The 70,768-nt window shown below is 46.7% G+C and overlaps 2 protein-coding genes across 4 annotated transcripts; one reads left to right on the top strand and one right to left on the bottom strand.

The window, feature by feature from the left end:
- Positions 1-2,435: 2,435 nt before the first annotated feature.
- On the bottom strand, positions 2,436-54,009 carry POLR3A (RNA polymerase III subunit A). The gene is made up of 31 exons (XM_021699664.2): positions 53,827-54,009; positions 51,058-51,193; positions 50,670-50,807; positions 50,015-50,186; positions 49,613-49,767; positions 42,455-42,694; positions 42,053-42,215; positions 41,737-41,873; positions 40,158-40,261; positions 39,387-39,528; positions 36,850-36,990; positions 31,979-32,048; positions 31,423-31,550; positions 31,184-31,322; positions 29,531-29,695; positions 26,671-26,843; positions 25,033-25,144; positions 24,084-24,202; positions 21,956-22,093; positions 19,969-20,139; positions 18,918-19,031; positions 14,418-14,504; positions 14,246-14,328; positions 13,467-13,637; positions 12,370-12,463; positions 12,106-12,198; positions 10,854-11,018; positions 10,196-10,360; positions 9,850-9,981; positions 8,602-8,734; positions 2,436-6,844 (listed from the first exon to the last, which is right to left on the bottom strand). The coding sequence occupies exons 1-31, from the start codon at positions 53,868-53,870 to the stop codon at positions 6,696-6,698; spliced, it is 4,173 nt and encodes a 1,390-aa protein (XP_021555339.1). The 5' UTR covers positions 53,871-54,009; the 3' UTR covers positions 2,436-6,695.
- Positions 54,010-56,227: 2,218 nt separating this feature from the next.
- Positions 56,228-62,124, top strand: RPS24 (ribosomal protein S24). 3 transcript variants are annotated; one of them, XM_021699630.1, is made up of 7 exons: positions 56,229-56,273; positions 57,720-57,785; positions 57,866-58,075; positions 58,978-59,088; positions 59,213-59,215; positions 61,607-61,628; positions 62,047-62,124. In XM_021699630.1, exons 1-6 carry the CDS (start codon positions 56,271-56,273, stop codon positions 61,607-61,609), a joined length of 396 nt encoding a protein of 131 aa, XP_021555305.1. In that variant the 5' UTR covers positions 56,229-56,270; the 3' UTR covers positions 61,610-61,628; positions 62,047-62,124. The 3 variants fall into 3 exon arrangements, with proteins under 3 accessions (XP_044772436.1, XP_021555305.1, XP_021555306.1); XM_044916501.1 differs by lacking the exon at positions 61,607-61,628 and having other exon boundaries at positions 56,228-56,273; XM_021699631.1 differs by lacking the exon at positions 59,213-59,215.
- Positions 62,125-70,768: the final 8,644 nt, after the last annotated feature.

Genomic DNA, 70,768 nt, shown 5'->3' on the forward strand with positions numbered 1-70,768 from the left:
AGTGGCCAGCCTCGGGAGGCCACAGGAGGCTGGGACACTCCCTGGGCCTGGGCTTAGCTCAGATGCCAATTTGAAGTTTCTAGAGAGGATGCGATTGGTCTCCTGCTGGTGGCCCTCAGCCCTCAAAGGGGCCAGGCTCCCCTTCCACAGGGGCTCTCTGCACTCCATTCCCTCTGCCCAGAGCCCCCTCCTCTGAGGCCTGCTCAGACCAACCGACCGAAGCAGGCCTCTACATTCTTCATCACTATAGTTCTTCCTTGGCTCTTAGCACAGGGTGTAATTGCATACTGGTTACACGCTCTTTCACTAACCCGTGCTTTCCAATCTCAATGAGAGCCACAAGCCACACGTGGCTATTGGGCATGTGGACCTTGAGATGCGCTGTGAAGTATAAAACATACACTGGATTTTGAAACCTCAGTGTGAAGCATGTAAAACATCTCATTCATAATTTTTATACTGGTTACACGCTGAAATGGTATTTTGGATGTGAATTAAAAAAATATATTGTTGACATTAAGCTTACCTTTTTTTTTTTAATGTACGGATGCTAGAACATTTACAGTTACACACATTTCTCGTGGACAGTTCTGTGACAAAAATTAAATCCACAAGGGGCCATGGAAATTTTGTCCACACCTTATACCCAGCACCTGGTGGTAGGGGAGCAATAGTCAGGGTTATTTATTGAATGTGTGTTTGACAGTTACATTTTCCATCAGCCCAGAAACATTTTGAACAGCCTGCTAAGGGAATGTGTAATTTAAATGTCAGTTTATTAAAAAACAAAAAACCAAGCCAAAAAAACAAACAAAAGCAAAAAAACCACTGCCAAGCCAAAACAAAAAGCCTCAGGCATAGATTTGCCAGAAAGGCAAAAGAAAAGTGGGAATGAAGGGGTCAGGGTTTCAGTCCGTTTCTTCTGAGGGGCTCAGGGGGATATTCAGACCTTTGTCAATCAAAACAACAACGAATGAACAAAAAGAAACCCCCAAAGGTCCTGATACACCAGAAGCAGACACACGATTGTTTCCCACTTCCTGTTCCTCCTGTTTGCTTTGCTAACAGAAGCCCCCACTTTTAGCTAGGCCCATGGCTGCCCAGAACCCCAGTGCCATCTGCCAGCTTCCCTTGGAGCCCGGTTCGGTTAGTTCTGGCTGAAGGGATGGAAATAGAAACATCGCTCAACTTTCAGGAACTTTCCTTAAAGGAAAGTGCTATACCTCTCTCTCTCCTTGTCTTCTGGCTAGCATGCTGGGAAATGGAGCGGCGGCCCTGCACCATGAGGGTGAGGACAGAGCTGGAACCTAGAGCTGGTGGAGGGGGGCCTGGCAGAGCCTGGGTCCGACAGCTCAGTGAAAGTGCCATTTCAGCCCTGTGATGCCCACTACGGTCTTACGTCAGAAGAGAGAATTTTGGAGCTGTAAGGCCGTGGCCACGAGAGATTTCGTGGTCACCTTACCCCAGGAACAATGTCCTCCCTGCATCTCTGGCGCTTCCTGGCTCTGTGTAACTGGAAGAGACCACTCCACTCCTCTCGGAACGGAGCACTTGAGCACTCGCCAAGAACGAAGCCTGCTTCAAGATGACTTGATTTCTTTACCATCAGTTATTGGCAATACCTTCAGCAGGAACGAAATTAGAAAGGCACAACAGAGCATAGTGTGAAAAACAACTCTGTCCTTCAGTCACTGTTTCTATTGCCAGAGGCAACCATTATTGCCAGTGTGTGGAAGACTTTTAAATGGTAACCTCTTTTTTAAAGAGAAAAATGTCCCAACTCCTGGGATATCCTGTTATACAATAAATCTATATAAATACATCCATATCCACCTCTACAAAAACTCTGAGCTACTGCCCACAACTCTTACAATGAAGTCACATTTACTTTATGGCCCCAATTAAAATGTTCAAGCCCTCAGCCATGTGACTGCCAAATGTCAGTCCCCTTCCCTAGCTTTTGTTCCCTGGCATGAAATACTTCCCGGATCCAATGATCAAACAGACTGTGGGGCAGAAGCTGTGAATCGAGAGGCTGGATCCCCAAGGCCACAAAAGACAGCTCCATCTGGGTGACTTAAAAGGGTCAGAGTTATGGGCGCTTGAGTGGCTCAGTCAGTTAAGTGGCTGACTCTTGATTTCGGCTTAGGTCATGATCTCAGGGTTGTGAGATCGAGCCCTGGTCCATGCTGACTGTGGAGCCTGCCTAAGATTCTCTCTCCCTCTGCCCCTCCCCCCACTATGAACAGGCTTGCAGGTGCTCTTAAAAAAAAAGGATCCAGAGTTTGGTGTTTTTTTTTTTTTTTTTTAAATTTTACTTATTTGACAAAGAGACAGTGAGAGAGGGAACACAAGAAGGGGGAGTGGAAGAAGGAGAAGCAGGCTTCCCGCCGAGCAGGGAGCCCGATATGGGGCTCGACCCAAGGATGCTGGGATCATGACCTGAACCAAAGGCAGACGCCTAACAACTGAGCCACCCAGGCGCCCCGAGTTTGGGTTTTGGTACTGAATTCTCAGACCATGTTTTCTAGTAAAAGTACTGATGGTCACCATAACTGCAAACACACTTAATGAGTGTGTCCTTTGTGCCAGACACCGTACTTGGATCTTATATGCAAAATCACACTGAAACTTCACAACGACCCTAGGAGTCAGGTACCACTAAATAGCATTCCTACCTTATAAATGAGGCAGAGAGGTTAAATCATTAGTTTAAGGTCACCAGACAGAAAGCGGAAATTGGGATTTGCATTCTGATAGTCTGTTCATAGAAACCAGGCTCTTAACCACAAGCTGACCCTGACCAGATGGTAAGCCCCATGCATGCAGGGATTTTCTCTGAGGCCCGCACACCACCTGGCACAGAGCAGAAGCTTAGCAAACCTTCATGGACTTAAATGTCTGCTTATGAACACTGTACATGGAACGTGGGGTAAGTATGGGAGCCTCCTTTCCCGGTGACTGCAGCCTTGTGTCCTCTGCTCAGGGCCCACCCTCTAGAACCCCAGTCCAAGGGATGGAGGCCAATGAGCGGTGTGAAGGGCACTGCAGAGGGGCTGGAACCAGGGGCTGTGCTGGCCGAGAGACCGTTCTCTTTGTTCCAGTGAGCTGGAGGTGCCAGACCCCCCAAGACCCTCAGTTCTGTAGTTGGGACCCTAGACAGTGCTGGACACATATTTGCAGGCTTGATTTACCACCTCTTGGCTCTGTCCCTTCTGCTGAAGACTTGTTTTTAGATGTACTGGTATCTGATTTACCAGTTTTATTTACTACTGCTCTTTTAGTACCTAGAACATAGTAGGCCTTTATTCGCTGACCGAACTTCTGAACAGTTAGGCGAGGCACTTGATCCCAGCTAGGTGGTACTTCCAGGAGATACTGCATTGTGTCCCACTGGGCTTGAATTAGCTACATGACAGGGGCGGGGAGGGGTGCAGAGCTCACTGCTGACCTCCAGCACCCGAGGGGTGGGCTTGTGGCAGGGGACATTAATTATTGTAGGAGCTGGAGCCCATTCGTATCCCAGTCACCCTTTTTCACAACCCACAGGGATGAACTGCTACCGTTATATGTAGAGTAAGTTTTCCTTATTTCAGGTTTCCTAAAAAAGTAGAGTTCTGTCTAGAGGCAGCCAAAATTCAAGAAAAATAATCATCATATGGTGTCAGTCAGACATGAATCAATGTGAATACACATGGATAAACCCTGAAACAGAGACACAGCACCATGATTTGACTCCAACACAGACACTGGGAGACTCCAGAATGTCTCTCCCACCCCCAAAGCGCTGAACAAGCAGGGGGCTGTCACTGAGTCAATCGCTATTTTAATCCCCTTGTACAAAAGACGTAAAAAGGGCAAAGGACTGGACAGATGACTAGTCAGAATAAATATGAATTTGTTAATGAATGAGACCGTTAAAATGTATTTTTCTTATTTCTTCCTCAACAGGGCCAGAGTAAAATCCCAACCTTCTATGGAGCTTACTCTTGAGAAGACATTGCTCTCTGGATCTGGTGTCTGAGTTCTGTGCTTGCATAAAGCCCAGCACCAGGGCAGCAGATCATCCCATCCCATTTGCACACCCACCTACAGCACACACACGGCAGGGAGCACAGAGCAGGGCTCGCCAGGCAACGCCGCCTCTGCCTGGGGTCCCGGCAGGGCTGCAGGGCTACGAGGACACTCGCCCGCAGGACACATGGTCTCGGACTGGGGGGTGCACTGCTTCATGTAACCCTTCCGTCCCCGCAATGCCACACACTGATCGACCCCCGCCCCCTGCCTGCGTGCAGCACGATCACACACCTCTCACCCGGGCTTGTCGGCACCCAGAGGCCTTGCTCAAACAGGATGAGGCTCCTGGTGGGGCCGTCTTTATTACTCACAGTGGCGCACACCGGCTCCCCTCCCCAGTTCAGGTACGCGGCACACAGAGGAAGGCGGGCGTCGGTGCTCCCTCCCACTCTGGGAGTCCTTCCTCCCACGGCCCTCGTGTGCCTTCTCGTAGTTCTGGATCTGAGCAGGCCCGAGGCTTATTCCCCAGGCAGGTTTTAGGAAGGCAGCTGTGGTACTGTGGCTCTTCGCAGGTTGTACGAGAGAAGCGAGGCCCGTGGTGAGGTTTCAGGTGGCGCCCCTGTAACAGGCTTAATCTGTGTTGCAAACCAGGCTAGCTCAGTTCAGAGATACAGGGGTGGGCATGGGGGGGGGATATGGAACATGAAAAATTACACTTTTTCACCTTAAGAGAACTTCCTGAATCAACCTCATGGGTGCAGGGAGACCCCAGGGCCAAATTAGTTTTAACAGAATTTTAAACCAGAGAATGGCCAAAGGTTCAGGTCAAGAATTCTGAATTCAGGAATCCCATCAGGATGGGAGAGAAAGCATTCATTCTAACACAGACCCCACAGCAGATGGTTACATGAAGTATTTTAGCAGCATTAACTCAGAACTTCGGAAATCAGCTAGAGAATGTCCCAAGAAGCAAAATGTGATTCTTTGCACTACAACTTGAACTCTGTAAGTGCCTGGTCTACCTTTTTTTTCCCCCCTCCACACCCACCTCTTTAATCAGCCAAACCATCTTCTCCCTCAACAACAAACTCACATCTCTTCAGTTTGGGCGGCTGTTTTCTTGCAAGGGCTGGATATGAGAGAAATTAGCGATGTTGCTTTAGAAGTAGAGCTTCCCAGATGCATGGAGCCAGAAGGTAGGGTCAAAGCCGCACTTTCACCATCATCTCATTCCCAACTAAGCAGCCTTGGTTTTCCAAGGCCCCCTGGCAAGGAAGGAAGAGCCAGAGCAGTGGGACTTGGCTCCGGATAGGGAAGGGCAGGGCAGGCTTCACGGAACATTCTCCAGAGGGAGTAAAGAGTGGCAGCCATACCATTTCTTATCCGTGATCCTGGCCCAATCTTACGGAGCAAATCCAGTACAAAGAATCACGGTCTCTGGCAGCGAAACCCTTCTGCTAAGATAAGCTGTGTACATTTCTTTTCTCTGTTGCACAAACCCCCATCACAAGCCTTGTGGGGTCTTCCTGGGACACCCTGCTGGTCTCCTGCCGGCCTGACAGGTGCTTTCGATCATTACCGATTTACTCTTCCAGTCGCCTGCTACTGCCCAATGGGCATGCCGCCACCTCTGTTCCCTCTCCGCCGCCACCTCTGTTCCCTCTCCACCCCCACGTGGGCCTCCTCCCTTCCTGTTTGAGTGGCCCTTCCACCCCTGCCTCTACCCAGAAAGGCCCTACCCCACCTCTGCCCCCAGGGCACTTTTTAGGCCGTAGCTCTGCACCTGCCCTGCTTGCTCTGTGGATGTGGAGGCAGGGCAGCCACATGGATACCTCGGGGGGTGTGGTCACCACCCAGGCAGTGCAGGGGCCTGGACCAGCCTCACCCATCACCTCCACACACACTGACCGTCCCCACCGCCGCGGGCTCCGAACTCTGGCAAGGCTTCTATCGGCCGTGAGCAATGGGTCCTGCTCTTGTCACATGGCAGGCTCCCCCCATGGAGGTCAGAGGTAGACAAAAACAGTGGGGTGGTCAGAGGTGTCTGTAAAAGATGTTTCAGAGCAGCTTGGGCCTCATGATGGTTTTAGCTTAGTTACAAATCCTAGGCGGTCCCATCTGCTTAACCAGTTTTTTCCGGTGACACTGCAATGCTGGCTTTCTTGGTTTCTATAGCCTCTTGCTTTCAAATTTCAAAAGTAAAGCCAAAATAATAATAACAACTCCAAATTCTTCAAACTGAACAAATAAATAACAGTGATAATATTTACATGAGTAGGCCACATGAAGAGATTCGAGCATGACTGAGGAACAGAAAAACCAGGAACAGGCCTTGGTCTTGGGGCTTACAGCTGGCTCTGGGTCATGGTGTGACACTCCTGAAAGCCAGTGATTGGAAGGGTGAGGTGAGAATGAGCAAAGACGCCTGACCGGGTCCTCCTGGTGAGGCTAGGGCTTCAAAGAGACAAACCTCAGTTCTCCCGACCAGGCACTGTGGTGTGATCAGGGTCCCGGGCGAGCTGCTCCCGGGGACATGGAGGCCTTCTCGGCGTGACGGCACGGTGGGGATATCAAGGCCTGTCCCAGGGAGCACAAGCTCTCTGGGTCAGCTGCCAGTCTCGACCTCTTTCCAGATGGGACAAGGAGCTGGGGTCAGGAACGGTCCCCTCCTCCCTGGACTATGTGACAAGGGGGATGTGGAATTCGTTCATGTCGAAGATCAGGGGTCTCCTGGGAGGGCTTGGGTCCCTGTCGGCCTTGTGCAGCAGCTTGAAGAGTCCAGTTCCAATGTTCATGGGGATCCCCATGATGATGCATTCAGACACCCCTGAAACCAACCAGACAGGGCATCAGACGGCTTTTCAACACGGTGGGCTCCCCGTCCCGCAGCTCTCCTCGCAGTGAGCCACAGCTGCCCCGTAGGCCCGCCTTCCAGAGCACTAAATGCAGCCAGCAGGGACACTGAATGATGCCCGGGGAACCCGACTTTGCCACCCAGTGTTTCCTCAACTGGGGCCCTGGAAGAAAAGCAAACTGGCTGACGTTAGAGACCAGTGCCCTTGGAAACAGCAGTAGAAACTGGTTCCCTATGCTCAGGAGTCAAGGCTGGGTCAGGCTTAACAGTACGCCTGTGCCTTGGAAACCCACAGCCCTAATGGGAGACACATGGGAAGGCAAGGCCCCTGCAGAGACAGGAAGAAGGCAATGGAGCAGATTCTTTCTCCGAACTCCACTCCAGCTTTGGATCAGACTTCTGGTTCCATAACAAGCGAGTGCTTGCCTACCATATTTTGGGCTTTGTCCTATCAGGAGACCAGAGAGACAAACCACCACGCTAAAGACCAACACGGACTGAGGGCTGACACTGAGTTAACAACACTGTAAAGGACGAGGAAGCGGAAGATTTCGCAGCGGGGGCGGGGTGACCATGCAGGCCCCGAGGAGGTCAGTGGTGGACACAGGCGGCAGCGTGTGGGGCTGCAGGGCCCAGCATCCCGGTGGCAGGGCCGCAGGTGCTGGATGTTAGTTCCACTGTCAAGCACACTCACTCTTACTTTTGCCTTGGCCGTGTCCTGTTCTCCTGTCCCAATCTCTGCTCCCTTTTTCTTTCCTCTGACCCTTCATCATCTTAAAAATGATGTAGTAATTTCTCTTTTCCTCTATCTGCAACCTGTGTCCCTTTTGCAAAGAGAAAAAGTCAATTCTAGGAACAGAGCAGAGGCATGTGCCCTGACCGGGGCCCCACCTGACCAGCACGTTTGGCAAATCCATGTAAGACTGGGAGACGAGACAGGAAATGGCCGCTAGGAAGCAGAGCTCTGGTGGTGGGGACGGCGGCCAGGCTGGGAATCTGTGCTTGGGCCAGATGTGTATATGACCTTGGCCTGGCTACCGAGCCCCCTGCAGACTGCCACCTCGGGCCTGCAGGGTCTTGCATGAAAAAGGAAAGAGGACCGCGGGCACTTGGTGCGGGAGCCAGGGAAGAGCCAGCCGGGCCGCAGGCCCTGTTGTGACGGCCCCGCCACAGCTCTTCTCTCCCAGGCCGCCATCAGAGATGCGCTGTGTGGTGTGGGGAGGTGGCCAGTGGGTGAGACTCGTCAGCCAGCAAGCTGTTCCCTGTTCTACCTGTGCGAGGGTTTAATACCTGTCCCTTACAGATGTGCTGCGGTCAGTGCATGCAAGGTGCTGGGCCCGGCAGCAATCCTTCCCCAGGGGTCAGGACAGCAGGGCCACTGGATGCTGCTCCCTCCTGTCAGCCCTGGCACCACCCACCCAGCGGGGGCAGGATCAGACTGGCCGACTGTATCTCCAAGGTCTAGAAAAATTCCTTGATGCCCAGGGTTCATCTTTTCTTCTTGGCCCCAAGAAGCTGTCTGTACTGACAGAGAAGCCTTCTAAAAGATGAGGGGGGAATGTAGGGGGCCACAGCCAGGCTTTGGAGATCAAAGATCGATCATTTCCAATTCTGTGATCTGTGACTTTATTCCTACTTCAGTTTCCTCACCTCCTGGGAAGCCCTAGTCACGGTCTCAGCTACAAACCACTAAGGCCCACTGGTGAAGGTCCTAGAAACACCAAACCTACCACACACGGAGTCCTTCTGCCCAAAGTAGGCCGCGTCGAAGAGATGGTCAGCTGTTTTCTCAAAGGAAGCCAGCATCAGCACACTCTCCTTCATCTTGGCCAGGCCAAACCTCGTGATGCCCAGGACTTCACCCTGCAGCGGGGGAGGAGGAGTCAGGGTGGCACTCACACCACTTACAGAAGCCCAGAGCAAACCACACCCCCTGCCTCCCCTCAACAGAGTCAGCCCAAATCGGCCAAGCAGCTGTTCAAGCCAGTCTCGGGTCTGGCCAGGACCCTAACAGCAATCTGTCCCACTGGCGTCCCCCTGGGGCTACCAGTCACTGACAACATGGATCCTTCCATTCCCAACCACATGCTGTTGGAAGAAAGAGTCACGAACGGAGAGCTAGAATTAAAAACCTAACTTTTAAAAGAGAGCGTACTTCTGAAGATGTTTATTATGGCTCAAAGAATTCCAAACTCAAATAATTTAAAAGCCTCACAGTAGGGAAAGAGTTAAGTAAATTTGTGCTTTCATTCAAGCACACACCGCACCATCATTAAAAAAGTATATTTATAATAACTATGCGACATGGAAAATACTCATAAAGTTAAATGAAACAGGATTAAACCCGCCATGTCCACTACTCACTGCAACTGTGTAACACGATACGTGCAGAGAGACTAAGACCAGGAGGCAAGACTTAAAAGTGACAGCCTCTCCTGAGGGGCGGAGGAAATGGGTCATTTCCCCACCCAGTTCTGACCGCTCTGTCATCAGGGACAGGTTCCTACGGGGAGGCACTGGGAAAACCTTAGGGCACTGCTACGGCGCATGCGTACCACTATAGGGAACGGATAGGTTTTGTGCGAAAAGAGAAAGAAAACGACCAACCTCATTTCCCACCTAGCCTCCCCTTCAGATCACGGTAACTTATCCTTTACCTGGAAATGGCTACAGAAATGAGGAATGGGTTGAAAAGGAAATAAACACCTCGGTTTTCCATGGAAATCCCTGGGCTTTTGGCAATGGCCGGTTTTGCTCTAGGGTAACATTTCTAATAAGGACAAAAATAATAACGCCCCCACCTCCTGCCATGAGGTTGCAAGTTTCATACTGGAGTTTTACCACAACACCCAGCCCAACCCCATGCTTGGTGTTTGAGCAATGGTGACATCCTATTTTCTTTCCGTGGCAGTTGTTATAGCTGGGTGTTCTCTAGGCAGCTGCGAGACGGCCCGGCGCACGGCGCCCTACCCTCGAACCTTGTAGGTCATCAGGTCGGAGAGCAGCATCACGTGCCTCCTGTCGATGCTCATGCCGTGGTTGACCATCGTGTACTGGATTTCATTGATGATCGTTGTCCGGGCAGCTTCGATGCCCAGAGTTTTCTCCACCTACAGAGAGCCAGGATGAGTGGAAGCAGCCTCTTCCAGCCTGCTGGCCCAAGTCCTCCCCACGTCCTCCTCTGCCTGGCAGCTTCCCGGCACACTCTGGGCCCTCCGCCAGAAATGGGCTGCTGGGCAATCTCTCGTGTAGACCCACAGCAAACGGCAGTGTCAGAGAAGTGTGCCAGGACAACCGTAAGGTGACCCTGGGTGTGAACGGTACCTCATAGGTGTTATTGGAGGTGGTGCGGGTGCCCTTCACACCGTGGGTGGCCATGACCGCCCGCAGGTTATCACCCTCCACCAGAAGCTTGTACTTCTCCTTTCCGCTCTGCTCGTCGATGTGGATGACAGCTCTGGAAACCTCCGGGATGCCCTGCACCACCACCTGGACTCAAGATACACAGAAGGCTCAAGGCCCGGCGGTGCCTACGGCAACCCCACCCCCACCCCGGTAGCCTCAGAAACCACACAGGCTGTGAGAACTGGGAACGTCATGCCTGGGTTGTCACCTTGACCAGCCCCGTTTCTCAGCGGGGTTTATCGGGAACATACCAAACCTAAAAGTGCCCATGTGCTGTTGGGGTTAGGGAGAAAGCACAAGGACAGGGGCCGTACCACAGTCTACGTCAGTTTTACCGGAGAACAGACAGGAATCTAACAGGCAGAGTTGGTGTGGCAGGGCAGATATGAGAAAAACCTGATTCCAGAAGGATGTGGCAAAAAAGAAGAAACGGACACCCTCCTCAGTCTCTGTAGTGACACAGTCCTTAGGCTGCCTGACACCTGGGTATTCGGCTAGATGTAAACGTGGTCTCTCCCTCTACAAATCTCCAGGCATTAGGCTGGGTGGGGGCCCCAAGAGGGGACTTTTGACTCACCTTGGGGAGATCCTCTTTCAGGAACTGCAGCACATAGTACATGGAGCTCTTGCTGTTCTCTCTGGGGGTGACACACACCACAGCCTCGCCGTGAACGGCCACATCGCCAGGCTTCACGCGGAGCTTGGACATGCAGATGGAATAGCGCACCGTCTCAGCGTTCACCTGCAAGGTGGCCAGACACGGGCCACGCACCCAGGACATTACTGACAGGGATGGAGGCTTCGATTCCAGTGTTTCTTGGCCTTTTTCCATCACTGCCCCCTGACAAGCCTCATTTTTTCCCTTAATTTCATTCCTCACCATGTAAAATTTTAACACGAGACATACTGTGTATTTGCTTATGTACCGCATAAGTATATCTACTTTACTTATAAACAGAGGAGACTTTCTTCACAACCTCCCCTCACCCCCAACTTCTGCCCCCACTGAAAATGCATGCTCCATTCACAACAACACACACAGGCTTCGAGATGGTTCCAGGAGGCGGGGGCCTGGAGAGCAGGACAATCTGTGTGTCAGTGAAGCCTCCCCTTTACCTGACCTCACCACAACTGCTCACGGGCCACAGGCCTTGATGCAACCCAGTCCTTCTGGTACAAGAGCCATAAGGCAGGCGGCCAGAGCTAGGCTAGAGAAGCCCCCAGCCTGGAGACCTGGCTGCTCAGTTCTGGAATGACAGTCTATGGGCAACACGGACTTGGTACTTGAGAGAGCGGGCTGAGACACAATGTGGCCAGGATGGGTGTTAACTGCCTGAGAGGAAGAGGAAGGTGCCAGAAAGTTACTCAGTCTGCACCTGTGCCTCAGCTGCTCTGTGAGAAAGGCTGCAATCTCTTGCTCCTTACCTGTCTGTGAACACCAGTAATACTAAGCCAGACTAGTCCACCCAGACAAAAACATTCGCCGAGCCAGCCAGGTGCTGAGCTGGGGGCCCACAGGTGAGTAAGAAACAGGTGGCCCCACGCTCCTGCCAGACCCTCTAATACTGTGTCACAGCAACCAGCCACCGTGGCCTCACACAGTTTCAACAAATTTCCTGTGTGTCTTTAGAGGGGAACGTGTGTGTCAGGTTCAGGTTCAGAGAGAGAGAATGGGAAGGTACGGTAGAGACCCTCACAGAACAGAAACCCAACAAAGCCTCCTCAGTGCTTCTCGTGCCTGGCTTACTAGCTCCTGCCCCAGGCTATCGGCGCCCATCTTGGGACTCACAGAGGATGACCTCCTGCCCACATTTAATGACGGGACTTACTTCCAGTCTCAGAAGTCTGATCCGTTCCAGGGAGAGCTTGACGAGGATAAAGCAGTCATCCGGAAGAAACACTTCTTCAATATACTCGGAAATCTGTCGTGTCAGCAGACCAGAACGTTACACAGCCACCGTGTAGCGCTGCTCGTTTTGGGGGACACAGGACAGCGTGACCACACAGCCAGCAGGCCCAGCACAGCTGGGGCTTAGGCGCGGGCTTGCCACACTGCTGCTCTAGAGCTCTCGTCACCAAGACGGACATCTTACCTCTCCCAGGAGGGTCTTCTCAATTCTGCCCTTCACGAGGCGAGCGTAGTCCGCGTCATCGTCCTTATCCAGCTGTGCCGTGATGATTGGGGTGCTGAGAGAAGGCGGGGACGGCGGTTACAGCCCGGCAAAGAGCCCGCTGGGAGGCTGCTGCTGCGTGAGGCCCAGGCGCTACTGGGATCTCAGGGCTAAAGGCCACTGCAATTTCCGGAGCACTCGCTGGGGGCTTCACAGACATTCTTATCCAGACTTTCTATTTTTAGAGCTCATGCGGCAATCATCAGTGAATGAGACGATTTTTGGAACGTTCCTCCTGACCAAGTGGGCCTATCTCTTCCTCTCTGGTCCCGGCAGGTATAGTTGTTTCGATTCTGTACTGACCCTCCATGCTCGTGTAGTAGAGCGTCCTCCACCCCGCCGCCCCGCCCGCATCACCCCCTCGCCAGGACACCTGCCAATCACTTGCCACCGGCTTCTGCCCTCCCTGTCCTGGCTGGCGTCCCCTGACCATGCACTCCCGGGAGAGAGCCGGGCCAGCTGGAGGTGGCAGCAGAGCTCCTGCTACCCTGGATGCCCACTGCTGCTGCTCTAGAACCAAGCGCCATGTTCCCTCCCTGGATGCCCTGGAATCCACTTTGGTGGATTCAGATCACAGGTGAATCATGATGAGGTCACAGAACGCACTGTCATGCATTTCTATCTTTTCCGGTCTCAGATGACCTACAAACCCTACCATGAAACCACTAGGGAGTCACAGACTGTGGCCACAGCTCAAGTGACAGACTCACCAGTCAAGCTTCAGTTGGGAATAACAACATCTGAAGTTTAAATCTACACAGACACATAGATACAGTCTTTCCAGTCATTCTTCATGTTTCTCTCTTTAACGTGACTTGTGGCCACAAAGAACCACTGTCTCACTTGTGACTGTACCCAGTTTCCACTTATTTTTTCTCAAGTGGGTTTTTTAAAAACCCGGATCTGCAGAAGACAAGCATGCCGCCTGAGTTGACAATACTGCCCAGCACAGAACCACACGTGGTAAGAGAGTAACACGACAGGCAGCATGAGAACAGATGGGAGATGGGGGCAGGCACCTGATGGCCTTGGAAGCATTGATGATCTCTTTGATCCGGGGCACACCCAGGGTGATGTTCATGGAGGCCACGCCCGCAAAGTGGAAAGTCTTCAGGGTCATCTGGGTGCCTGGCTCCCCAATGCTCTGGGCACACAGTGCGCCCACCGCAGATCCTGGCTCCATCTGCGCCCTAGAAGGTAAGGGTATGGAAGAATAGTCCAGAAAACTGTTGGGAAGAGGCTGCTGGTTATCTCCTTTCAACAGAAAAAAAATGCAGGTGTCGCCAGGGTCAGGAGGGAATATGCTATGAGCCAGGCTGTGCTTGTGACAGGAAGAACCTGGCACAGATCAGCCAGAGGTGCAGACGGGGGTGGGGTGGGAGTGCAGCAGTCACAGGGGCCCGATGATGGAAGTGAACACTGTGTGGCTACTTGTGGTCCGCGTGCAGTGACTGGGCCCACACATCGACTGCCTGGAGAAGCGCCAAGAGTTCTGCTAACAAACGGTGCTGACGGCGGACAGTGCAGCCGGCACCCGCCAAGCATGCTGGGAGCTACTCCGGGGGGGGGGGGGGGGGGGTGGGGAAGACACTTAGAAACGTCTTCGCAATTATTTCCACATCTTGGAACATCCAGCCTGCCTCCCCACCGGAGCGCCTAAGAGAAGAGGTGACAGCACCTGCTCGAACACCGGCAGTGGATAAGCGGAGCTGGTGCAGGAGCTCGCTCCAGTGGGGAAACGGGAAGGACGGGAACCCCACACGCCTGCCTGGCAGTCCAGGAAAATCAGCATCCGTACCTCATGTACTTGTCCCTGCAGGTCTCCAGGAACTTTTCGATTTGGGTGGGGGTGATCCGGTCCAACTGGTACAACACACGCGGCTGCAGGGACAGAAACCGAGTGTGCGGGTCAGGCTGTGGGACCCGAGCCGGTCGGGGGCACCCGAGCCCGCGGGGAAGCCAGGTGCTACCTCTGTTGTGCCGTTGTCGTTGATGCCGTATTTATCTCTGGTCTTCTTGATCTTCTCAGAAACGCCCTGGACGAAATTTTTTATTTCCTGAGAGAATACACGGCAAACATCAGTTGTGTATTTCTTGGGGATCTGGATGGCAGTGTGTTTTACAAACTTCGGTAGTGCGATGAGCCCGCCAGTTTTGCGATGGCTAGTGATGCCCTCTCTACCCCGTCCCACGCGGCCCCCCACCCAGCCAGCAGGGGCCACAGCAGGGGAGCCCGCCGCCGCCACCGCCGCCATCTCCTCTGCTCTCCGGGCATACGTGTTGCCTGCATCCACCCAGCTCTGAACAGCTAGAACTGTACCATTTATAAACTCGGAGTCTCTAAACGGGCTTATGTTTGAGGCTTTCTTCTGAAGTTATGATCAACTGAAGTACCAGCTAAAGCACAGCTTTGAAGACGCTATATACATTTCAAACACACGGTTTCGGCTTGCCTTCATTTCAAAGAAGACACGCCCAAATCCCTGCTTCTCTTTCTCTCTCTGACCCTCACCTCTGCATCACCCCCATCCCCCCCCCGTCTCACTTGCCCTTCCCAACAATTAGGACTTTGTAAGGATTCCTGGAAACCAGGCTGGGAATGAAACATCAGTGTCTGGCGGTCCCCTCTGTATTGCAGAGTAGCACTCTAAACCCCGGATAGGGACTACATGGAACAAGGAAGGTGACAAGGACATCATGTGGACGAAGCACAGGGCAGGCATAGAGGCCACGGACCTACATTTTCTGGTAATCACTCAAAGTGGAAAACCTATCTGTTTTAAAATTTGTGGTGTATCTCAGACATAAACCAGCCCAGTGGTCACCCCAGGAGCCAGGATCTAGAACCAGGACTGGCCAGCACTCAAGGAGGACTTACGGAGGCGGTGCAGGGCTTTAGTGAGCTACGTCCATCAAAGCCTTGCTCCCGGGGCTCAGACGTCAAGCGCTGTGGGACCAACTCTTAAGAGCACTTCCCAGTGAGTGGATGGCACATGCCATGCAGTGACAAAATCCTTCAGAGGCTGCTGTGACACAGGCCTGGGGGCTGGCGATCAGCCGCTCTAGTGTGATCCAGGGTGTTTGTGAGAATGTGGCGAGAGTGGCTAGACTACACTTCGCCTCATCAGCCCTCCTGGAAATATAATTTCCCTCACTGACTTTGGACAAATAACAGTGGCAGTGAGCTTAACTGTCACTTCTAAAGGTCAGTGCAGGCACCCAGCTGCTCTGTGTGGCTGGCTGAGGGCAGATCCACACACGCGGACAGCCCAAGGGTGGAGGGAAGTCCTGCTTCTCCATTCCAAGGCAGGCTGAGGGACCCCAAGGAGAAGGCCTACATGCCCCCTACCCAAAGTCTCCTCCGTCTGTATCACATAGCTGAAAATGTCTGTTTTGTCTGAAACAAATATTTTAAAGCAGATGGAACCAGCAGCTTACTCTTACAAAAATAAAACCCTATTGGCACCCACAGAGAGCTTAAAACTTCCTAAAGCCCACTTCTACCTTAACCTTGCAATAATAAGTCTCTTTAGCCTCCCAGAGACCACCTAGCAATTTCTAGTTACTACGTTCTCTGAAAGCAAAAACTGCTAATACTTAATAATGTTCTTATTTTAAATGGCCTTAGCTTATTATATCCAAATGGTCCAAGGCTCATAGGCTGTCCCCAGTCAGCTGCTGCCTGGCGGGGTGAGACCTCCCTGTGAGGTGGCATGGCATTAACCCTATCACTCTGGAGTGGAGGGCCCTGCGGGGCTCAGGGAGGTCACGGGTTTGGCCAAGGCGACAGGCCTCTCCTTGAAGTCAGATGCTTTCTCTGAAGACTGTTCTTGGGGCAAGGGGTTCTGCAATGTCATCCTTGCCCACTGGTGATTTCTCTCTCCTCGGGGCCCAGCTAACCAAGGGGCTGCTTGAGGTCTATCATACTCTATCCCGTTTATGACTGTAGCTTTCTTGTGACGACTGCTCTTGTGGGCCAACTCCTGAGGGGTACTGTGCCCTTCCGTCATCATTCTACACAGAAAGGACTTTTATTAATTTATAAGAGCTGAAACGTTTTCAAGAAACTCTTCTTAAAGAGACGCTCTCCCGGTTTACTTACTGATTGTGAGAGGGAGACCACACGTTTAGGCAGTCAGTGACTGCAAGCCAGAGGTGGGGCCCAGACTGCAGGGGGCAGTGGGACAGTCTCTCCTGGCGCGGCTCTGCTCAGCAAGGGCACTCACAGCCGATGCCACCTCCTGCCCTCTCTGCGTCACTCAGAGCAGAGAACCTCTTCCGCACTGCTGAGTCCCTCCCCCAGCCTCCTCGTCTAGCTGTGGTTGTGTTCTTCAGGGCGAGCTGCTGACTGCCAGGTGTCCAAGGCCGCCCCACTGCCGGCACAGTGGAAGCACAGCGAGAGCCCAGGGCTGAGGAGACCCAGGGGACTTTCATCTGAGGAACTCGGCCCGCGCGGAGAGAAGGACACGCACTGAAAACCACCCCCCAGCTTAGGGCACTGGAAGTGAGGTCTTTCAGCTACCACCCAAATGGACATGCTTCCCGTGGCTTTGCTGAAAGGAACGGTTTTCCTTACACAAAAGTTAGGGTGGATTTTCTGAAAGTTAGGTCAAAAAAAAAAAAAAAAGCTCACTTTGTAGAAATGAAAACTCAAATAAGCTACTAAGAGTTCAGCTGAACCAACCCATGCATACTAAGAGGAACTCACAACATGGCAACTGGCAGGCAATTAATCACACGGCTAACCAGCAGTTACGTTCTCACACTCACTCCACAGCACATCCGCGAGCATGGGCAGCAGCCCCCGGCGGGCCTCAGCTCTGGCACAGGCTGGGCTGGAGAACACATGAGGGGCTCAGACACAGCTGTTCTGGCCAGTGGATTTTGGACTTGAGTTCATTAGATTCTGAGCCCCTGGAGGGCATGGACACATTCAGTCATCTCTGGGGTGTGTGACACGTATTGAGGGCTAGAAGGAGTACTCCCTGAGGAAGCACACACTGCGGGTCGGGGGGGCACCCGTTAAACCCTGTCAAAGGCAAGAAAGGAGCCAGAGTGATGAACAGGGAAGCCACGTGTGCCAGAAGTGGGGCAGAAGCCTGTCGAGTCCGGGGAGGGCCAACAGCCGGACTGCTGCAGACTTCACCCCTTATGCTCAGCATTCCCAGCATGCTCAGTGCGGTACCTCATTATATTTCTCATAGCCTGTCTCAGTTAAGGTCTTTGAGAATAAACAAAAAAGGAAATAAGTGAATATAATCATGTATAAAAACCAAATCACAATTCTAATATGTTAAAAAAAAAGAATAAGAAAATTTATAAAAACAAAACAAAACAAAACAAAGGCACTCAGCCCAACTGTACTCTGGATTTTAAACTTATTGAAATCTGGAATAGTCTCTTTCTCCCCTTTCACACCCCAACATATGAAAAGAGGTCAAGAGCTTCCTTAACTAAAACATTCTCATTTAAGTTTCGCTTTACTGCTGTCATTTCTGATATACTGAAGGGGAAAGATTCCTGACAATTCTGTGCTGAATGTGAGTCACTGATCGGTACACTGAGGCTACCATCATTTACTGGTTTCTGTATCCCTCTGCTTTTGATCATAACCATGATTATAAACAGGAAGGAGATGCCTGAGCAGGTCAGTGAAATAAAAAAAAAAACAAAACGAAAAAACCAACAAACTAAAAAACCTTAAGAGGATATCAAGGTAACAGCACCCTGGAAGAAGAAGGCTGGCTAATCAATGAACTTCAGATCCACACTATCACAACAGGAAGAGCAATTTAGAACACCACCACTACGGGTGCCTGGCTGGCTCAGTCGGTAGAGCAGGCGACTCTTCATCTCCGGGTTAGGGGTTCGAGCCCTGCCTTGGTGTAGAGATTACTTACAAATAAAATCTTTAAAAAAATAAAAATAAAACACCACCACTAGGAAAAAAATCACTACAATTCACAATGATTGTGGGAAGAGCTGGTCCCTTAAGATGGGGAAGTGGGTAAAGGGGTTGACAGGGACAAGGTTAAAAAAAAAAATCAGTTCTTGGGCACCTGGGTGGCTCAGGTCATGACCCGAGGGTCCTGGAATCGAGCCCTGCATTGGGTTCCCTGCTCGGTGGGAAGCCTGCTTCTGCCTCCTCCACTCCACCTGCTTGTGTTCCCTCTCTCACTGTGTCTCTCTCTGTCAAATAAATAAATAAAATCTTTAAAAAAAAAAATCAGTTCTCTAAAGGAACTATTTTTCTAGGAAGGAGGCACTCGAGTGAGAGACATACACTAAGAAGGACATGATATAAATTCTTCATGTTGGCTGGTGAAATTTTGCCTGAGCCAGTCCTGAAATTTTTAACAAAGAAACACTCTTAATGCCCTCCCCCCTTGCTTATAAAATCCACCTCCTGGAACGCAGCAACCATCTCTTGGTGATGGCCAAGCTGGGTGCACCCCCCCAGCAGAACTCACCTGCAGGAAGCTGTCCTGGCAGCAGAGGAACTCAGTCTTCTTCATGATCGACTCAGTGGTCAGGACCAGTTCATTTTTACTTAGCGCAGGCTCGCTCTGACACGGGAAGACTGCCTCGAGTATCAAAAGGAGATAGTGTGATGTGTATGGGGGCGACCAAGGGTGGGGGGCAGTTTTAAGTGAAAGAATTTACAGGAGACAAAATGACTTTTCTCAGCTCGAGCTTTTACCAACCTGTGATTATTTTTCTTTCAAAACGTATTTTACAGTCTACCTTTAGTATGAAGGTGAAAACAGGATAACCCCACTCCACCCCACACGAAGACTTGTGGAAGAGTGGGTACCGTTCCATGGGTATTGTTCCATTACAACCTTCACCCCACCCCAGATTTGTATTAAAAATATATATTGTTGTTTTAAAAAAACCCAAACATTTCAGGAGTGAAAATCCCATCCCCAAGCTCATGGGATTTCCCCAAAGTTTTAATGGCTGCATATTACCCTAATATATGGGCAAATCACTATGTATTTGATTTATACGTCACTGATGATTTGCCTTTATTATAAATGACGTTGGAAAACCACTCTTGGCACATTTAGGTCATTTCTGTAAGGCGAATTTCTCTAAGTGGAACTACTGGGTCAAAAGACACCCACATTTAAATTCAGATCAGTACTGTCAAACTACCTTCTGAAAAAGTTGTTCTAAATTATACTCCCAGTTAAAGTATGTGCTTTCGTAAAAGTTTAAAGCTTACTTCTCAACACCCATGACTTTTAACACTGGCCAGTAATACGCTTCACCAGACACAGAGAAACCCAAAGTCCTCTTCTGTGCAATCACTACCAATGCTAGACTCTGAAACCGAAAAATTACTTTCCCTTACTATTTGGGAAAATTATGCAGAGTACACAAGAAGAAACATACTAACCCAGTAGCTGGGTAGAAATAACTGAGGCATTAACTGTGTGTGAAACTCCAGAGGACACCTCCATTCCAAACACACATTCTCAGAAACACTCTAACCCCAGATATAATGCTAAATCTTACTTTGATGTTGTCCAGAACTCTTTTGAACTCTAACGGTTCATCTTTTCCCTCCATAGCTGCAGGATCTAAGCCATCTCCCCCGTAAATGAACTGGATAATATCACCCGTAGAGCTTCGGACTGTCAGGTCATACTGTGAGCACAGATCTTCAAGGGACTTGACGAGCCTCCTCTAAAGGAAGAGAAGGAGAGGAAACAAAGGCTCAGTTGCTTTGAGAGGGCTAGTCACATGTGCAGAGGATGGGATCTGCAACACTAAGTTTCAAGGTTACTGTACTTTCATCAGTTAAAACATTGTATTAGACGTCTCTTTTAAAAAGAGTCCCCTGACACTCAGAACAAGCTCAAAAGTGGCCCAAGAGCCTGTGCAGGGGGATTTAAAATATGCTCCAACCTCACGCACTCTAGTGTATTTTTGAGTACATGCAATTTAAGCCCCATCACCCCCAAAGGACTCTGCAAACACTAGCTGTTTTCCTAGGCTGTTTTGCCTTCCCTATCTTTCTCCCTAAGGTACAAATTAATGCAACAGCTTTGCATTTCTAAACACAACCTAATCCAGGACCCCTGTGGGCTTCAATATGAATTACAGAGGATCAGGTGCAGGCCCTCTTCTGGGACACAGGGGGAAGAAGAGAGAACAGGGACAGCATTCTGTCTGAACCGGCGGGCAGCAGCCATTCCTCAGATCTGCTTAGGGAGAACGTTCCACCAGCAGAACACTCCAGCCAGCAATATGACGGTGGCTCAGTGAATTAGAGAGAGCGAAATCTTCCTCCAGGCAACTTCAAAACAAAAATCCCTCATGCCAGAACAAATTTGTTCTAGGTTAACACACTGCTCTGGGAAAGTCATACTCTCTACTTCAAAAAGGTAAAGTCAAAAAAATAAAGTCAAAAAACATTCTGGCAAGAGTGGTGAAAAGCATTTCACAGTCTGTTGGGTTTCTGACAAAAGCAACACACTCCAAAACTGAAGGGCAATTTCCCATCCAAAGATAACGAAAAGGGAAGTATCGATGAGGATACACACGTACAGGCGAGCTTATGGACATAGCTGGCTGCTGACTCGAGTCCGCTCCCACCCGCATCAGCCTTGTTTGTTCTGGCTCCCTCAGCCACATCCCTGCTTTATCAGTCCTGCTCTCCCAGCCTGCAGAGGGCTGTGCTTCTCAAACTGGGGTCCACAGCGGGGAGAGAGGGGACACAAAGCCACAGTGAGGGCAGGGCCCAGCAACTGGGAGATTTAACTTTATCTGGTGTTATAAGGAGACAAAAACATTGAAAAAATGTAAAAACAAACACAGATCATAGAGGACAGGGTAGAAAATGATAATTGGAGAATGAAAAGAAATCCTTTGCTTGTGGTCTTATGGAAGAACAAAGTCGGGATGTGTTCTCGCTCCTCTGCCATTCGGGGTATTTTTACGGCGGTTGGAGAAGCATAGGTATTGGGAAACCCTCTAGTTTCCTTCTGGCCCCCTGAGCCCATCATCCTGGAACTGTGCAAACAATGGAGAAAGAGCCATCCCTCCAAGTGGCCAAGCCATCTGCTGGCACTGGAGTAAATTCTTGGCGTCAGTTAAAACTATCCTAATAACGGGTTACACAAATAGTTGCCACATGAGAAGGAGAGTCCTCTCAGCGATCGGGAGGTACTATCATCCCCATCTTCATGTATTAGGACACAGAGGCCCAGTGAGGTCCATGATGTGTCCCCGGATGCACTTCCAGTCCATGTTCTCAGCAGAGCTTTGGTGTGTGTGGTTCTAGCCTGATCTGAGTCCCTCGAGGCACATGGGATGAAGTGAACACATTACCTTTTTAGTCTGTTTGTTTCTATGGCACCTGCATTTCTCAATTTTTCCTTTTAAATACTAAGACCCGATATATCACAGCTCATGTACAAAATACGTAAACACTCAGCAGTCAAAATCCTCAGAATCCTGTCCTACTCAGCCGCAAATGGCCTACATTTCTTTGAATTACCTGCATGTACCCTGTTTCAGCGGTCTTTACGGCTGTGTCGACGAGACCTTCCCGGCCAGCCATTGTGTGGAAGAAAAACTCGGTCGGTGTCAAACCGGAATAAAAGCTATTAGCCACAAAGCCTTTGGCAGCTGGGAGCTGAAGAGAGGTGGGGGAAAAAAGAAGAATCAAACAAAAAGACCTTCAAGGTCCACAACTTCAAAACCCATTCAAATCACAAAATGCCCCACCTTTAGACTATAAATACCTGGTCAGTGCATGCTCATGAAGGGGCAGACTTTCGAGCCCTTTCCTTTTTTTTTTTTTTAAAGATTTTATTTATTTATTTGAGACAGAGAGAATGAGAGAGAGAGAGCACATGAGAGGGGGGAGGGTCAGAGGCAGAAGCAGGCTCCCTGCCAAGCAGGGAGCCCGATGCGGGACTCGATCCCGGGACTCCAGGATCATGACCTGAGCCGAAGGCAGTCGCTTAACCAACTGAGCCACCCAGGCGCCCGCCCTTTCCTTTTTTAAGAAGATTTTTAAAATTTATTTATTTGACAGAGAGAGAGAGCACAAGCAAGGGGAGCTGCAGGCAGAGGGTGAAGCAGGCTCCCCGCTGAGCAGGGAGCCCGATGCGGGACTCGATCCCAGGACCCTGGGATCATGACCTGAGCCGAAGGCAGACGTCCAACTGACTGAGCCACCCAGGCGTCCCATACAAGGCCTTTCCTAAAGGAGGAATAACTTGGCATAAACTATCCTTCCCAGAGAAAAGCGAGGGTGAGGTCCCAGTCAGGGCTGGTGCTAGTGCCAGTGGCAGGTAAGTGGACCAAGAAGTCTGGATGCCGGGTGGGAGGATGGGTTAGCCTGGTGGTGGGTATTGAGGAGGGCACATTCTGCATGGAGCACTGGGTGTTATGCACAAACAATGAATCATGGAACACTTCATCTAAAACTAATGATGTAATGTATGGGGATTAACATAAGAATTAAAAAAAAAAAAAAAAAGAAAGTCTGGATGCCCCCAGCCTCTCCCTCAAACTCGTCAGGCTCCCTTAGAACTCTGAACCTGACTGACACAGCAGGCACCATTCCAATGACCACTTGGCTGTCTGACTGCTAGTGAATTCTGATCTTGGGCAGAGACCCTAAAATGTTCCTGGGGCTGTCTGGATACAGACAGTACCCACATACTCTCAGTACAGCAGTCCTGTCTCCCCAGGAGGGGCTGGACAAAAACCCTGCAGTCCCACTGACAGGAGCAGCTAGGGCATCTGTGCTTTAATGGGAACAAGTCCAGCTTGTTCCCATTAAAGCTGACTCCAAATCCAGAATTTGAGTAACCAAATCTACTCTAAGTTCCTCAACTAGATTTAATAGTTGTCTGCCCCTGAGTTCCAGAAAAAGCCCAGCACAGATTTGTCTATCTTTGTCTATCTCTGCTTATATTAGCGCTCAAACCACAAGGCCAATGAAACCCAGGGGTCGTTTAAAAACTGAGTTTGAAGGGCGCCTGGGTGGCTCAGTTGGTTAAGTGTCTGCCTCTTGATTTTGGCTCAGGTCATGATCTTGGTTCAGATTATGGTCTCAGGGTTGTGAGACTGAGCCCCGCATCAGGCTCTGTGCTGGGTGTGGAGCCTGCTTAAGAGTCTCTTTCTCCTTCTGCCCCTCTCCCCCTGCTCACATGCATGAGCACAGGCTCGCTCTCTCTAAAAAACAAACAAACAAACCAAAAAACTGAGTTTGAGAACTCGAGAGAAGAGTCTGGAATTTCCTGGCTGTTTTAGTGTGGTTCCTATCATCACTATTTTAAAATCACCACACTTTGATGTCAGTGCCCCCAAAGTAAGCATACAGATTGATCATGCATGAGGTAACCTTACATTCTGATTACTGAACGTAAGCTGGATAGGACCCTGAAATCCTCCTCCTCAGAGAGAAAACAAAGCAGCGGGTGTCGATCCAGTTTTATAGCTGCGAGTCTAACAAGGTCCTCCATGACTCAGTCGGGGATGAGGGAAGACCCTGAGCAGCCCCGGCCTCACAACACCTCCTCCAGGAATGCCTTAGTTGGCAGCACGCGCTCCGGTTCCTCTCCTGTGCCGTTGGTCGCCCTTCAAAGCTCTGCCTGAGCCACTACACTTACCTTTGAGTGTTTTTCAAAGTGAGGCAAGGACCTGTTTTCAAAGCCATCTGGCACTCGAGAGCCACTGATGGCCTGCTGTCCCACACAGGCAATCATCTGTGATATGTTAATGAAAGAACCTGGGGAAACAGGTTAGGAATATAACATTCGTTTACCAAAATAACATTAACTGAAGTACGAACAGATCTGTGGGATAAAACAGGACTATGACATAGCAGGCTCCCGGTCTAGGGCCAGTAAGAGCCAGAAAGAGAAGAGTACAGGTTAGAGCCCTCAGTAACAGAACAAAGGCAGAAGGAGGGCGGGCAGAGCTCAGCAGGGAGTGAGCACTTTGGGGCTGGAGGAAAGACTTGCAAGGTGGGTCTGTGACCAGGCTGAACTGTGGCAGGACACTATGATTTGGGCATGAAAAGGGACGAGGAATTCCAAAGTAAGCGGAAGAGTGGGAAGGAAAGACACAGGAATGGGAAAGTGGGGGGCATGCATGTGTACCAGGGGCAGGAAGGAGAATCCTGGGGGGAAAGGCAGCAAAGCTGGACTTCATTCTGCTAAAAAAATTTACAGAAATAGAAGCAGGGAGGTTTTGAATCTGAGTGCAGTACCATGCAAGCTAACGCTTTCAGGTCCTAAATAACTGAAATTAAAGTGTTTTGCCACGTCATTAAATATATTAGCTCAGATACATTAGCTCAGAAAGTATTTTTTTAAAAATAAGGTCAGGTTTGCTTGAAGCATCCCTGAGCTCTGAAATCCACACAGATTATACAAGTTCCTCCAGGGGAGTTAAATTACCACCATGCAAATAATTAAGTCTCTTTCTGTACATGTGATTTAAAAAGCTATCCCCTTAGAAATGAAAGGTCTGGAGTTATGATGTGTACATTTCCTGGCACAACCCCTGCCAGCCCATGCAGAGGATGGGGACAGTGGCAGCCGGAGGTGCACTCACCCTTGGAGCCGCACAGAGCCATGGTGAGTGGGCTGTTGCTCTTATCCAGCTCCCGGAGACAGGCACTGCCTGCGTGGTCTCGGATCACAGACAGCTCCTTCAGGATCAGAGCCTGGCAGGGGGGAAGAGAGGCGCGTGGGGGCTCTGCTGACTACCAATGTTCAATCTGACACTGAATGAAATTTGAAAAAATTTAAGCCAGATGTCGGATTTCCACTTAAGGTTTTCGAGCCTTATCTATGAAGACCCACACTTCCCACAAGGTTCTAAAATCAGTGCTTAAGGCAGAAAACTGATTAGTAACAAAACCCTGAAAAATCCTTATCTATTTTTTAAATCCCTTAAATGGCCCATAAGGCAGAATGTGAATGGCTTTGTGTATAGCGAGTGCCCTACAGCATAATATGTCTCTGTGTGTTACTGTATACATACATACCCGCTTAAACGTAAGAAGTATAAGCTAACATGTAGTATATAGTAAAGGAGAATGGCTTGTACTATTATAAAATTTACCTCTTGTTTTTTACTTTCCAAGTACACATGTGAATTTCCACAAGTTAAGAGCGTGTGATAAGGTGACTCTCTAAGAATATTCTAGTCTTTGAGCTCTTCCACAGGCTATCCTTTCTCAATTCACAATTTAGGGTGCTGAATCAGTGAGGAGTCAGGTTCCAGGAAAACCAAGTACTGCAGAAGCCCCAGGTAACTTTCCAGGTAAGTCAATGAGAAACCTCTGTTTCTCTCTCTCTTGAGACTCAGTGAGATTAAGAATGAGCTAATGGTCAATAGTGCCTACACAACTCTTTCTTCCTAGTTCACAAAAAATTCCTTCCATCAGAAAATTTCTTACTGCTTATCCATTCTTGCACGTTAGGTGAGTTAAAGCCCTGAGCCAGGGGCTGCAGCGGAGACCGGAGAGAGCCAGGCAAAATCCTGGTGCAGTCAGACTGCTGACGTAGGCTGCCTGAGAGAGAAATGTAGGGCTCGCAGAGGCTGGTGGTCCTTCTGATTCTGACACTTGCTGGTCCAGTTCTCAGCTAACCTAGTTTCAAAGGTGATGGGGGCAGCAGATAGGCATGTGACTCTCAGACTTTTCTGAATTTTCCCTCTTCTGTGTCCAAGTCTCTTTCGAAGACCATCTTTTGATTTTTATTTTTTAAAGATTTTATGTTTAAGTAATCTCTACACCCAATGTGGGGCTCAAACCTATAAGCCCAAGATCAAGAGTTGCATGCTCTACGGACTGAGCCAGCCAGGGGACCCATCAAAGACCATCCATTTAAAGAGCTGTGGTTGCCAGTCTCTGCTGGAGAGATGCTAGAAATAGGGCAGAAGCACTGGAGTACCAGTTACAGCAGGGGCCTAAGTGTAATGCTGGAACAAGAGCAGCCCCATGTGGTCGAGTGAGCGGACAGCCATGTTTGTACTACCTAGGAACATGAAAGCTGCTAGGAATGTAATGGATCTGACTGAAGGCCCCTCATTAAATGAACGAGCACACACCCAAGCAGCACAGAGCTGACCTGGGGCTAAAGCCACGGTGTTGACTTCCCCCTCCCCTCTGCTACCTTCTCTTCCGGCTCGCAGCACAAGCCCACGCGGACCAAGTGGCTAACCCACCCGAAGAGCCAGACGCACCTCCAGAGTCTCCTCAGCGGTGCAGCCAGGCTGTTGCTGCAGCTTGCCTGTGTTCAGGGCTTCGATGTACTCGTCACATTTTTTATAGCCAGCGTTCAGCAACTCATACTTGGCCTTCAGCAGTCCTTGACCAGGTGTGACATCACCAATCCCAATGGAGAATCCACGGTTTGCTGTAGAATAGTTGGCAGGTAGAGCAGAGAGGGCCATGAATGTTCATCAGCCTACTACATGGAAATAAGTTTACACCTTCAGAAAACATGTCATGATCCAATTAAATAATAATGTACCACGGGAGTTCCTAGTAAATTATATAGAAATGACCAAGACTCACTGAATCCTGTCAGAGACCTTACAACCCAGTGGGGAGCAAGTAATGTCCCCAACTAATTATAATATAAAGCAGACTGATATTAAACACTAAAAAGCAGCCGGAGAAAGCCAGCAATAGAAAGTGAGCCATCTGACTTCTTGTTCTAAGATACCATCTTAGAGATCTTTCTGCCCACACCCTCTTGCTTCTTCAGAAATCATTCCAAAGCATTAAAAAACCCCACCATTGAGGGAACTGTGCCCCACCAATTACCTAACTCTAACGTATGTAGAAATGGGTGAACAAGAGGAACCTGGTTTAGTAGTGTGGGGAAGGGATACCTAAGAGTGGCTGTGGAAATGAGGACCCACGAGTCTGGAAAGGCTCAGAAACTATACCATCAGCTTCTGCAGATGCTGCAGATAATGTATGTGTTGGAAATAAGGAAACCTGGTGGAGTATCAGTATTTTCCTGTGGGAGATGGGAGTTTACTAATGGAATTAGAGAGCTCTGGACAGGGGATACTAGGTGCAAAAAAGATGGGAACGACTGGGAAGCAGGTCATGAGGGAAAGTATATTCCATGGCTGTGGCCCTTGGCCCCTTTCCCTGTCCAGCTCCCAGAATCCTGGCAAGCAGGTCTCAACCACTGTGGGGGGAGACTGAGACTGGAACACAGGTCCCTGGAGAAACCAAGCCTCCCTAGAGAAAAGCATTACTGATAGGAATATTTGGCAGTTCCTCAATAAAAATGGTGGCTTGCAGCTCAATCAAGGGACAAGCCCATTAACCAACAGGCTCCATTTCTAATCAGTGTTTGGTGTCTCACTCCTAAAAGTTTGAATGGATAGCCAGGGACCACCAGATATTTGAGGAAAGTCTTCAGCATGAAAGAATGAAAACAACAAATGCACAGAAAAATGAAAGTAAGGAGAAAATTCAGGGAGCAAATAAAACTATGAAAAATATTGTGTCTGACAGAGAAGATGTATCTGGAGATCAAGAACAGGAAGCCTTAAAAAAAAAAACAAAACAGGGCGCCTGGGTGGCTCAGTTGGTTAAGTGACTGCCTTCAGCTCAGGTCATGATCCTGGAGTCCCGGGATCGAGTCCCGCATCGGGCTCCCTGCTCGGCAGGGAGTCTGCTTCTCCCTCTGACCCTTCTGACCCTCCTCCCTCTCATGCTCTCTGTCTCTCATTCTCTCTCTCTCAAATAAATAAATAAAAAATCTTAAAAACAAAAACAAAAAAAACCCAAAAAAACTCCCGAAAAGCAAAAAACTACACCTACAAATAAGAACAATGGAAAATATGGTTGGAAGCTAAATAAATGATAGTTAAAATTAAAAAAAAAAAATCAATAAAACAAATCACTTTAAAAGATAAAAGGAGGGGCGTCTGGGTGGCTCAGATGGTTAAGTGTCTGCCTTCAGCTCAGGTTATGATCCCAGGGTCCTGGGATCGAGCCCCACCTTGGGCTCCCTGCTCAGCAGGGAGTCTGCTTCTCCCTCTCCATTTGCCCCTCCTCCTACTCATGTGTGTGCGCTCTCTCTAGCTCTCTATCTCAAATGAACAAATCTTAAAAAAAAAAAAAAAGGATAAAAGGAATCCAGAAATAAGGAGATGGACAACAGGGAAAAGAAAATAAGGAAATCAGAGAGCTGATCTAGAAGCTCTACTTACACAATGAATAGGAATTCCAAAAAGAAAGAACAGAGATAATTAAGGTGAGAAATTACCAATACCAACAACAAAAACCCAAAAACCAAACCAAACGAAACACGAGAAAATTTCCACAACTGAAGGACACATGGTGGCAGATGAAGAGAGCTCACAGAGCACCCAGCACAATGAAGAGACCCATTCCAAGGGTGTACCACTGTGAATTTCCAGAACACCAAAAACAGAGAATTCTCAATCCGGAATGAAAAGACAGATACAACAATGTGAAAATAGGAATAGAAATCCACTTTAACAATAGCTCTGAGGGCTAGAGGAGAGCAGGACCTTCAAAATTCCAAGGAAAGACAGAATTCAATCCAGAGTTCTATACCCAGCCAGAGAATCGATCAAGTGTAGGAGCTGAATAAGAATGCTTTTGGGCATGTAAAAATCTGGACCAGGGCCTGCTCAAAGCCTGAGTGAACAAAGGAAACAGAACAGTGCAAGGAGAGAAGGGGAAGATGAGGGCCTGGCAGAACCCAGTCACGAGGGCCCAGGGGGCTGTGGTCAGAGTGCAGGCATCTGGAAGGAACCTGTGAAGGGCCCTTGGTCTAATGACCCTGTCTGAGGGGCAACAGGGAGCTGCTGCGCACGTGAGATAAGAACTCAAGAGCAAATTCAAATCTGAACCAAACCGGTCAGTACTGAGCTAATTTCATGAAGTGAAGGCACAAATGATTCAGCCGGGAGTAAGTCTCCTTTCCTGTGCACAGGTATGTGTGTGCTGTGTGGGGGTCGGGGGAGTTAAAGGTAAAAGAAGGAAACAGCACAGAGCCCCTAAACCTCAGCAAGTACCGCAATAAAACGAGGATACTGAGATACTCACAGAGGTAGACAGGAGCCAGCCTGGCAAGCCGTGACATCGCATCGGCCGCTTCGTTCTGCCCCCAGTCTCGCAGCAAAATGTAGAATATGTTGTTCTTGGATCCGGATCCCAGAGTTCCCTTGTCCATACTGCCACTCATCAACTCACTGTTCTGGATAGTAACGTCTGCAAGGATAACGATGACCGTGCACTTAAACAATTACTACTTAGCCTCGTTCCAAAACGAACATGACGCAGTTGAGAAAATACCTTCCCATGTTGAAAATTAAAGCAAAGCAAATAAAAATTCTCTAAAAACGTCTGAGGAGAGGGGCGCCTGGGTGGCTCAGTTGTTAAGTGTCTGCCTTCGGCTCAGGTCGTGATCCCCGGGTCCTGGGATTGAGCCCTACATCGGGCTCCTAGCTCAGCCGGGAGTCTTCTTCTCCCTCTCCCATTCCCCCTGAGCAGTGTTCCCTCTCTCGCTGTGTCTCTCTCCGTGTCAAATAAATAAAATCTTAAATAAAAAAGTATGAGGAGAAAGAAGAGAAATCTAGGGACTTTTGAAAAGCATGAAAGCCCAGTTAGTTACTTTACAATCCTAACTCTTAAATGTACCACCTGACCCTCATTTTCAACTGTGAACTGAGAATGACAGTGTTGACCAATTGTCATCTTTCTGTCACAGGGATAATTTGAGCATATGATGAAATCATGTGCAACAAAGTACTCTATAAACTATAAAGCACATTGTTATTCACACAAGAGAATGAAAATTAATGGCACCTGGAAGAGGGTATACCTCAAAATGAAATTCACATCTAGGTAAAAACAAAACACAATCTAAAACAAGAAGCCAAAACACCTAAAAGACCAGAGAGTATATTTTCAAAGTAATGGTTATAAACCTGAGAAAAATTGGTGCCCTTTGAAACATTTACTCTTCGTGGCAAAACAGTGGAAGTCTTGACCCTCAGAGACTCTGCAGTTCAGTTCTTCAGTGCAGAGTCCTGGAGAACTATTTCTTGTCACAAGGCCTGGCTAACAAAGCCCATTCAAAGTCAGTGCCATTCACAGTAGTCTGCTGGGGAACTGCTCGTTAGCAGTCTGAGGGGAAGCAAAGGAGCTCGCTCAACAAACCAAACGCTGGCTGAATGGCATTGATCCATGGACCATACTTTGGGTTGAACTAGTCTGGATGACTCGGATGGTTTAACATTTAAATCCTCTCCTGGTTATACCTGATCTTCATGTCATAAAAAACTCACTGACCAGGAGGCAGTAAAAAAAGTCCTACTAATTATACTTTTAGACAATGAACACATTTTTGGAAGTAAAATGATAAATTATATGCCTTAAAAAATGAGACCCTTGCTGATGGCAAAAAAAAAAAAAAAAGGGTAGGGGCAGAATAAAAGAAATTGCATGAATTTATAGAAACTAGTCACCTAAAACACATCTGGAGCTCTGGAGAAGAACATTCTAATCACTGGATCACGTACCTCCATGATCTCTACTTTTTAGAGAAATGGGGAGTCACATCTGAGAGGAGAAACACCAACTACATTTCCCCAAATAAACTTCCCACCTTAGAGCAACCTCGGATTTGCCTGTTCCGGGAAGGCAGTCACTGGCCACCGGCTTTCCGCCCCCTCCCAGCCTGCTGCCTTCACTCACAGGAATCATTGACACAGAGATCTTCTCCTTTGCCGCAGTACTGCTTGCCCTTGGTTCGGAGGTTGGCCCTCACTGGGTTGTCATCGCTCGGTCTGAGGATGACACTGAAGATCTGCTTTCCCGTCCATAGGGTAACAGGCTGCAGAAGGAAGCCACAGCATCAGTTGGCTGAGCCTGGTCTCGACTGCAGAGTGCTCGCGGCCTAACCTGCTACCAGCACCCCAAGCATCCGCACAAACCTTTAGTATCGTCGGGGGTGGGAGGTGAACTTTAATTTTCTCATCCTTGCCAACCAATATTGAAGCAATGATTTGGCAAGCCTTGGCGCGGTCAAAGAAAGTGTCCTTCAGGGTGAGGAGATAGGCACCTATGAATGTTGGCAATAACACAACACAAAGAAACGGAATGAAACTGTGAGAAAATCACAAGGTTTTGATTTTAAAATGAATCTGGGCTATTACCAAAAGAGTGAATTAAAACATAGAGCTACTTGCTGGCTCTCTCCTCCCACCAGAATCGAAGCTCCACAAGGAGAGGGACTTTGTCTGAGTCACTGCGGTATCTCCAGTGCTTAGAAAAATGTCTAGGGCACCTTAGGAGCTCAACGAATGCTTACTGATTCCAAGCATAACCAACCAACACAAAATCTCTCAAGTCGGTTCACAGTCAACACTTAGTAAATGAACAACAGAATTAAACACAGGAAATTACACAGCTCTCTAAGTTGTGACATGATTCACTGTGAAAGAGAATCCTGGTGTTCCAGTCTCCCTTCAAGTGACTTCACACACACACCTGTCAGAAAATCCTGAATAGCAGCAATTAGTGGTTCTCCATTCCTTGGTGTTACCAGATTTGCTTTAGTCTGAAGGAAAAACAAACAATACATTAGCCATTCCATCCATACGTTCTTTGGATTGCATGATGCAGGCCAGGAACTGCACCCTAAAGACTCCGAACTGCTGCAAATAAATACAGAATAGCTGGTGAGCGGAAAAAAGAGGCTGAGAAATGGAAGACAGGGGTCCTGATTCCAGCTTTGTCACCAGCTCCTCTTTCCTTTACCTGCAAGAAATGGGCCTCAGACGTTCCTACCAACACTAAAATCAATACTGAGTGAAGTTGTTTTGGATTCCTACAAGAACTCCGTATGTGTAAGACTTCATGGTTATTAATAAATGCACTTCTTCAAAGAAAATTCACTTCTATGAATGATGGCAGCACTGTTACCTTCGAGGATAACCAATTCCATACCTCTCCACAATGATGGCAGAACTGCTGAACTTCTCTTGGTCAAGACACTGGGTTCTAACAATAATTAACAACAGGATTTAATTAAAATTTAACAAATGCCTACACTGAGCAAAAAGGGGTGCTAGTTGTTCAGGGCATAATTAACAAGTTTAAAGAAGATTCTATGCATCAGAATGCATTTGCTCAATTTTTGCTGTTGTTGAGATGTAACTGACAGATAAATTTGCTCAAATCTTGATGTGGAGATGCTTGTGTTATTTGCGGGTTGTCTGGGCAACCTCACCTGGAGTAAAAGGCCCTTCAAGGGAGAGACCTGCTTCTGCCTTCTTGTTAACGCTGCACGGAACGGTGATCCTCCAGCTAGGGCTGGAAGACAGTTGTTCATGCCTGCTTTCGAGAATCTCTCTGAGGCGGGACAGGGAGGTGGTTTGGGGGCTGAGCACATGAAGCTGGGATCTGCATATTTTGCAAGTCTCCTGGGTAATTTGGGACTATATTCAGGCTAGAGCCATACCCACTCCACCGAGTCACAACTGCTGAGTCAATACAGTAGATGATAATTTTCTTACATAAAATTGAGGGGATTTGTCCCGATAGTAACTAAAGATTCTTCCATCCCAATATCCTTGGAGCCTGTGTTTTATTGTTGTCATTTTTTTTTTTTAAAGATTTTATTTATTTATTTGAGAGACAGAGAATGAGAGACAGAGACCATGAGAGGGAGGAGGGTCAGAGGGAGCAGCAGACTCCCTGCCGAGCAGGTAGCCCGATGCGGGACTCGATCCCGGGACTCCAGGATCATGACCTGAGCCGAAGGCAGTCGCTTAACCAACTGAGCCACCCAGGTGCCCTATTGTTGTCATTTTTAACCAAGGAAATATGATACAACAAAATGGATCTTCAGTACCAAAGTCAATGCTAAAGTCCAACTGGTTGGTGACAGGCTGTTATCACTAGAAACCAGATACACAGCTGATATCACTGGCAACATCTAAACATTACTTTTTATTACAAAAAACAGTATGTTTTTTATAGGAAAAAAAATCTAAAAATATAAACATGAAAAAAGGTGAAAAAATAAAAAATCCAAAAAAAAATCTCTGCATGAACTGCCAAACCAAAGAACTGCTATTATAAGATTTTGGTATATAACCCTTCCAACCTCTGTCTAGAAACGCTTTTACAAACATAGAAGCATCTCTTTACCAAACAAAATACGATCATGTCATACATGATTTTACATTTAATACATTTTTTAAATAAAAAATAAATCATAAGTAGCTTTTAACCAACAGCTATACAAACTATATCATCATTTTTAAGGGCTACACAGGATTTCGTGGTATGAATGTGACATAATTTAATCCTACCAACTTTTTATTGGTGGACATTGTTTCTAACGTTTTATTATTACAAGTAATTTTGCAACTCTGCTTATGTCCTCTGGAGCGCTTACTAGCAAGGAGAGTGCAAGGTCAGAAGGAATGATCACTACACACCATCTGACCGCGGGAGCACAGAACTCATTCGTGGCCATCCCCCCTGCATCATCTCTCTCGCTGTCCACCAACACCTAACACGGCACTCATCACAACTGCTACAAATACTGACACTTAGGAGGAAACAGGCTGCCTCTTGTCACGCCAGGTCGGATCATACCACAGGGTCTTTGCACCTGTTGTTCCTCTGCTTGGATTGCTCTTATACACACAGTCATGCTGCTCATTCTCCCACTTCTCTCAGAAGCTGGCTCAAGTGTTATCATTTCAATGGCCTTCCCTGACCATCCTCTATGGAACAGAACCCCTCTCATTTTCTTTCCTCCTTGCTGTATTTTGTTCTTTTCTTCTCAGCACTTATCACCACCTGACCTATTTTATAATTGTTTATTCTTCACTTCTCTCTGTTTGAATAGGGATGAGAACAAGAACTTTGACTTTCTTATTCTGTGTTGTGTTCCTAGAAGAGTACTTGGCACACAGTAGGTGCTCAATAAGCATCAACCAATCATTTTAACCAACTGAGCCACCCAGGCGCCCCAACCAATCATTTTAAAAGGCTGAGGAGTCTGAAGAAATAATTCACAAGAAGAAAGACTCCAAATACACCAAGATGGCCACTGAAGGATTCATCCTCAGAGCAAAACAGGGAAAACACCCTCAGATTCTCAACAGAAGGTAGATGAACCTTGGTGTGTTTACCTGGTGAAATTCTGTAAAGCCATTATACTCAATAATTATGAAGACTTAACAACAAATGGGGGCATTTATTTTTAAGTTTATATTTATTAATTTTTTAAAGGGGGGAGGGGCTGAGGGAAGAAGGAGAAAGAGAGAATCTTAAGCAGGCTCCATGAGGGGCTTGATCTCACAATCCTGAGATCATGACCTGAGCTAAAACCAAGAGTCCGACACTTAACCAACTGAGCCACCCAGCGCCCTTATAATACATTAAGTAGTAAAAAGGAAAACAGAGGCTATCACAAACCATGACCACAACAAGTATCTAAATTCAAGGATAAAGAACAAACAGATAAAAAGAGGTGGAAATAAAGAAAACAGAGAAGTTGTGATATGTAAAATTCTTATTTAAATAACTCCATTATGCTAGAACATTTGAATAAATAAGAATCAATGTTTTGTTTTTATTTATTTATTTTAAAGATTTTATTTATTTGAGAGAGAGAATGAGAGAGAGAGAGCACATGAGAGGCGGGAGGGTCAGAGGGAGAAGCAGACTCCCTGCTGAGCAGGGAGCCTGATGTGGGATTCGATCCTGGGACTCCAGGATCATGACCTGAGCCGAAGGCAGTAGCTTAACCAACTGAGCCACTCAGGTGCCCAAGAATCAATGTTTTAAAAAATTGAAGACCACAGTGTATTTTAGCCACATGAATTTCTTAGTAGTTAAGTGTGTACACAAAATCTGCACCACATTAAATACTTCACTTTACCAGAAAAACTATATCAACTTCAGGCATGAAGAACCCAGGTAGGCCAAGAATGCAGCCCCTCCTTCCTGTCCCCACCGAATCCTCCTGTAGTTTAATAGATATGCTTGCGGAACTTAACTGCCTTCACTTTAGAATCATACTAACACCGTGAATTAAAACAGATTAAAAAAAGCACCGAATCAGAAACGGTGAGAAGTGTTTTGGAGGTAGGAGCACTGATAGCCACAGACAAAACAGCCCATGGTAATACAGAAAACCAGAGTACTGGGAATAAGGAAAACATAACCTCTACAGAATGATTTTGTTTAGTGTGTCCTTTAGACAACAAACGAGCATGTAATATACTGTTGGAAGATTTTTGTTCAGAATGTTCAATAAAATGTATTAGTACTTAAAGATATCTTCAACTACCAAAAAATCCTCTTATGCAGAACGTCTTATGCTTTTCCCATTACCCCCAACAGTCAAGACATTGCTATACGCTTATCTTTTTTACTTTTTAAACATGGCTTATTCATATACTATTCAGCGATAAAAAACAACACACTGCAACAAATGTACAACTACAGATGATTTTTAAAAGCATGCTGAGTGACAGAAGAGGTACACAAAAAAAGTATAAATGTATGATTCCACTTACATGGAGTTTTAGAAAAGACACCAGGGGTGTCTGGGTGGCTCAGTCGTTAAGCGTCTGCCTTCGGCTCGGGTCATGATCCCAGGGTCCTGGGATTGAGCCCTGCGTCGGGCTCCCTGTTCAGCGGGAGGCCTGCTTCTCCCACTCCCACTCCCCCTGCTTGTGTTCCCTCTCTTGCTGTGTCTCTCTCGGTCAAATAAATAAAAAAAAAAAAAAAAAAGAAAGAAAAGACACCAGATACACAGTGGGGAAAAAATCAGGATAGTATTGCCTCTGGCAGGTGAGTTATAATGGAAAGGCACAAGAGGAAATTTTGGGGGGTTATAGTAATGCTCTCTGTCTTGACAACAGTTTGATATACACAGCTCTATGCACTTGCCAATGCATAAATAGAATGGTACACTTCACCTTAAAAATGAAAAGTAAGAGAAAAAATAAACCATTTAAATCTAACTGTATGCAGACTGAGTTATTTAGGGAGTATACTAAATGTCTGCCACTTACTGTTAAATGCTGCCAGATATAAGATGGATTATGGATAGACAGAAGGAAGAATAGAGGGACTGATATGTGATAAAGCCTAACAGTAAAACGTAAACTAAAGGATCTAGGGCTACACACCTGTCTTATCTTTTCATAGCTGGTGCTCGAATAGGTACTTTCCCTTAGAGATGCACGTTATAGGCCAGAAGATACTCCCCTCAACTCCCCACCTGTCTCAGACACTCCCTTACATGATATAAGATGCTTTCAAACAGGACCCGCTGCCCTTCCCCTCCTTTCAGGCTGTTCGGGGAGCAGGGGGGCTGCCACCCTACATACCCCCATCAAAACAAGGGCCTCTGCTTTAGCTTCCTCCGTTTGAGGAAGATGAAGATTCATCTCATCGCCATCGAAATCTGCGTTGTAGGGCGTACAGACACACTCGTTAAATCTGAAGGTCCGGTGCGGCTTGACCTTGGCCTGTGGAATACATACACACACACACACACACACAAACACAGACACACACAAAACAAAATAGGAGAGGGACTTAGTCATTTACCCAAAAACCTCATGGTTTCAAAACATTAATAAATGGTTTCCTGGAGAACTGGATACTTTAAGAAAATAAATTTCTAGTATGTTCTGTCAAGTGATAACATGTCACTTGTGGACTTATTCAAGTAGCTTTATGAGATCAAAACAATACAATGAGTTTAACACAAGGCAAATACCAACCTAAGAGCCACAAGAAAGGGCTCCCCTGGCCAATGATGTCATAGTTTGATATCAGACAGATTCATGGCAGAAACTGATTAAAACACACTGACTAAATAAAAACCCATGAGTTTATAATGACACTGAAAAAAGGGAAAGCAAGACCACACACAAAACCCAAACCAACGTAGTTGGAAGAAATTGAATGCCAACTTTCTCCTCCCCAAACTGATAAAAAAGGAAAAAGAATCAGGCATTTATGCTGCCTTTCCTTCAGGAATTATATTTTTGGGTAATAAATAACCCTAGTTAGTAAGACAAAATTCTTCATTATACAAATGGTGGGTATGAAATGTGAAAGGAATGACAGATTAGAAAATCTCCATTTTGTAGCCCCCATGAAATAATGTTGGCAATAATCATAAATGGAGGAAACCTTTAGAAAAAAGGTCGTTAAGAAAAGTTTCAAGGGAGGCGCCAGGCTCAAGTATCTGATGCCCTAACCTTCTCAGCATAACTAAGAGTGGGGCAGCCAGACAACACATGCCTTCTGAAATAAGGTAAGAGGAAGTAGCCAGCACCACCTAGGAGTTACTCTTGCCAGAAGTTGAACATGAATCTGACCCTGCCTTGAGAGCCACTGTCCAGTTTATAGGAATAAAAGGAAGAATGAAGTAACTCTTAATGCCATGCGTACACATACAGAGAACACGGGACATTTCTTCAGGACAAATGACCTGGCTTTTTCAGCAACAGTGAAATTAAAAGGGGGGGTGGGTGCCTGGGTGGCTCAGTCGTTAAGCGTCTGCCTTCCACTCAGGTCATGATCCCAGGGTCCTGGGATCGAGCCCCACATCAGGCTCTCTGCTCCGCGGGAAGCCTGCTTCTCCCTCTCCCACTTCCCCTCCTTGTTTTCCCTCTCGCTCTGTCTCTCTCTCTCTGTCAAATAAATAACTAAAATAAAAAAAAAAAGAAAAAGGCGGGGCAGTTGTTCTAGATCAAGAGAGACTGAAGACATGTTATCAACCAAATGTCACGTGCAGACTTTACATCCAGATTTGGACAAACTAGCTGTGAAAAGATTGTTGAGATGCTTGGGGAAATGTGAGCATGGACTGGGTGCCGGACAATACCAAGGAGTGAGTGTTCATTTTGTGTAGTGTGGTATGGCACTGTGGTTATGTGTGTCTTACAGAAGTAAACTGAATACACATGGAGAGAAGACATGGCATCTGGGGCCATCAAAGGAAAAAGGGAGAGAAAACAGGAGTGGCAAAATCTTGAAAATTATTAAAAACAGAATGAGAATACAGGAGTTCTTCATAGGATTCTTTCCACTTTTGTATATATTTGAAATTTTTCAAACAAAAACATTTTTATTTTGAGAATGCCCCAAAGCCAAGAAAAAGTTTCTGGAAAAGGAAGGCTTTTGTCCTCTCCCTAGATCCCCATAATCATAACCCCCATAATCATAAACTGTTTCTTTGATATTTCCAGACTTAAGTAAAAAGATTGAGGAAACATGTTCGTGAAGTGAAAAACTAAATCTAGAAAGACACTACCTGAAGAGCCTGTTTAAACACTGTTTGCAAATGCTCATGGATTTAAAGGCTTTGGAGAAGGAGAATTTATGAATATTGAGCGAATTAAAGTTGCATCTAATTTCCATTTTAAATCTCCAGAAAAAGGAACTGCTGCTGTTGCAAAACTAAATCACCGAAGAAAATATGCTTGAAGGTCTTCGTTGGAGGGCCATTGCGACGAAAAATCTCCTAAGCATTTTAGTTCCATAGTTAATATGCTAAGCGAAACCTGAAATCTCCTTTCTGCCATATCTGTTTTACGTAAGTCTGCGCACACACATATATGTATATATTTTGTTTGCAAGTGGAATCATGTGCCAGTCACTTTCACGCTAGTTTTCAATTATTTCCTTTCTGTTTCACTGTTGTGTGTGGATTTTATCAATACGAAAAATACTGAAGGGAAGCCTGAAACGTAAAAGTTTCACTCAAACTAAAAAGTGAGAGTAGAGAAAAATCAGAAGTCACAAAAATTTGAGATTACTGGCAATCGAATTTTAGGGGTCTGGAATTTTGCATCGCACACCCAGCCAATTCCGACCCAACAGAAGCTAAAAACAGAAATGTCACGCTCACCAGATGCGCCATAATGCTCAGTTTGTGCAGCGATGGCTGCCGGTTGAACAGCACCACATCTCCATCTATGAGGTGTCTCTCCACGATGTCCCCGTACTTGAGCTCCTGGGCCATCTTTTCCCTATTTCCGTACTTCAAAAACCTAAGTGTATGGTAAGAAACGTGATCTATGAGAGTAAAGCCTCCTCACCAAGTTGCTCCCTCTTCACATCAGGAATCAGTCTCAAAAATGATCACATTGCCCTGAATCGAAGGTGCCTTCACAAGCCCGTCAGTTAAACTATGACTGTCAGTATATCTTCATTTCATAAATGTTAAAATAGGAAAAGAGTTATGTCTTAGAATCACAGAAATGCAGGAATAAGTCGGCTTCTCCCACAGCACCCTGCTAATATGTTTTTATCTTACGTTTATCCCAGGAGATCAAAAGGCACCAGTGATTAGTGGAAAGCCTGAGTGGGCAAAACAAGGCTGTAAGTACAATAAGTAACCCCACAGAGCCCGTGTGCACAGAAAATGACCGGCTTTCCTAACTCCATGTGTTCTGTCTACCCAGACCAACAATATATGCTAGGGAACAAATGGACATTTTGTGTATATTCAATGCACAAACACAGCAAATGATGAACCCGTGCTCACTAAAATTTAAACAGTATTTTTCACATGCTAAAATGTCACAAACATTGTATTTTGGACTGTATTCTGTGGCTGAGTATGGCGACCTTGGGCGTGAGAACGTTGTTACATATGGCTAGACTGGGCCAGCATTACCTTTTCATCTGTGTGTGTCTCTGCTGAATGAAATTGGCTCCTGGGTGAACTTCAGGGCCATTTCGAACCAGTTTCCTCAAAAAATTGATGTTTGCTTTGTTCACCTGCACAACCACAATAAAAGACACAAGGATTACCGTCAGGTTTCTGTACGCTGAGTTGCGTCTCAATCTTTACTTTCCTTGGGTGATTCCAGGAGAAAGAAAGGCAGCATCCTGCTGCCTTGGGTCTTGAGTTTAATGACAACAGCGGACTGGCACAGGAGCCCAGGTTCCAATCTGAACTCACCACTGGCAGGGTGAAATGGCCAAGTCCTTTACTGGCCTTTGGTTTCCCTATTAGTGAAATGAGTGGGCTGGACTGAGCTGTAGGGACCTTCTGGCACATCCTGTGATCCTAAGAACAGTTGGCAACCTCACTAGCAATGATTTACCACGGGCTCCTGAGGTTTAAAAACTGTGACTCCAGCACCACTAGGCCGTGCTCTGCATTGTCATGTCCTGCAACCTCTCAGACAACAGTCTTGTGGAACCCCATCTCAGAGAAGGAAACTGAATCAGATACATAAAATATCTAAGGCTACTTTACACAAGCTTTACCAAAAGCTTCCACGATCTGGGCTAATTATGAATCTTAAAAGCAAAGCCAAAGCCCATATCCTCCTATTATCAGGACTTACAGTTTTCTATACCTCAGTTACTATATATTCCATTTTATACTCATGATGAGTGTGAGTTAAGTGCAAAGTGGTGCAGCCTTTCTGGCTATGCATCAATAGCCTCAAAATATTCAAAGCAGGGGCGCCTGGGTGGCTCAGTTGTTGGGCGTCTGCCTTCGGTTCGGGTCATGATCCTGGGATTCTGGGATCGGGCCCTGCGTCGGGCTCCCTGCTCAGCGGGAGGCCTGCTTCTCCCTCTTCCACTCCCCCTGCTTCTGTTCCCTCTCTCGCTGTGTCTCTCTCAGTCAAATAAATAAATAAAATCTTTAAAATATATATATATATTCAAAGTATTTGACTCAGTGATTATAAAGTCTTAAAAATATAATCCATCCCGAGGAAATTAACTGGGTGTGGTGCTTATCATTTAGTTACTCTAAAAACATGAGGTAGGGGCGCCTGGGTGGCTCAGTCGTTAAGCATCTGACTTCGGCTCAGGTCATGATCCCAGGGTCCTGGGATCAAGTCCTGCATTGGGCTCCCTGCTCAGCTGGGAGCCTGCTTCTCCCTCTGCTTGCTGCTCCCCCTGTTGTGCTCCCTCTCCCTCTCAAATAAATACAACCTTTAAAAAAAAAAAAAAGAGGTAAGATGGAACTAAGAGGTCAAAGACCATACTACTTGGAAAAACCAGTTGCAGCAGCTTATGTCTAACGTATCTCTGAGCGTATACACACACAGCCAGACACATCTGTGCTTGCACGGTGGCAGATGTTATACGCGGTGGTAGACGTATGAAACCGGAAGATAACACACACACCAAACTGTGGGTTGTGTGCATTACCCGGGATTTTCCAACTGTCTATTGTTTGGAATCTCAAAATAAAAGACAAACACAGAATTGAGTGGCTGAATGGAACTTACCTTCTCAGGAAAAGTAAGAATTTTGGCCACGTGAACGGGCACAGCTACCTCATCGATCCTGAGATTGGGGTCAGGTGAGATGACTGTTCTGCCAGAAAAATCCACTCTCTTTCCTGAGAGATTGCCTCTAAATCGACCTAAATCAACAAAAACATGTCATAGGTCTCCATGGAGCAAACGTGTGCTGCTTTGGAATAGTATGACCACAGAGAACTAGGGAAGTCTGTGATTGCCAATTAGATAAGCTGGACATACACTCCAGAAAAAGGTAACAAAGGCAGTAGACTGTCTCCTGCACATTTTGTTGGAAACATACCCTGTTTTCCCTTTAGGCGCTGGACGAAACCTCTTGTCCATTTCTTGGGTGCCATGTTGAGGGGAATGCCTGAGAGCTCACTGTTAATGTAGAGGGCACACTGTAGTTGCAAGAAATCCCAGTCTTCCATGATCATCTGGGTCTTTGCTCCTGATATCCGATGCTAAAAATGAGCAGAGAATGAGAAAACATGATCCTGGGTCAACCTGACTTTCTTGATGAGAAGTGTTTGCAATAGATAACGCTCCTAAACCTAGTGCTTGGAAGTACTTTTTTTTTTTTCATTTTTTTCATTATGTTATGTTAATCACCATACATTCCATCATTAGTTTTTCATGTAGTATTCCATGATTCATTGTTTGCATATATCACCCAGTGCTCAACGCAGAACGTTGTACTGACCTTTTTAATGACGTCATTTAGGAAAATGATTTCTGTCAATTTCATCGTCAGATCATCTTCATTGGTGCCAGACTTCAAATCGCTCACGACGGAGGGTCTGATACACAAAGGGGGCACTAAAAGTCGTGTGAGAATCAAATCAGAGGGCTTTCCAGCTTCTGGGTTCATTAGAAGTAGAGGGACATCTTCAGCTGGGATTCGTTTGAATAAATTCAGAACTACTAAGGGATTCAAGTTTTCCTATAGAGAGGAGGAAAAAAGAATGGAGAGACACGTTAACTTTCCACAGTTTGGGCAAGTTTACTTCTCCATGCTCAATACCCCATTCAACACTTAACTCAGAGTTAACTATACGCACTGAAAGAAATTTCTGTTGGTAACATGCTATGGTGGCAGAGCCCTAAACACATACATGCCTTTTATTCCAATTATTTAAGCCAGTAATTCCACTTCTAATTATTCCAAAGGGAATGACTTTAGAAATCAACACAAAGATTCAGCTACAGGGATGTTCCCTAAAGCTGTTAACAGTGAAGAGTTGGAAATAGCCTGATAGGTTGCTGGCTAGATAAAATCATAGTATATCCATACATAAGCAACCATGAAGCCATAAAAAAAAAGACACTACAGAAATGTAGCTATTGCCATGAAAGCTGTTCATAAAATATTGGTAAATGAAAGAAGCGTGTGTATGTTATGATCTCATTTCAGGGGAAAATGTACATCTGTACAGAAAAGAGGAAATGGATGTTTAGCAAGCTGTTAATAGTACTGTCTGCAGGTGAGTGGAATTATAATCTTCTTGCTTCTTTGTTTACATTTAAATTTTCTGCAGTGGGGCGCCGGGATGGCTCAGTCAGTTAAGCGTCTGCCTTTGGCTCAGGTCATGATTCCAGGGTCCTGGGATTGAGTCCTGCATCAGGCTCCCTGCTAAATTGACCTAAATTGACCCTGCTCAGCAGGGAGCCTGCTTCTCCCTCTCCCTCCCGCTCCCCCTGCTTATGTGCTCTCTGTCAAATAAATAAATAAAATCTTGGGGTGCCTGGGTGGCTCAATTGGTTAAGTGACTGCCTTCGGCTCAGGTCATGATCCTGGAGTCCCAGGATCAAGTCCCGCATCGGGCTCCCGGCTCAGCAGGGAGTCTGCTTCTCCCTCTGACCCTCCCCCCTCTCATGCTCTCTATCTCATCCTCTCTCAAATAAATAAATAAAATCTTAAAAAATAAATAAATAAAATCTAAAAAAAAAAAAGCATTAAAAAATAAATTTTCTGCAGTGAACTTACATCGCCTTTGTATTTTTTTTGAAGATTTTATTTATTTGAGAGAGAGACAGAGAGAGTGAGAGAGAAAGAGAGAACACGAGCAGGGTGAGGGGCAGAGGGAGAAGACGACTCCCCGCTGAGCAGGGAGCCCGATACGGGACTCGATCCAGGGACTCCAGGATCATGACCTGAGCCAAAGGCAGACGCCCAACCGACTCAGTTACCCAGGCGCCCGCCTTCCTATTTTTTTTTTTTTAAGATTTTATTTTTCATTTATTTGAGAGAGAGTGAGAGCATGAGCGGCGGGAGGGGAGAGGGAGAAGGAGACTCCCCGCTGAGCAGGAGGCCGGAAGAGGGGCTCCTTTCCAGGACCCTGGGATCATAACCTGAGTTGAAGGCAGACACTTAACTGACTGAGCCACCCAGGTGCCCTATATTGCCTTTGTATCAACTTCATTTTATAGAAGTGCTATGCTATAACAACTTCCTCATAAGAACTACACGCATGATCAGAGAAACTCAAAGATCAAAGGTAAGAATGGTCAGCTTGTGTCTTGTTGCTGAAAATTACATTTTCTTGGGATTAAATACTGTGTGACAAAGAATATGTGTTACAAGCAGAACTTGCTATGCGTAACTTAATGAGACAGGGAAACAAAGTTAAGAAGAAATGTTTGAAAATCCACTGCCCTTAGGACACTGTCACAAGAGGATATTTCTGTGGGCCCGCCCTGGAGAAGGCAGTGGACTTGGGGAGAAAGAAGGAATCCTGCCTGAAGTTTTGCAGTCCGGGTCCCTGCCCGCAGAATTCCCTTCCTTAGCTTCCCTGCCTCCCAGCAACGTGCACCTCACGGCCACCTGAGGCAGTTGGAGGATATCTAAGAGTTCTAGGAACAGGATGAAGGCCAGATGTCCCTTGCAGTACCAGGGTCAGTGCTAGACAAGAACATCACGGAACTGAAGGCTGTTGGAGGAGGGCAGGAGGACTGACAAGAGTCTGGAGACCAGTTCCTGGCCACAGCTGTTACTCCAGAATGACATAACACTTGCCTCCCAAAGGGCACAGGGAAGAGAGCCCTGATTTATTGTTATGTACTAGGAAATGCAAGTCAGGGACCACTGGAAAGACAGAAAGAAGGGCTGTTGGGTCCAAGGCACAATATCCAAACAGCCAGGGCTCCCTGGTGGAGCGTGGACTGCCCTAGGTGGCACAGAGAAGCTTAGCCTGCCACTCAATCTGCTGGGGTCGCTATGGAAGGCATTTCTACCTGGTGGGGAGGCAATACTGATGCTATCTATGGAAAGATTCTCCCCCCCCCCCTTTTTTTAAGCAGGCTCCACCCCCAGTGTGGATCCCAATGCAGGGCTTGAACTCAAGACCCTGAGATTGAGATCGGAGCTGAGATCAGGAGTTGGACACCCAACCGACTGAGCCACCCAGGCGCCCCTCTATGGAGAGACTCTTATCTGCAGGTCCACCAACTCCTGGATTTGCATTAAAACAGGGAGTGGATATACACTAGTCTTCTGGAGATAGAGTCCAGAGTTTTTAATTCCTAAAGAGTTCTGTGACCCAGAAAAGGTCAAGAACCACTGCTCTAAGGTTTTCTCTAACTCAAGGATGCTATGCTGCCCATAAAGGCACATGAGGTTCCACACTCCTGGAAATTAAACGGGTAGGTAAGCATGTCAGGATGTGGACCATCCTGAGTTTAATGAGCTTCAGGGCAATACATCCACCTGTCTGCATGACACCCCTCTCCACAAAAGGTAAAAGGGACTCACTGATGCTTTGTTCACTTAGGTGACTAAGGGGCCCTCTCTGAGGAAGGGCCATTCGGAATCAGGCAATGGTGAATTCCTGTTTCGCCCCCTCCCTCCTTTCACAGCTGGTATAAGAACCAGGATAAGTTGATGGTCTCTGACAACTTTGGAGGCCCTGCCACTGCTCCAAACACTGTAAAGTCCTCAAACAGGACCTCAGAAAAATGGATCTTGTTACAGAGCACACTTAAGGAGAAACCAACAGAAATACAAGATGGAACACAGGTGTTACATGAGGCACAGACAATGGACATGCTGTTGAGAAAAGGGTGAGATCAAAGGGTGGGAAGAGCAGAGGCTGCAGGGAAGAAGCTAAGGCAAGGGGGCGTCTGGTGAGGAGGGGGAGGGAGCAGAGTCAGTAAGCCAAAGGGACACTGAGTCCCAGCATACACGTGGAGAGGGGAGGAAGCCTCACCTGTCTTTACCATGACTGTCATTACTTACTTACTTTATAATTTTGTTGTAAATTAAATCATACAGTTGCACTAGAGAAGTTTGTTTTCATTTATTAATTTTTAAAGGTTATTTAAGTAATCTCTACACCCAATATGGGGCTCGAGCTCATGACCCCAAGATCAAGAGTCCCACACTCTTCTGACTAAGCCAGCCAGGCACTCCTGTCATTATTAAAGCTTTTTTTTTTTAAGAGAGGGAAAGAGCGAGAATCTTAAGCAGGCTCCAAGCCCAGTGTAGAGCCTGACACGGGGCTTGATCTCACAACCCTGACATCATGACCTGAGCCAAAATCCAGAGTCAGACGCTTAACTGACTGAGCCACCCAGGCACCCCCATCCTGTCATTAGTATCACGATAATGTCAGTAGCAGTGCTAGGTACAGCAACTGGGTAATATGCTCTATGCGCTTGCTCTGCACCAGGCACTGGGCTAAGCACTTTACCTGGAATTCATCTCTTAATCCTTACAACAGCCTTAAAGCAGATACTCCTGTAATCCCTGTTGATAGCTGAGGAAACTCAAGTCCAGGATGGGTCACGTGTCTAAAGTCACAGAACAAATAAGCAGCAGAAATGGGCTCTAATCTCCCATCTGACCCCAAAGTCAAAGCTCCTCACTACCCTAAACCACCTCTAGGGTGTCAATCTGGGCAGAGTGGGGTGGGGTACACAGGGTGGTGGTGGCATTGGGGCATGACCTGAGCGCCAAGCTGGACGCTCTAGACTAGTGACTTAAACGGGAGGGGGTTACCTGTAGATCCGAGTCATTCAGGAGACTCTGCCCAAACAAGATGCCTCCCAGGCCATACGGGAGTACTGCGCTACTGTCGACAGTGTGTGGAGCAGAGACAGTGGCTGCCGGTCCCGGGCAGGGAGCTGGCCGTGGTAAGTAGTGGTGTGGTGCCAGGGAGGCTGATCCAGGAGCAGCAGAGGGCATGCAGGGGGACGGCAAGTAAGGCTGCCCCCAAGAAAGCCCGGACACCTCTCAACCTCACAGACTGAGGCTGCTCCCCAGGCTTCTGACTGCTTTCTGCACAGTCACGAGCCTGCAAAGTGCCTCTCTCACAGCTGTACAAGGGCAAGGTCACCTTCTTTAGCTCACACCCTCACTTCCTCTGCAGTAGCTTCGTCCTAACTGCCTTGAAGACACTTCTGCTTGAATCAATCGCTGACACCGTCTCCCCATTTCCAGGATCACTTTCATTTTCCAGAGGTCTGTGCACATGCTCACTCCCCTCTGACGGCTCCCTCTCCCACACATCTCCCTGGTGGTTGGTCATCAACTGCTGCCCTTCTTACCGCACACAGTGACTCTGGTCTCTGGCTCCTTTATTGCCACCTAGGCTCAGGGTCTGTTTTCCTTGTAACCCGCCCCCCCCCCATCAAGACAGAACTTACATATATTAAATTGTACAAATCCTAAAGAGATTGACACATTTTTACACATATACACCACACACACTAGTGTTCAGATCAAAATATAGAATATTTTCATCTGTCCATAAAAGAATCCTGATACTTCTTTTCAGTCAGTACCAAGCCCTCACCCCAGGGGTAACTGCTCTCCTCACATCTGTCAGCAAAGATCAGTCAGGCCTGTTCTTGGACTTATCTACATGGAATTATACACTATGTACCCTCCTGTACAGAGTTCCTTGTTCTCAGCAGGATTCTGACATTTGGCCAGGCTGTGTGTGTCAGGAGTTCACTTTTCACGCAGGATAGTATTCCATCGTGTGGATCTGTGACAATTTTGTTTATTCTCCTGTTCACAATCATCTGGACTGTTTCCAATTGTGGCTTTTATTAATAAAGTTGCAACAAACATTCTTGTACAAATATTTCCGTGGACACAGGCGCTCATTTCTCTTGGGTATGTACTGAAGAGTAAACCTGCTAGGAAGTATGGTGAGCATAGGAAATCATCAAACAATTGTTCAGAGTGGTGATAACCTTCCACACTGCCACTGTCAACATAGGAGTGCCAGTCGCTTCACATCTTTGCCAGCACACGGTTTTCAGTTTTTTTACATTTTAATTTTTCTAGGGGTGTGTGTGTATAGTTTTAAATAGCATTTTCCTGATGACTAGTAACATTGAGCAATTTTTCACTTATTTATTAGCCACATGAATATATCCTTTTGTGAAGTGCTAATTCAAGTTTTGCTCCCATTGCTTAAAATCAGGGTCATATTTTTCTTACTGATTTTGAAGGACTGTTTCCTATATTCTGGATATGAGAGTCCTTTGTCAGATACACGAATGTTGACTGCTTTCTCCCAGCCCACGGCCTGTCTTTTCGCTCTGGTAACGGGTTCTCTAGGAGAGCAGTCAGGCTCTTCCACGATTTCGTCATTTATTCACCATGAACTTTCCTGCTCAACACCTTCCCTGGCTCCACATTCCCAGGGCAGGCTGCACTCTACACTAAGCTCTCACTTGTCTGGTCTCCAACACTCTAGTTCCCTTGGCTACAGTCTTCTGGATCATCTCAGGCAAGGCTGTCTCAAGCGCTACTGAAGATTACACAGGAGGCAATCCATGTGAAGAGCTTGGACAGTGCCCATCCCTAACAGCAGTTGCTGAAGGCAGGGTGCTTTTATTAGCACTCACTGGTCTTTCAGAGCCTCAGCTTCAGAAACAGCCTAGACACTGTCGCCTGGACATGCTGAGCTCACTGCCCTTCACTCTGTAAACGTGACTCACCCAGATCCCACCACATCTTTCCTCAGTCTTCCCTAACCAAGTCCAAAGTGACATCTTCCTCCCGATTTCCCGCTGAGCTTCCTGTCTCTGCCACTCGTATGATGGTCAACACTCTGCCCTAGGATATCAGTTATCTTTTCATAGACTAACTGCTTGTGACACATCTAAACTGTGGGACCAGTGACAGCAGACCCACCGTCTTGCAGTTCCTGATGCTCCCGTCTGATAGAACTTGGTACTCAGGAACCATTCAACTCATTTGTTAGTCTCGTATACTACCAATTCTAGACTGTACTGTGGAAATTAAATACTAATCGAAATCAGAGCAAGGCAGAACAGGGTACCTCACAAAACCCTACTAGTTAAGTCTGTGCCAAGTAAAGTAACGGGAGTCACCTACAATTTCTTAGATCTCAGTACCCATATGAGAAACAGCATCTCTCAATTTATGATCTATATAGCCACAATCTCTTATGATAAAACACGTTACCTGTACAATTAAAAATGCGTGCGTTAGGGGCGCCTGGGTGGCTCAGTTGGTTAAGCGGCTGCCTTCGCCTCAGGTCATGATCCCAGTGTCCTGGGATCGAGCCCCACATCGGGCTCCCTGCTCAGCAGAGAGCCTGCTTCTCCCTTTCCCTCTGCCTGCCGCTCTACCTACCCGTGCTATCTCTGTCAAATAAATAAATTTAAAAAAAAAATCTTAAAAAAAAATACATTAGTTATAAGGCCAGTCTACATTAAACATCGTGTAACATAAGCACTTGTCATGAAATATTCCTAGAGATCTAACTTAATCGGACTTCTCATCTTGAAAGAGGTGTCCATCAGAGAGAGGGAGCGGGTGAGAATGGGTGTGTGTGATGCAGGGGGAGGCAGGCAGAGGGCAGACATGTGTTTTCAGGCTCACCTGTGCCCTTCCCAACAGTGGTTCTACTTCTTTGTTATGCTCGATGGCTGTTTCAAAAGACTGAAGGAAATTTGATACGATAGGATCCACCACTTTTTTGTTGGTCTTGTACTTCTCATGAATTATCTTCAGTAATCCACATTTCTTTACGGTACCTGTTAGGAGTGAATTTATTTACCAAGATCGGACTAATGAGGTACTTGGGTCAGGCTGCCCTGAGATTGTAGTCTGGTTAATGAGGTCGCTGAAAATGCATTTGCCAACAGGGCAGCAGTTGCTAGGCTCTAAAGCCTCATTTGCAAGGAAAAAACCTGACTTCCCAACACTGCATGAAACTAATAAGCTAAATGGACCAAAGTGAATGCAAAGGGCTTTACTAAGCCTTTTACGCGTCCTGCTCACCATTAAAAGCGCCACAGTAATGGCAGATGTTCTTCTTTCGGCACTTATCAGAGATTTTCTTCTTTAGTCCACGTTTCTGGAGGTAGGTCAGGCCAGGCCTCTTCAGATAATCCAGAAACTGCTTCTTCTCCTCCTGGGACAGCATGATGTGGCAGCAGGTTTTACAGATCATCTTTTAAAAATTAAAACAGATAAAAGGATGAGAGATGAAAAAGCCTTTTAAAAATGTCACCCCTACCTAAAAAAAAAAAAAAAAAAAAGTCACCCCTATCCCTACCTCTTGCCCGGGACATGGAAACTGAGCGACATGCCCAGAGATACGCACAGAGAGGTGGCTGATGTTCACCAGAATGCTAGCTGTAGTCAGAGCTGGCTGGTAGGATTTTTGCTAACTGATTTTTTAACTTTGTGCTGTTTTGTACTGCTGGATTTACTGTTATTTTTCATAGCGTCTACCTACCACCTACTCAAGAAAAATCAAAGAATAAAGAATCCTTACGCAGTTTAACTTACTGCAAGATGCAATATTACGTGTGTAACGTAAAAATTCTCCCTAGATGTATCCCCAACCACTCCCAATTCCTAAGCTCACTCCAATGTCCCTGAGCAGTAATTCCTAAGTTTATGCCTTGAAAACGAACACGTCTGCGCCTACCTGTAAGATGCCAATAACTGCTCTGAAGTAGCCCACGTGAAAGCATGGCAACTCCAAGTCAATGTAGCCGTAGTGGCCCAGACAGTCAGCCAAGTTTTTCCCACAGGTTTCGCAAGGACGGTCCTTCTCACTTGTACCCTTTGAATAAAAGCACAGCCAATTATTAATGGAGACCACTGGACGGTAAAGTGGGACCGGGTGACTCTGAGTCAGAATCACCTGAGAAGGTGCAGAGTATTCACATCCCATTGACCAAAGGCTGGAGTCCCTGAGATGGTGCAGGAGGCATAAGGGAGATGGAAAGAAGCTCTTGCTTCTTCCAACCTGGCAAGTCATCAGTTTCATCAGCATGTCAAGACACATGAGCTGGGAGGGGGTGGGGACTTACCATCCTATGGTCAAGCACACCATACAGCAAGGGAGCATGGTTGTTGTCCTGGCTGTACAGGTTCTTACTCACAACCTGGATATGGGCCTGCTGGCGCATCTCCTCAGGGGACTTCATTCCAAAACAGATGTGGCTTCTGGAATAAAAAGAAACGGGAGCTGGGGTGCCTGGCTGGCTCCATCAGTAGAGCATATGACTCTTGATTTCGGGGTTGTGAGTTCAAACCCCACGTTGGGCATAGAGCTTGCTTAATTAAAAATAACAACAACAACAAACGGGAATAATTATGTCAAAATCACTTACCAAAAATGGTGATTGCAGTGACCCATCATAACCAACCTTACTCTTCCAACTGTTTACAGGTTCTGCTCCATTATTAAATATATTCAAGTCTCTCCCATTTTTCCTTGGTAAACACCCCTTCATCCCCCTGAAATCATTTCCATTCTTACTATCAAATGAATGGTGTTCAACAAGGTCACCGAGCCCACCTGCTTGCTAAATCCTGGTAAGAATGTGCTCATCTTACCGCTCTGCAGTGCTGGATGTTAACTCCGCCATCCCCCTTATCCTGAAATATTTTCCTCTTACAGCCTTGGGGACACCACATACTCTCTGTGTGTCCCCGTGCCATCTGTTCCTTCTTTTGTGGTTGCTGCTTCTACTCCATCCCTTAAATATTCTGATCTCTCCTCACCCAGGGATGCGACCCTCAACCCCTTCTTTTCATTCTAGGCATCCCTCCTGAGTGATTGTGTCACTCAGGTATATGTTAACGTCCATGTAATCCCCATCTTTAGACCAGCTACTGCTACTCCGCGGGAGGCCGTCTAGACACCTGTTCCGCACAACTGCACAGGAACCTCAAACTGGACACATCTAAAACAGAACCCGACACTTTCGTCCCCAAATCTGCTCCTTCAATCATCTGACCAGCAAATTGGGGACTTACTGTGTGCCAGGCACCATCTTGAGGAGCTGTGGATACAGATTAGATGAGACAGACAAGGTCCTTGCCAACATGGAGCTCACAGTTCAGGGTGGGCAAGACAGACAGTAAGCAAATACATACACAAAAGTGAACAGATACAGAGAATGAAAATGAGATGAAGTGGTAGAGAGTCTGAGGAAACTACGTTGTGGGGTCAGAAAGCCCCTGTGTAAAACTGACACTGAAACTGAATTCTGAGTAAGAGGGAGCCAGCTTTAAGACGGGATGGAGATGCGGCATTTGAAATAGAGAATCATTAAGGCAAGGGTCCCAGAGCCAGCACAAGCTTGGCATTCAAGAACCAAACCAACCAAGTCAGTATAATAGAGTGCAGAAAGCTAATGGTACAAGATGAAGCCAGTGCGGCGTATGGGGTCAGGTCTTGCTGGGCTTGGGAACACTGGTATAGAATTTACATGTTAGTGCAATAAAAAGCGGCTGGAAGGTTTTAAACCGAAGAGTCAGAAATCTAATTTGCATCTTAACAGGCTCTCTTGGGCTGCTTTGTGAGAACAGATTACATCTGAATATGGGTGGGGTTTGGGGTGGGCAGGAGGGGCCGGGGTGAATATGGAGAGATCACCTGCAAGGATTCCTCCAAGTAAGACACTTGTTCCCCATGAATGGCAACCATCCAAACAACTGCCCAAGCAAGAAATTCTCTGTGTCAATCTCATTTCTCCCTTCTCTCGTTCCTACTGCTCCTGTCAATTTTACACCCTAAACCCCTCTGAAATCCATCTCTCCAATGACACTACCACAGGACATCATCATCCCCTGCCTGGACCCCTGCAGTGGCATCCAAGGACTCCCTCTTATTCTGTCCCCCAAGAATCAAGAGACCTTCCAGAAAAGGAGAACTCTTTTATCAAGACACTCCCCTGCTTAAAACGCTTCAGAGGTTCCTTGGCACAGAGGTGCCAAGATAATTCTGGAACACAGCTTCAGATCTCCTGCTTTCTTCTCATCACCCCCTTTCTCCCTCCAGTATGCTCCTTAAAGGCTGTCTGGTCTGCATTCTTCTGCTCGAATCTCTTTCTCATTAGGTGTTCTGAGAATAACTATACCTACACTTGTCCTTGCACTAGTCAACACTGACTTGTCTATCTTCTCCAACTAAAAGAGGCAGTAAGGTCTTATTCGTGTCCTAGCCCTAAGGCTTATGCCTGGGCCTAGCACACAACACCTTCCTCAGTTAAGCGTCTGTTAAAAGAATGATTGGTTCATTTTTCCCGTGTAAGCTCTAAGGGGAGGCCACGGCCTGATAAATAAGCTGTGAAGGAGAAGGTCCAGAAGAGCAGCCTCATTTCTGAGACTGCTACACATCGCCCAGTGATATAGCTTTCTAACTGGAAACTCTATCCTTTCAGTCAGCAAACACTGCCTCCGTGTTACATGCTCTGCAGCAAAACCAGAATTAGACACATTCCCCGCCCCAGATTGCTCCCCACGCTGCAGTGGCAAACAAGATTGGCCGGAAGAGGCCATCGTATGACCTCGGGAGGACTCGTGCGTAGGTCCACGGTGCGCGCATCGCCACGGCTCACGTCACATCCCAAGGCCAGGGACCACCCCCGGCCTGCAGTCCCCCAGGTGCTGGACTGCCCTCTGCCTGACCAATTTTCTTTGACCTACCCTGATACTTCTGATCTTTGCCCACACCTTCCGCTGACTCCTGGCCCTCCCCTTCCAATGGACTCTTCGAGACCCGGGACCCCTGACGTCGCACCCCCTGCCCTTCATTTCTCCACCCTTTGGCCATTCTTGCTCCTCCTTACATTTTCTTGGCGACATCCGTCTCTCGGAACTGTTCTTTCACCATGGTGACGGCTGCCGGGGTACCCTCCTCGATACTCCGGGAGCTAGACTAGAGAAACGTAGCTCGCCGTACTCCCCGAGAGGGCTTCTCGCCTCGTTGCTAACACCTCGGCGGCATCCTGTCGGCCACCGTAGAGCGCCCCACGTGGTCGCTTCCTCTTCCGCTACTCGCCGGCGCGTCTGTCAGTCAAGAGAGGGCTTCGGACAGGGCGCTTTCTGCCTTCTCCCTACACTGCCATCTTGCGGCACCTCTTTGAAACTGCACCGGGGCCTGTTCTGTAATTTCAAAACCCTTTAGCGGTTCGTTTCTCCAGGTCATGTGACCCCTGCGGAGTGATTGCGATGCCTTGCCTCAGAACGTTTAGGCAATCAGAGGGACAAAAACTGCGTAAAATGGAAAATCGTCATTATCAACATCAATACCATCTTAATTAAGACCCTCTGATTTTTTTAAGTAAAGGGGAAGACTAAAATGAACCTGCTCAGGGAACAGAGGTACAAACTGGAAGACCGCCAAAGGAAATAAAGAGGTCAGAAACACGGCCATGCATGCAGTTTACAAAGTTACTTTAAAAAAGAAATGGGGGCGCCTGGGTGGCTCAGTTGGTTAAGCGACTGCCTTCTGCTCGGGTCATGATCCTGGAGTCCCAGGATCGAGTCCCGCAAAGGACTCCCTGCTCAGTAGGAGATCTGCTTCTCCCTCTGACCCTCCTCCCTCTCATGCTCTCTCTCTCTCTCAATAAATAAGCAAAAATCTTAAAAAAAAAAAAAGAAAAATGAATTAAACTTATTGATAACAAAAACAGAAGCTATAAATCTGCGAAAAGTCAGTCATGGTAAGCAAGGGAAACAAGATGAGGGGAGAATAAGAATTGAAGATCATTAATGTATTGAGGAAATAAACTGCTTGCCCACAGTCTGTGACAACCTGTGGGAGGTGATCCTAGCGTGACATCTCAGCACATGATACTACCAAGGAAACCACACTACTGTAGGATCTAGTGCTACAGAGCCTGAAACTTCTTTACTATTTGTGAGACACTCTAGACAGAACCAAATCAAATGGTTCAACTCCTTTGAGTTTTAAGAAGGGATGCTGTTCAAACTCCATGCATCGTCATTAGCAAAACACAAATGTAACAGACAAAAAGCAAAGCAAATCAGACTTTACTTATTTCAGCAGTTAATCACTTAAAATCCCTTTGGAATAATGTAGACAATACTATACTAACACGATTCGACGAGTGGCTTTTATCATATAGAGGTTAGAAGCAAGGTTCTGGAACCACAGTGCCTCTCTGGGTACCACCACCTAAAGTTGTGTGACCTTGAGAATGTTATTTAGCCTCATTGTGTCTTAGTTTACCCATCTTGTAAAGGGGGTAAGTAATCAGTATCTTACTTCTTAGGGTTAGTGGGGAGGTCAAATGGCAAAATGAGTGTGAAAGTAATTAGAATGTAACAGGCACATAGCAGTCACTCAATGAATATTAAGTGTTGTTACTCTGAAAAATGTAGAAAAGCTATCCTCAAAGCCTGCACCTTTGTCTCCTTTGCCACACTGACCTTTAGAGGTCCTAATGTCTCTTTTTGAACATGCACGTATGTTCTTTATTTTTGCATGACCCCGTCACTTTATTATTTATTTATTTATTTTTAAAGATTTTATTTATTTATTTGACAGAGAGAGACACAGTGAGAGAGGGAACACAAGCAGGGGGAGTGAGAGAGGGAGAAGCAGGCTCCCCGCAGAGCAGGGAGCCCGATGTGGGACTGGATCCCAGGACCCTGGGATCATGACCTGAGCCGAAGGCAGTCGCTCAACCGACTGAGCCACCCAGGCGCCCGACCCCGTCACTTTAAACAACTAACAAATTTATGGATCAAACACTGATAAAAGCTCATTTGTGAGGGTACGGACTAAGATTTTCAGAAAAACACAAAGGAAGAATTTTTTATTTTTCATACAGAAAATTACCAGAGACTCAAAAAAAAAAAAAAAAAAAGCAATACTTAGCAATAACCTAAAACGGTCAGTTTTGTGTAGTTGAAATAACAAAGGTTTTGAGTGGGGTTTCTGCAGTTTCCCTCGTTATAAAATGAGGAGGCTGGTCGACAGGATCTCCTAAACTGTAATTCGGTTTACCATAATTCTAAGTACGGGATATTCAGGACAACGAATTGAACCGAAATTGAACATGTGCTCGCGTAAATCTAGTCCGCGGGAGCTCCCTGGGGGCGGGCCTTAGGCACTTTCAATCCGGCATTGGTGCGGCCGCCCTCGCGGGCCTGGCCACGCCCCCTCGCCGGCGGCGCTCGGGGGCCTTCCGTGCGCATTGATATGATTGGCCGGCGGATAGTGGTTCTCTTTTCCTCCCCGGCTGCTTGAAGCTAGGCCGCCATCATGGTGAGTTTCCCCAGACCCATGCAGTTATCCGGCGCGTATCTGAGCCATCCTTCGTCCCCGGGTCCTGCCGTTTGTGCTACGGCGGCCCGAAGTCCCGTCGCTCTTTTTTTGGCTGTGTCTGACGGAGGCTGGTTGCCGAGAGTCCCGGAGCCGTCGGTGGGGAGTCCGGGCTGTGCCGCGGACCCGGGCACGTCGGACTTCAGAGTCCAGGGCCTGGGGACTGCGAGGGCGCCTGCTGCGTCTGTCGGCTTCGTGGAGTCTAGGGGATTGGGCGGGGTGGGGTGAGACCCATCTCACCTGCGTTCTCAGTTTGGGATAGGTGGCTTGGAGGTGATGGCAACCCAAGAGGTGAAGTGGGTGCCGGCGGCGCCCGGGCGAGTCGTGGCGAGTGAAGCTGTTCGCATGTGTAAGCTAAAACATTGTGAGCCGTACGGAACCTCTTGTACTGTGCGGAAACCGAGGCCCTGGAAAGGGAGGCCCCCAGAAAGCTTGCCTTAAGTATGTGAGGAGTGAGCTCTTTCAGTAAAGGTTCAGCACCCATTTCTAATTCGACCTTATCTGCAAGTTCCCTCTTCCCTCCAGTCTTTTCAAGAGTTGAGGACTGTTCACGTCATCTTACTTTGGTGTGGTTTTGAAATCTAGCAACCAGTCGTTGCCACGAAGGCCTCTGCTTTGTCTCCTTTTTGGGTAAAATTTCTTTTTAGTGTAAGCATGCGGAATGGCCACGGTTCTTAGGTGGTTACTTGTGTAAAAGCTGTTGGGCCATTTAGAAGGGAGTAGGTTTTCTTGTGGGGTGTAAAATTGGCCGTGCAAGACTGGTAGTTTACATGCAGATAGTGGCAGCGTTTGTGTCAAACTTGTGAGGGTGTTACAAACGTAGTTGAGACTAAAGGTTTGTGCAGGTCGAAGTAGTTTTACTGCACAGAAAGGGTTCTTACGTGAAGGTGTTTTTTTTTTTTTTTTTTTAATTGCCCCTAAGGGGACAGTGCAAAATCTGGAGGCATTTTTGATCAAAACTGGAGTTGGGGGCTACTGGTCTCTAGTGGTTAGTCCCCACAGAGAAGTAGTGGGACCAGAGTAGTAGTGTTGAGATTGAGAAACCCTGCTCCAAAGTGATGCCCACAGCAAAGTGAAGATTCCAGAAAGCTTTGGAGTGCGTTCTCTTAGTACTGAGCGTGTTAGACGTGTCTTAGGAGTTAGGCACTGGGAGTGTGTGGGTTTTTCTTTTCATGGAAGCATTCCCGCAACTAGCTCATGTGGTTCTTCAACATTTGAAATGTGGCGCCTGCAGCTGCAGAATTGCATCTTAAATGTGACTTCATGTTTATGAGTTGTCCACTTATGGCTCGTGGGTACCCATTGGCAGTGCTGTATCTTGGAAAAATCTTAGCAGGCTCAAGAAGAGGTTGAGTGGATCATTAACTAGTGCATTATGTGTGTTTTTAGAACGACACAGTAACTATCCGGACCAGGAAGTTCATGACTAACCGACTACTTCAGCGGAAACAGATGGTAAGGAAGGGCACATCATTTGTCGCTTCAAAAGACTCATTTTGTAATAATAAGCACTAAAATCTGTTACTTCTTTTTAGGTCATTGATGTTCTTCACCCCGGAAAGGCAACAGTACCTAAGACAGAAATTCGGGAAAAACTAGCCAAAATGTACAAGACCACACCAGATGTCATATTTGTGTTTGGATTCAGAACCCATTTTGGTGGTGGCAAGACAACCGGCTTTGGCATGATATATGATTCCTTGGATTATGCAAAGAAAAATGAACCCAAACACAGACTTGCAAGAGTAGGTGTTCTCATTGTTCGACAGCTGCTGAAGACTTTTTTAACAGCATTGTGTTGTGGGTGCAGTGGAATGAGCAAGAGCAAGCAGACTGGGGAGGGACAGCCCTCAGACTTAAGGAACTAAAGTGGTTAAGAGAGAAGGTTTTTTGATAAATGTACAGATAGATTATAGGGCTTCAGTAATGGGGTCTGCAGCTTTTGAGGAGGTGACCTTTGAGCTGGGTCTAGAAGGACAAGTAATGTAGTACTTGTGGAGATAGGAGCTGGAAATAGGGGGATGGGTTTGGAAGCGTTGGCACCCAGTTGAGATTCTTAATTCTAAAAGTCTGAGTTTGATCATTTCCTGAGTGACAAGCACTAGAGTGAACTACAGCAATGAGCTGAGCATGCTCCCTTAGATTCTAGATCATAAGCTGTAGATTGTTATTTTGAAGTACTATTTGTGTTTTTCTCTAACTCTTCTTCACTGCCATCAGATAAGTCTTCCAGTAGAACACCTGTGAGGGAAATCATGGTGGTGTGGTAGACAGATGCTGTGCTCTTTAGTTGGGTGGTCTGAGAAGCCTTGCTGAGGAGGTGACCTTTAAGCTGAGATCTGTGAAGATTTGGGAGCAGTCTGGGCAGCAGGAACGGCAAGTGCAAAAATGGGCAGAGTGAAGATGAGTAGGTTGGAGTGTTGAGAGCACATCTGAGTACTGTGCCACTGATTTGTACATATTGTGTCTCAATTGGATTACCTTTCTTGTTTTAGTAAAAACAAGTATTGTTAAATGTACTTGAAACAGTTGTGATTTGGGAAGCTGCATTTCTTGAGCTACCTGACTTGGTTATGGTCCCTCCCAGATTAGTTAATGCTGAGTTGATGTTTGCAAGTCACTTAAAAGGTACTCCTTTTTCCTTTAGCATGGCCTGTATGAGAAGAAAAAGACATCAAGAAAACAGCGAAAGGAACGCAAGAACAGAATGAAGAAAGTCAGGGGGACTGCAAAAGCCAATGTTGGTGCTGGCAAAAAGGTATTGTTCATCAAGGAGAATACAGAAATGTCATTGCAGGTCTTTAGTTTCTAGAACGGAGGGATTTGTTTTTTAATAACCTTTTTTTAATGTTTTTTCTTTTCCCACTTCTTCTGGATTACAGAAGGTAACGTGTTTTGAGACGCTACATGATGTAGTATCTTAACACCTCACTAGAGTAGCTTTGCCCACCCTTTGTCAGCTCACAGATCAGCACAACACAGGGGCCACATCGGTTCAGTGATCCTAGTGGGCACCTTGGAAGCCCTGTCAGGAAAAGTGTCCATTTTACTGCGAATTGGTTTGGACTGTTAAAGGGGAAGAGTAAACTTACTTGTTTAAAACAGATAACTTGTTTAAGAAGCAGTTGAATCAATGTGGCCCGTGTTTCCCTGGCATGCTGGAGAGGCAGGTGGGATCTCACTTGCTTTCCTTTCCAGTTAGCCAAGACTTAAGTGATTTTAATGATAAGCAGCTTTTTACCAGCTTTGCTAGCTAACTGTAAATAATAGTTGAATGGAATTAAGGTGTTGGGTTGTTAAATTAACAAATAATCAAGTGTTCTGTGAACTTTTTTTTTTTTTTTTTTTGCCTTTTCCCTCTACTTTCTTGGATTTCTTGTTCATCAGAAATGAAGTGTCTAGCAGGTACTGAGATTGTGAGCACGGTGTGGGGATGCATCACCTTCACTGAGTTTGCTTTGATGCTTTGCATGTTGGCTTTTGGACAACAAGAGTTTTATGTAGTATGATCTCTTATATTTGTTTTAAAATGGTGTATTATAAGGAAGGGAGAGAAACTTTTAATCACGTTTATTTTGGAAATTCAAAAATGCATGTTATGTTGCGAAGTGACCTGGTGGAGGAAGGTGGGTACTCTACTGAGTAGGCATCTTTTAACTTGTACTTGGGAAATGCTGTGTCCCAGAGTTACGTACCCAGGAAACGGCTTTAGTTAACACAGGGCTTGGGAAGGGGCCTCATTTTGTCATCAGCAGTCTTTCCCTTGGGGACCCCAGGGACTGGTCGATTTCTTTGGCAGCTCTGGTAATAAACTGGTCTAGGAAATCTGGCAAAGTCTCTGTTCAGGAAGTGTTCAGTCAAAGCTGCCTTTTACCGTTACATTGCTTTTTATTGATCTCTAATTTTTCATCTGATGTCCATTTTTCTTTCAATTGAAAAAATTCCAAGGTAATTGTATATTCACACCAAAGCCTCTGATAAATACGCTTTTTTCATAAGTTTTTGGTCAGAATGGTCTACTACCCCATGTTAAATACATTTTTGCACATTTGAGCAGCCTAAACCAGCATGTAAGGTGGGCTTAGTAGAGGGGTTGGGGGTTCGTAGGGTTTTGAAACACTGGTAGTCACTGCCCCTGTGTGCTTCCTCTAACAGTGACTCCCTGCCAGGCAGTAGATCTGGGTATGCCTGCCCAGGCCTCCAATCACATTGTCTTTCAGCCACGGAGTTCTAGTAATGGATGAACTGCCAGAGGAACTACTTGCTGCTTAGAACTGCTCCTTGTTTGTGAGGCGGCTTATACCTATCAACAGAAGTTGCCGAGGTTGCAAAAAAGATTCAGTCAGTGGACTGATCTAGAACCAAGGATGTTTAACCCATTCTTGTCTTCATTCAGTGTTTGGGCCCCATATGTTTGTGCTCGTTAGTGTTCACCGGTGACGTGTGGAGGGGCTCCCTGTGGGGACCTGAGCCATCACTATTCCTGCTTCAGGTTGCACCGGTGCCTTTCACTAGCATAGCTCTGGAAAACTGGCTGGGAAATGAATGCGTAAATGAGCACAAGTATTCTTTGGCTCAAAATAGCCAGGCTTACTAATGTTACTTTTAACTGTTCTTGTTTGGATGTTGGAATTGGTATTTGCTCTTACCTCTTGGGTACAATAGAGTTGTTTTAAATTAAGGAATAAATAGTTTCTTGTTTAAAGAGCACGAAGCATTTTCATTTCAGCCCAGTTCTGCCTTTTAAAAAACTAATTTGCACTACTTTTGGTGGCTGTGAACAGTAGCTTTTAAAGTATTGAGCTGAGACAGGTTTTAAAAGACTTGCTTGATCATTTAGAACTCTCTCTTTGAGGTTAGACTCTAGTGTGGGATGATTCCCGGGTCTTTTGATGGTGCTTGTGTGCCCATCATGATGTTGCTGAGCAGAGGAGGAGGGCTGAGGGTCAGGTATGTGTACTTCATGTATGCGTAGACAGTGGTAGCCTGGATTGGCACTGCTGTTGGCATGATGATCTCCTCATTGTGAAACCATCATGCCACTTTGTTTACATAAGAACCATACTAATCACATGAGGTATTCTCCAAATTGGGAAGAATAAAAATGAGTGTGTCTCAAGAGCGCTCTGTATACAGTTAAAAAGAAAACAGTTATTTCTAAGGTATTTGATTGCATGCATGTAAATGCAGATTATGTTGGAATTTGAAAAGGGACTATTAATGAAATATTTTTTTTCCTTCTTCCCTCCTTTCTCCCTTCCCTGCCACTGATTCAGTGAGCTGGAGATTGGACAACAGGTATAATTCAAGCTTTTCATGTGGATCATTAGGCTTTACTGATAACAGTAATTCGAAAGTCTAGAGCATGTGAAATAGTTTTGTTTTTTGTGTTTGTTTTTGCATGTGAAGTAGTTTTAGAAGTTGATTTACTAATGCTTTGAAGAATCGTAGCTTTTTAGATACCGGTAGTGACATGGTTTTGTTTTTAAAACAGTAATACTTAATTCTTTATTCCATTTCTAATGTGAATGTTTGCAAGTTTTATTTCTTGATGCTCTCGTTGTGTTATGATCACAAACTTAACATTTTAGGTCACTAATACTTGTTTTGCATGAGTGTCATTAATTTTGGAGTTTGCTGAAGATTTTAAATTTTAATTCTTAAGAGTTTTAAAGGTGGTTCACTAACTAAATTTTTCCTTTTCTTTGTTTCACAGAAGGAGTAAAGATGCTACAGTGGCTTTATCTGGTTGTGCAGATTTTTCATGAGAGGATCAATAAACTAAGAATGTTAACGTGTCTGGTTGTTTGAAATGTATTTGAAGTTTACTGGGAGCGTTATGAAATTACTCTGCTGTAGAGCAGATTTAGATTGCTGCCCAAGTTCACATGTTCCAGTACGCTTTTAGTGAAAACTTGGTATGATTGTCGTTCCTTTTAGTAGCACACAGATGTGGGTGTGGGGTACCAGCAACACGAGAGCATACAGTGCCAGTCTGGTGTGCTCATTGTTAATACCTGCCATCAGTCTAGTTGGTCAGTATCTGAAAGACACACTTGAAATCTGAATTCCTTTTGGTCTTCCTAGAACCTGACATCGTTCTTATTACTGAAAAATTACTTGCCTCAGTAGAATATTACTAGAGTACATACTCATTTATCACAAAGTAAATAGGATCTGCCAAAATCATCTGTGCATTGTAGGTTTGTGCTTATGGGATAAGTGAATGGTGTATTATGAGTGGGGAATTTGAAAGAGGTTAGTATAATGAATATTTGGATGTAGTGTGTAATTGCTTGGTAGATCTATATGCTTTTGGTGAAACATGGAGGGTTATGTAGTGTCACTTTTTCTATGCTGGATGCCAGTTCTGAGTTTGGTTTTTTCAGGCATCAGGGTTGTGGACCTGAGCTGTGGGTTATTGATCAATTGTGTGGCTTTGAGAGATTTTTTTTTTTTAAAGATTTTGTTTGTTTGAGAGAGAGAACAGCAGGGGGAGTAGCAGAGGGAGAGGGAGAAGCAGGCTTCCCGCTGAGCAGGGAGCCTGATGCGGGGACTCGATCCCAGGACCCTGGAATCATGACCTGAGCCAAAGGCAGATGCTTAACCGACTGAGCCACCCAGGCGCCCTGGTTTTGAGAGATTTGAGGAGAAGTTGTTTTAGGGTTACTTTGAGGGTTGGGGTGCCTTTTTGAGAGGGTTAGAAAGTGTAGGAGTTGGAGAGCTTGCGTATTTGGGAATGGGGTGAAGAGGCATTAATGGCTTAAGGGTTTTGGATTCCATTTTCCCCCAAAGTTGTTGTAGGATATATGGATCCATTTGGGAGTCAAGCTTATAAATATGATTAGGAACCATGTAAGTGGATTAAAATCACCAGAGAAACCTCAGGAAGTTGTCAAGGAGTGAAAGACCTGCTTGGTTGGGTAGACGGGATTCAGGAAGAAGCAAGAATCATGATAGCAGAAGGCATGAGAGGGTGGTGGAAGGAATGGTTGCATGTTTTGGAGAACGTGGTGAGAGGCCTTGACTGAAGAAGGACGTGCAGACCAGAGAGCAGGGATGTGAGGGCTGGACCTGCTGGCTGAGACCTGCTGATGGTGGGTGTAGTTGCTTCACTTGGAGCTAAGCTCAGGCTGTGCTATTGGGTTTGTGGAACCCATGGCCCTGTGGTTTCCCTTGCTAGGGCCAGGACATAAGCCTGGCTGTACTAGCAGGAGAGTGTGGAGGAGTGGGGGATTCAGGACTGCTAGTGTCAGTTTTCACCAAAATGGCTAACCGGTAATGTAAAGTGGGGGATTTTTCAACTAGGCAGTGCAGAGGCCATTCGTGCCTGGTGGCAAACGTTGCAGAAGGAAATGGGGTTCCTGTGGCTGCGAGGGTGAGGCAGCATAGGACTGGTGAGCAGCGTGCAGGGGCAAGGAGCTGAAGAGAAGGGAGAGGTGACACCTGGGCTGGCTCGGGATAGGGCACCAGGTGAATTGGAGCTGGGGGAGGGTTTGGAAAGTTCAGGAGCAGAGCTAACGGAAGCAAAATTAAGGGTAGGAGGTGGCTTTGGGAGTGGGTACTAGGGACTGATGTGAAGATGGAGGGCACAGCTGTGGTGAGCCAGAGTAGAGTTAAAGGTTGATAGCAGTCACAAGATGATGAAGCTTTTCTGTTGGGATGTGCTCAGGGAGGGCAGAGTTGGCAGTCATTCAGCCAGTGTAGCCTCTCTGGGGGAAGGGAGTTATGATTAACTCTGGCTGAGCTTGGTTTTCCAGGGGAGCTGCCTAGGCTGGGCTATTGGAGCCAAGTCAACTAACCGGTAGTCTTGTCTGTAAGCTCTTGCACAGGCACAACATTTTTGAAACTGGACAAATTATACATAAAGATCCAGATTTCCAGCCTCTTGAGATATCAGGCAGCGACAGCACCTCACCTTCCTGCATGATGGTAGTTGGCAAGGTTAGATGCTTGGGTACCTGCTTTAAAGATAGGTGTTGTGCAATCTACCATGGCCTCCACCACGGCCTCGGCTACGGCTAGCTTGCAACCTCTACCTGTACTCTGGTTTTGTGTCCCTTCTGCAGGATTCTTCCGTTTGGTCCAGCTGGGTGTCTGGGCAAGTCACTTGGTCAGCTGATTAGAGTAGCTTTTTTTTTTTTTTTAAATTATTTGACAGTAAGAGAAGCAGGGGGAATGGCAGGGAGAAGGACAAGCAGACTCCCCGCTGAGCAAGGAACTGGATGCACGGCTCCATCCCAGGATCCCAGGATCCTGACCTGAGCCAAAGGCAGACGCTCAACCGACTGAGCCACCCAGGTGCTCTTGGTTAGCTTTTTAAAGATTTATTTTAGAGTGTGAGCACATGCTCAAGGTGGGGGGATCTCAGGGGAGGGACAAAGGGAGGAGAGAATCTCAAGCAGGCTCCCTGCTGAGCAGAGAGCCCAATGCAGGGCTCAATCTCATGACTGACTGAGCCACCCAGGTGCCCATGGGTTAACTTCTTTAAATTGGGGTACCCAAGGGTGCCTGCTCTTGCTGACAGGACTGAAGAGGCTATTTTGAGGCTCAAATGATGGAGCATCTGTGAGAACAGTTTGGAAACTAGTGCTAAGCGATGTGTGATAGGAAGGACTCGTAGGAACTCGTTTTAAATTGTGTATAGTCTGTGCTGTTGAACTTGAGGATTCTTAGAGATCCAGCGTTGTCGGCCCTGACAGTAACCAGACCATGCTCCGCTGTCAACAGTTTTTGAAAGAGCCTTTGTAAAAATGCAAAGTTGACTTTACTAAGCTGAGTCAACAGGTAGGGAGAGCACCTTCCTTTCCTTAATTTGGCACTGGCGGGAGGCTGTGGATTCATGAGGGGAAGCAGGGATCTTTGAAGAGTGGCAAAAAGAAGCTAGAGGTGATTGTGAAGGGGGTGGATTTACAGTCTCCATGAATACTGGGGTGCTTCTTGGCCTCTTGCCTTACCACTGCACCCAAGTTGCATTTATAGTTAGCTGCATGTGCCCAAGCCGTTTTAGCAATGCTCTGCTCTTCCTTTGTTCCCTGACAAGTTATTTTGGGTTCTTCTTAAAGACAGCATCTTAATAGGTCATACTCTTGGAGCCAAGGCAAGTACCGTTCTAAATTCTGTATAAACAATTACCTCCTTTAGTCTGTACAATAATTCTAAGACAGATCTCACCAGACCCACATAGAGTTTAGAGCAGTTAAGAACTTCTGTGAGTAGTGGGGCTGGGAGTACGGCACAATTGTCTGACTCCAGAGCCTTTATCCCTGTGCCTTTGTTCAATCAAATACTAATTGAGCAGCTGTTGTCTGTAGGGTATGTTAAGATTAAAGGTGAGCAAGACTCATTCGTATACCCAGTGTGTGCTCAACAAGGTACCCATTGCCATGGGATAATTGAAGTGGTAGATGGCCAGCTGAATTTCCTGTTGACTGAGCTGCTGTGCACCCTGGTCCCTGTGGGGGACTTGGGGAGATGAATGAACTATATCTCATCCCTCAAAGCTTAGGGAGTTAAACAACCACCGCAGTCTCATGGCCTCGTTCCTCACCGTGATTACATGATAGCAATCCAGAGGCAAGAGAATCTGCAGGTTGACTGGGTCTTGGAAGGCTTATGAGGGAAGATCACTAGTGGACAATCTGATCCGGATGCACAGGAGCAGGGTTTTCTGATCTAGGGTGGTGAAAGCTAGAAGAGAATGCAGGGAGGTGGGAACAAGTAGCAGCTGTGGGGTGAAGTGAGCCCAGTCCTCCTGGGGTACAAGTGGGGATGAGTTGGGGAGGGTGGGAACAGAGTGCTGGTAGGTGAGATGGAAGATCCTTGGTGACTTTGGTGGCTTCCAGCAGTTTTGCACAATGCATTCTGGTACCAGAAACACCATTTCAAAAGTAGACTTCAGTTTGGCTCTAAGGACACAGGTATGATGCTTGATTCATTTGTGCGGGCAAAGTAGAGGCTTTCCTGAGTTCTGGAACTCTGCGGGCGGTGTGGGTCCAGTGAGTGAACACACCTCCAGGCTTTCATTTGTCTTTCTGTATCCACTACCCCTTGAGCTTCTGGTAGGCCAGACATTGTGGAAGTGACACCCCCTAGGATAACTGTCCACAGTCTGGTTGAGGGTTAGGGTAAAGTAAGGTCCTGAGGAAAATGAGACTAGAGAGGCCAGCAAGGGAGCAAGTTACAGAGGATCTCGTATGCCAGGCTAAGGGTTTTTCTTGTTCGATATTTTGGTTGACTAAAAACTACTGGATTGAGTGTCCTTGTCACGTGCTGAATTCCTCTGCATGGGGGATACTTAAGCTGTTGGACTGTTCATCGTGCATGCTGGAGCAAGGATTTGTGCCAGAGGCTAGGGGTTGAAGAGATGGCATCCACGCCATCTAGCTTGATGGAAGAGGACTAGATTAGAATCCAGAGACCGGGTTTCTGATCCTTGCTCAGCCTCTAGCCACCTGGGGCTATGGACGGCAAGGGACTTTTCTGAGCCTCCATTTCCCTGTGACTAGATGAGGTACAGGACTGGATGAGTAGTTCCCAAACTTGGCATCTGGGCGCTTGTTAAGAATACAAATGCCCAGACTTCCTGCCCCAATTTCCCGAGTGAGTTCTGGGTGGCAGCCAAATGTCTGCGGTTGTGATAACTTCTTAGGTGCCTCTCCTGGTGAACTACGTTAGGGGTATTTTGGACTCATGGGTCCCTGAAGTCCCTTCTGCCTCTGAGAATTGTTGAGTAGGAGAAATGGTCCCTGTCCTCAAGAAGCTGGCAGATGAACAGTAATATTACTATTGTTACTGCTAATAAAATAATGGCAGAAGAGCTGATACTTGTTTTTTATGTGCCAGGAAGCCTGTTGCATGAATTCTAGGTTTTCCCAGCTATTTGAAAGTAGAGTGATCCTGTGAAACCTTTCAGAACCTGAAAAGGTGTAAAGTGAAGAACTGAATTATCAGTTTATATGGGAAAATTCTGGAGTGTTCTCAGACCCAGAAAATAATCTCTCAGGCTTAGGATGCATTTTATTTTATTATTTATTTATTTATTTATTTTTTAAAGATTTTATTTATTTGCGAGAGAGAGAATGAGAGACAGAGAGCATGAGAGGGAGGAGGGTCAGAGGGAGAAGCAGACTCCCTGCTGAGCAGGGAGCCTGATGTGGGACTCGATCCCGGGACTCCAGAATCATGACCTGAGCCGAAGGCAGTCGCTTAACCAACTGAGCCACCCAGGCGCCCTTTAGGATGCATTTTAGAAAACATCTTGGTAATGGATACGTTACATCGAGATAAAGCGCAGGTGCTCACAATACCATTCACAGCTATGGCGTCTTGATGCTGAGATGCTGAGTGTATTTCGGGGCCAGGGGCTTGTGGTGGTGCTTCTTGCTCAGGGAGCGCTGCAAAACAAACCAAATGCTATTTTCGCTTTATTTCCTGCAAAAGTGAAAATCCTCTTTGGATTTCTTTGGTTAGTAGAAACAGGTGCTAATGTAGGTTTTTTGAGGTGGGGATACCTGTATCTCATTTGCCCTTTATAACTACTCTATGAGCTCCTAATATCCACATATTAGAGATGAGACTGAGGCTCAAAGAGCTTAAGGAACTTGATCAAAGTTACATAGCTTTGACGTTGTATGATAAGCCTGGGGACATTTGTGGAACATCTCAAAGAGCTAGAAGTTGTGCTGAGCCTTGATGGGTGCAGAGAGATTAGCAGAGGCAGTGGGTCCAAACAGGCTGTGTCCGCATCACCTGAGAACTTGTTAGAAATGCGAAATGTTGGGCACCACCCCAGAACTACTGAATCAGAAACTGGGTGGGTTCCCAGCAACCTGTGTTTTAACAAGTTCTCCAGGCCATTCTGATGCAGGTTGAAGTTTGAGAACCACTCACTGAGTTAGGGGAAGGGGAGGACATTCCAGAGGGGACGGCTGTGGAGACAAGGAAGGGTGGTGCTATGGACTGCTCCAATCAGTGGCCTTTGCTTTGGTGGCATGAAGAGGTCTGATGAGCCACACAGACTCCCACGAGGGGGCACTGTGGGCACAGGCTTGGATGCTGCCTGCTTTATTGTTCTGGCTGCTATCCTTGCGGAAGCATGAAAAAAGCCTGATGCCACATCAACTGGAGAGGTCACTCTTTCTTCTCGGAGAAGGTCTAATGGGGGTGGTAATCTTGTTTATAGGATTCGGCCCTCGTAGGGAAGCTGAACCTGCAGGGCTTTCTGCTGTTCACATGCGCATGGCGATGTCTACCCATCCGTGCTGCAATGTCTCTGCAGATCCAGTGCAAATAACATTCCTCCTTTGTAAGCTGCCCCAGCCAAGGGGCTTGCAATTTATTTGGGAGAAAGAACACTCGAACCCTAGTGGCCCAATTTTGGTTCAGTGTTCTCCCTATAGTGCGATGCCTCTATCCAGTTCTTGAATGGTTTGGGTGGGATGCCAAGAGTGCTGGGTCATGACACCTGTCTTGAACCGAGGAGACAGACTTGTCCTACTCAAGGAGCTTGGATTGCAGGGCAGCTGTAAGCCCTGCTGTAAGACATCCATCTCCTGTATCCATTTAAGTAAGCCTTGCCAGGGACTTGGTGCAAGGCAGTAAGGTGGAACTTATCAAATTGAATTTTTTAAAAAGTACAGATCTCTAGACATTAAGGATTTGCTATAGATTTCTATTCTGCATTTCTTGGAAGAAGGAAAGATTTACACCCTGTTCTCAGCTGCAGTGTGTATTCTGAATATACATTGCCTCGGAGGGAGGGGCTGTGACAGTGGAGGGGGCTTCAGCATTCATCTCATTAATCCAGGGACAGGCTTACTACAGCTCACTGTGTTGAGCTGCTGTGCCTGGGCAGTTAGTCTCAGGAATTGTGTTTTCAGAGGGCTGTAGACCTTCATGTCACAGAGCCATGGGGGAGTCAACGGAGGCTCTGGGTCCGGCCCTGTGCTGGCTCCCATCCTCTAGGATGATAGTTTGGTTAGAAATTGTCAGCTCATAGGCAGACACCATTGAACTGCATCTCTTGTTGGTGGAGGAAAGGTCTTAAAATGCATCTTTCCAGCAGCCCTCCTTGGAGGAGGAAAGTTCTTTAGTTGATCTGGCACCTCCATTTTGTAGGCAGGTAGCACTGCATTTTCTTCTGTTTATGCATGAGGCCATGGAGGCACAGAGTGACTTTCCCCAAGTCCCACAGCTCATCAGTGGTGGGCAGAGGACTGAGTTTTGGGCCTTTTCACCTTGAGCTCACTTCCAACAGCAGAATGAGCCTAAATGAGCCGTTTGCTGCTCAGGAGTCATTTCTTCCTCCTCCGTAAAAAAAAAAAATTCCACCCTTAGATGGTTCTCACTTCCCCATTTTATTGAGATAATACTGACCTCTAACATAGGATTAGTTTAAGGTGTCCAGCACTGTATTTGGTATATGTATATATTGTGAAATGGTCACCACAGTAAGTTGAGCTAAAATCCTTCACCTCTAGTTAAAAGTTTTCTTTTTCTTGTGATGAGGACTTTTAAAACCCCTCTTAGCAACTTGCAAATACACAAAGTATTGTTAATTACAGTCACCATGCTGTCCATGACATCCCCAGGGCATATTTCTCTTATAACTGGAAGTTTGTACCTTTTGACCACCTTCATCCATTTCCTCTACTCCCTACCCCTTGCCTCTGGTAACCACCAGTCTTTTCTGTTTCTGTGAGTTCGGGGTTTTTTTTAGATTCCACATATAGGTGAGATCATACAGTATTTTCTTGCTCTAATGTCACCATAATGCCCTCAAGCTCCATCCATGTTGTCACAAATGGCAAGATTTCCTCCTTTTTTTTAATGGCTGAATAATATTCCAGTGTGTGTGTGTATTGTGTCTTCCACACTGTCTTTATTCATTCATCTGTCCACGGGCACTTAGGTTGTTCCCATGTCTTAGTTACTGTAAATAATGCTTCAGTGAACACGGGAGTGCGGATACTGCTTCAAGAAAGTAATTTCATTTCCTTTGGATACATACCCATGAATGGGATTGCTGGATCATAGGGTAGTTCTATTTTTAGGTTTTTAAGGAACCTCCATTCTTTTTTCCAGGCTGGCTGCAGCAATTTGCATTCCCACCAACAGTGCAGAGTTCCCTTTTCTCCATATCCTTGCCAACACTTACCTCTTGTCTTTTTTTTTTTTTAAGACTTTATTTATTCATTAGAGAGAATACGAGCAGGGGGAGAGGCAGAGGGAGAGAGAGAGAAGCAGACTCCCCGCTGAGCTGGGAGCCTGACATGGGGCTCTATCACAGGACCTAGAGATCATGACCTGAGCAGACCAGGCACCCTGTGCAGAGCTTTTTAATTTGATGTAGTTCCACTTGTTTATTTTTGCTTTTGTTGCTTTTGCTTTTGGTGTCAAGTCCAAAAAATCATTGCCAAGACCAATATCGAGGAGCT

Source organism: Neomonachus schauinslandi, chromosome 6, assembly GCF_002201575.2.
Source record: "Neomonachus schauinslandi chromosome 6, ASM220157v2, whole genome shotgun sequence".
NCBI classification, from domain to species: Eukaryota; Metazoa; Chordata; class Mammalia; order Carnivora; family Phocidae; genus Neomonachus; species Neomonachus schauinslandi.

Excerpts from the sequence above, each read along its gene's own strand:
- RPS24 (XM_044916501.1), top strand. Across the intron at positions 57,786-57,865 it reads TACTTCAGCGGAAACAGATG|GTCATTGATGTTCTTCACCC; the intron begins GTAAGGAAGGGC and ends ACTTCTTTTTAG. Across the intron at positions 58,076-58,977 it reads CCAAACACAGACTTGCAAGA|CATGGCCTGTATGAGAAGAA; the intron begins GTAGGTGTTCTC and ends TTTTTCCTTTAG.
- POLR3A (XM_021699664.2), bottom strand. The coding sequence starts at position 53,870 with ATGGTGAAAGAACAGTTCCGAGAGACGGATGTCGCCAAGAAAAT. Across the intron at positions 31,323-31,422 it reads CACCCCCGACGATACTAAAG|CCTGTTACCCTATGGACGGG; the intron begins GTTTGTGCGGAT and ends TTCCTTCTGCAG. Across the intron at positions 13,638-14,245 it reads TGCAGGGACAAGTACATGAG|GGCGCAGATGGAGCCAGGAT; the intron begins GTACGGATGCTG and ends CTTACCTTCTAG.